The sequence below is a fragment of the Schistocerca piceifrons genome, chromosome X (genome assembly GCF_021461385.2).
Source record: "Schistocerca piceifrons isolate TAMUIC-IGC-003096 chromosome X, iqSchPice1.1, whole genome shotgun sequence".
Classification (NCBI taxonomy): Eukaryota; Metazoa; Arthropoda; class Insecta; order Orthoptera; family Acrididae; genus Schistocerca; species Schistocerca piceifrons.
Genome location: NC_060149.1, coordinates 50,465,136 through 50,537,224, shown reverse-complemented (window position 1 = coordinate 50,537,224; position 72,089 = coordinate 50,465,136).

The window sequence follows — 72,089 nt, the reverse complement described above, 5'->3', positions numbered from 1 at the left end:
AATTGGTTCGCCTCTTTCTTTAACAACAGGCAGTAGAAGGTCATTATCCATAGTGTTGAGAATGGATATGATGTGGGTTCTGAGTGGGACACGGTCAAAATGGGGGGTGCCCCAGATATCAGTGCTGGGCCACTCCTGCTCCTTATTTCCCTCTAGTATTACAGGTAATTCTAAAATATTTCTGTCTGCTGATGACGCTAGCTTGGAAGTGCAACGTTGGCGTTTTTCAAATAGTGCAGTTCATGACTTATGTTCAAGGCTTGTAGATTATAAACTAACGCTAAATCACAGTGAGACTTATTTTTTATAGTTTCTAACACACAATTCAACAAAACGCAACGTTCCAATTTCACAGAATGGTCTTATGATTAGTGAAACCGGACAGTTCAAATTTCTAGGTGTTCAGAGAGATAGTAAACTCTCGTGGAAAACCCACCTTCAGGATCTTGTTGAAATACTTAATGTTGCCATTTTCACTATTCGAATGGCATTTGAAGTACATGATAGTTCGATACGAAAAGTAGTCTACTTTGCTTTTTTTATTCGCTTATGACGTAAGGCATTGTATTTTGGGGTAACTCTTCCCGTTCTCAAAGGAAACGAGCGGTTCGGGCAATAAGTGGTGTAGATTCTAGAGTCTCTTGTCGACCCCTGTTCATTAGTCTGGGTATTCTGACATTGGATGCTCAGTGTATATATTCTTCACTGTCGTTTCTTGTTAACAGTGTCCATTTTCTATAAGCTGCCACAAGAATTCAAAAATCTTAGCAATAATCGAAATTGGAGAGTTTCTTCATGGGTCACTCCCTCTATTCTGCCGAGGAGTTCTTTGAAAAATTAAGCTTATTCCTATGTTATATTGTTAAGTGCGTTCACATAAACTTATGGGTGGTCTTTTTTGGGTTCATAAACATTTTATTTAATCTGTTATTAATTTTATGTTGTAATTACATGTACTGACACGTTCCATTAGCTTAGAGATTTGCTTATCAGCTTGGTCCTACGGAACTGGATGTGTAAAATAAAAATAAATAAAACTACCACAAGTCCCCTGCAATCGCTGGAGAATGTCTCCCATAGCATGACACCGCTCCCAACAGCCTGTGTCTGTGGCGCACTGCACGTTTCGAGCCGCCGTTCACATCGATGACGGCTTTTGTGGAGAAGACCTTCGACTTAGTATAACAAAAATGTGAATCACCCGAAGAGCTGATACGTTCGCATTGATCGACGGCCGAACCCTGATGGCCCCGAGCCCGCTGCAATCATAACTGACGATGTCGCTGGGTCAACATTTGAACATGTAGGCGTGGTCCACTGCGGAACTCCATGTTAAACGGCGTGCTAAGCATTTGCGCGTGCTCCAGCACTGTGGTCTTTCGGCGGCCATGTCTCAGATCACCATCTATCCTACTTCACGGAGCAGAATGGCCTCCGAACCCCACATTCTTTAAAGAGTCGTGTTCGTCCAACCATCTGGCGTCTATTGGAGGTTTCAGTGTCCTTGTACCTCTTTCTGTAGATGCTCACGACAGTTGTACTTGAACATTCGACCAGCTTAGCCGTCCACGAGATACTCGTTCACAGGCTCTGCGTAATAATAACTTGCCCTATGTCAAAGTCGCTTATCTCAATGGATTTCCCCATTTGCATCGTATCTTCTCTAGGGGGATCGCCCATCCGTGTATGCTCCCCTTACACACTTTTGTTACGACGTCACGTTCCCGCAGCGCCACAAGGTGGCATCCAACGTCGCGGTGGGCAGTTGTCATAATGTTTTGACTCATCAGTGTAATCAGACAAGTGAACCATTCAGGTATAAACCATCGAAATACAGAGTCCTTTGTTTGTCCTTACTAGTTTTTCAAAAATACAGGATTTTGTTAAACACTGGATGTGTCAATAAAGAACCAAATCCTGCGCAAGAGTGATCTTAGTCAGCTGGTAGTTAGTAAACCAATTTTTACAAAATTACAGGATTTTATTAAACAGTAGATGGGTGAATAAAGAAAAGAGGAATCATTTATAATTATTGCTGGTTGCTCGCATGAACCAAATCCTGTGCAATAGTGACATTAGTTAATCTTCATATTTACTCGTGTTCAGAATATCTGTGACCGTCTGGGGATTATTGTATCTCGCCTCTGATGAGGGGTGCTGGATATCCTCACCATCACCATTCAGCTCAGGCTACCAGTCTTTGAGTTAAGACCAGACCATTAGTTAAGCAACGTCCTAGTTTCATGAGAGACCATTCAGTACTCACCGGCCTGCTGTTTCATCTCTAGCCCGTGGCTTCATTCGGATGCAGTACAAAGCGCACCTCTTGAAGAAGTCATCAAATTCCCTGACCTTTGAGACTCAAGGTACCGCTCAAGCAGCTGCCCAGGTGAAAATGCGAAGCGAAAATTATCCAGTTTCAGTTCTCCCACAGAGGGAAAGTCCCTGGCAGTATGAGGAATTGAAACCGAGACTTTCTTATACCAGACAGATACATGTACACCACTTAGTTACGGAGGCAGATGCCACTCCACAAGTTCCGCTTAATTATCCTAGATACTTGTGATCTCTTAACAGCCAATCGTAATGTAGACTGAAGAGCCAAAGAAACTGTTACACCTGCCTAATATAGTGTAGGGCCCCAGCGAGCACCCAGAAGCGCCGCAATACGACGTGGCGTGGACTCGACTAATGTCTGGAGGAATGCTGGGTGGAATTGACACCATGAATCCTGCAGGGCTGTCCATAAATCCGTAAGAGTACGAGGGGGTGGAGGTCTCTTGTGAACAGCACTGTGCAAGGCATTCCAGATATGCTCAATAATGTTCATGTCTGGGGAGTTTGGTGACCAGCGGAAGTGTTTAAGCTCAGAAGAGTGTTCCTGGAGTCACTCTGTAGTAACTCTGAACGTGCCCTGCTGGAATTGCCCATGTCCGTCGGAACGCACAATGGACGTGAATGGATGCAGGTGATCAGACAGGATGCTTTCGTATGTGTCTTCTCTTAGGGTCGTATCCAGACGGATCAGGGACCCATTTCACTCCAACTACACTCGCCCCAAATCATTACAGAGCCTTCACCACCTTCAAAAGTCCCCTGCTGACGTGCAGGGTCCATGGATTCATGAGGTTGTCTCCATATCCGTACACGTCCATCCGCTCGATACAATTTGAAACGAGACTCGTCCGACCAGGCAACATGTTTCCTGTAATCCACAGTCCAATGTCAGTTTTGACGGGCCCAGGCGAGGCGTAAAGCTTTGTGTCGTACAGCCATCAAGGATACACGAGCGGGCTTTCGGTTCCGGAAGCCCATATCGATGATGTTTCGTTGAATGGTTCACACACTGACACTTGTTGGTGACCCAGCACTGAAATCTGCAGCAATTTGCGGAAGGGTTGCGCTTCTGTCACGCTGAACGATTCTCTTCAGTCGTCGTTGGTCCCGTTCTTTTTCCGGCCGCAGCGATGTCGGTGATTTGACGTTTCACCGGATTCCTGATATTCACGATACGCTTGTGATATGGTCGTACTGCAAAATCTCCACTTCATCACTACCTGGGAGATGCTGTGTACCATTGCTCGTGAGCCGACTATAACACTACGTTCAAACTCACTTAAATCTTGATAACCTGCTATTGAAGCACAGTAACTAATCTAACAACTGCGCCAGACACTTGTTGTCTTATATAGACGTTGCCGACCGCAGCACCGTATTCTGCCTATTTACATATCTCTGAATACGCGTGCCTATACCAGTTTCTTTGATGCTTCAGTGTATAATTTTCTTTGCATGACTTCTCTCATCACTGTTATTAATGTAGAAGTGATAATCCATCGCATCAGTATTCCTTCTTATTTTGATTAGTCTTCCCAGCTATCAGTGTTGAACACTGTCGAGCGAATGATAGAGTTGATCATGATTCTACTTGACAGCGTAGAGCTCTCAATTGCGATACATTGGAAGTCTTCGTTTTCTACTCCATAATGAACTCTGCACCATTACGGGTGGCGAACCATCCACTCAGTCATTTCTCTTTCGACTCATGTTTCTATAATGAGCTAATGGTATTCCGTCATATGTTGAAGGCGGGATTCGTGAAGGGACCACGACGGTCGAGGTTGGGTCGTAGGCATTTATCTGATCGATGAATTTGGTCGATTACCGTTTATACCGAAGAATTTATCGATCCCTTCCAGCCACTGTTCTTCAGGTATGTGCATTCTTTTCCTGACAGATTTGCTCTTTCACAGTTGCACAGGGATTACAAACATCATACAGACTGAACGTTTGCAGTCACATATTCCGAAAATTTTTATTGACCGTGATATAGAATTTCTTAGAAACATTCCTCTGACCGTAATGCTCAACTCAACAAAGATGCCCGTGAACAGTTCGTAAAACGCGCCGATCCAGTAATACTGAGCCCCTCGACCCTTAAGTTTGTGATCATCTCTACTTTTTAAGTCGAAGAAAGCTCACTCACAGCAGCAATGAACCAAATATTTACGAACATGTAAGTTCCTCCCTGTCTAGTTTGCCTTTACACATCACTAACACACAACTTCTAGTACCCCCCCAGTGGACGTCAGGTCCAAGGATGAGTCAGGTTAGTATGCATCGATCCTCTATGTACTTGTCTGGATATATTTCTCCGAAAATACCAGTTGGATATTCACAGAATCATTACCGAATTTTTCCTTGCACATTGACTGTGTAAAAATCTGAATCATAAGAAAGTGATTTCTTCTAATTAGTAACTGTAAACTAATTTATAGTTAATGATATTCAAAAGACGTATTAAAATAGTGAGAGTTCAAGAAGATGTTTTATTTTTAACCCACCTGAGAACAAGCAAGTGTGTGTATTTGATGACGGAATTATAAGACCTGCGAGCACGAAATAATATTATAATTTAGCGTATTACATGGATTCAGGTAGGATTTGAGCTACGTTATTTGAATGTTAGTGTGCCATTTGACATATCATTACATGAGCAGCGTGATGCGGACTTCTATGACAAAAAATTCTAGAATATTCTGTTAAACGTTCAGGCAAAATTAAATTGCACTTATTTTGCCGGGACGTTCACTTACAGAGGTGAGTGTGACACTACAAACACTCCCGTAACTCATATTTGTATTTCGTTATTGATTTCCCTTCAGGATCGCACTCGGATGCCGATCATGAAGAATAAAGTAACAAGCGTAAAAATAGTTGGTTTCTTCAAACATACCACAAAATTTAAACAATAGATAACAATGTAGTTGTAATATCATGTGACAACTAGCAGAGTACTCATCATTGCCCAGGTTTATACTTTATTAGTCCATTTATCCCTTCCATCTATCTGCCCATCTGCTCCTTCCCCCCTCCCCCCCCAAAAAAGTCCCTCTCTGTTCCCTTATAGATCTTGAATAAGAGATCATTTGTTGTGTTTAGGACGAGCGATTTATATTCTGAGTACATTTTCGTGTGGTTCTGAGCCCTCGAGACCATGCACTTCCCTTGGAAGACTGGCACAACAGACAGTAACAAGATCAAGATTATTTAGTATAGTGAGACAAATTATACAAGGCCTTAAACACAGAACTACACAGTTTCAGGGCTTCTATATTCACACAGCCATTCTTTTTAATATTATTTACGTGATCGATAACTGTTCCTAAATGTGATTTCACTCTGACTAAAGCAGTCCATTTGTAGGGAAGCAGCCTACTCACGCCGTAGTAAATTCACATCAGTCTTTCCATTGTGTGCCAGCCTAGTCCGCTGTAACTAGCTCTGACGTCATAAATGTTGTGCAGTACTTTTAAAATCAAGCAAATAACCTGAAACGGTTCTAGAATGTTAGGAGTAATACTAAATTAATATGTGTTGAATATCAGTTCGATAACTTAAACCATTTTCGAAATTTGGACGTTTTTCTGTAAAAATCATTGGCGCAACAGAAAAGAGTTAGAAACTTAAAAATTTATATTTAAATTCCTTTTTCATGATAATTTAATAGAAACAGTCTTCTGGATGTCACAAATTAAAAATTTTAGTTGAAATTCATGATATTCTGGTTTTTGTCTTAAAATTAAGGAAGCAAGATAGATTAAGTAGGTTAATAAATAAGGCTAGGATGTTTAAATTTAAGTAGAAGGGAGATCCGCTATAATCATAAAGATGTGAAAAATTTCAATTGAATAACTATAAAACTATAGCGATAGCGTATCTCCAAAGGGCAGGTTCAGAGCTCGTCTACTGCGTGTAGTGTAATTAAATTAATTCTCTCGCCCAAAATATTTAACTTAGCTACGTCAAACTTTTATTATGATCACTTACCTGTGTGCTGAATGCGCATTTAAATTGACAGCTTCATCGGCCATCAGCAAAGGAAACGATGATTTATTCAATAACTTAATGTGGTGCATTACTAGCCCAGCGGCTAGTCGGGAGAGCCAATTTGATCAGGCGTTCCGTTAGCCGTCCGCACCGCGGCTTTATATATAAGAACGCTGCGCGAGGAAGCAAGGCCCCAGTTCTCTCCAGACGCTGAATAACACGCCATCTGTGTCGGGAGTCGCGTCGCATCGGTATCACTGCTACAAACAGCCTCGGGTGCCGTATTAAGTTATTCGGGATACGCGTAACCATGAAATCATTTTCAAGTGAAGTGTTAATTCTGGGATGACTTTAATTATTTATCGTCAGTTTGCGTATGTCGTATTTTCACGTGCCGCCGCGGGACATTCTACCATTATTTAGCGTGGCGTTTGATGAACATTATCATCAAATTATGGCGAGCATTCACTTAAACATTTAATTTGGACAGTTATAGTTGCATCAGCGCATTAGACTCTGAGCTGCTCTGTTAGTTAGATTGTGTGGATTTTTTTTTATCTGTGACTTTCAGAATATACTGAACTAATTTTAGAAAATCGTTTTTGATTATGAATCCCAGACAATCTCCTAATTTCTCAGAGCTATAAGCTGTAGCTATAAGTGTATTTCTCAGATGAAGTGGGCACTAGGATTTCTAATTACAGGCTTCACGTTTTGCTAATCACTTTCTGGTTGCCAAAATTGTAGTTAGAGAGCCAGTGTTGAGAACGGCAAAACATCAGCATAAATAACAGGAACATTTTAAACAACATAATTCCACCCGCCGCCCCACACATTGCATGTGATGAAATTTGAAGTCTCGACCTCTATCATATGCCACAAATTCTAGATATTCGACAACAAATAGTCTATTTTCTCTGGCATAAATTCAGAGTAATTTATTTTAAAGTTAATATAGGAACAGATTACATGAAAGTAGGAGAGTATTCAAACGTTCAAATGTGTGTGAAATCTTATGGGACTTAACTGCTAAGGTCATCAGTACCTAAGATTACACACTACTTAAACTAAAGTATCCTAAGGACAAACACACACACCCATGCCCGAGGGAGGACTCGAACTTCCGCCGGGATCAGCCGCACAGTCCATGACTACAGCGCCTTAGACCGCTCGGCTAACCCTGCGCGGCAGGAGAGTATTAAATAACCACCACCACTTAGGACGCCATTCTTGAAACCGTTCATCTATTACCTCGCCGAAGTACCCGTGATATTACAAGCAGTTCCAGACATCTCAAAGACTGGTTTTTGAAGTGTTGCACAATGAAGAACTGCATCCATACCATTACACATTAACTAATCACCAGCGGCCAGCAGACCTCATTCGATGAGCACAATTTTATGAATGACTTTTGCACAACGTGGAAGACAATAAACATTTCAGAAATAACATGGTATGGACTGACGAATTTAGCTTCACTCGAGGAGGTACTTTCAGCCTCCACAACAACCATTATTGGTCACCCATGAACATGGCTTTCAGGCACGCTTTGGCATAAACCCGTGGTTTGGAATCGTGGGAGGAGTATGTGGTGTCACCGCCAGACACCACACTTGCTAGGTGGTAGCCTTTAAATCGGCCGCGGTCCGCTAGTATACGTCGGACCCGCGTGTCGCCACTATCAGTGATTGCAGACCGAGCGCCGCCACACGGCAGTTCTAGAGAGATTTCCTAGCACTCGCCCCAGTTGTACAGCCGACTTTGCTAGCGATGGTTCACTGACAAATTACGCTCTCATTTGCCGAAACGATAGTTAGCATAGCCTTCAGCTACGTCATTTGCTACGACCTAGCAAGGCGCCATTTTCAATTGCTATTTATCTTGTGATGCATGTACCGTCAGACCGATGTTCACCAATTATGGATTAAAGTTAAGTATTCCAATAGCTACGTACTTTATTTGATAGACTCAAATCCTTTAACTGTTCCAGACCTCACGCCAGCCTGCGTGAGCTTAAACGCGTGCCTTTCTGCTTCACCTCCTAGTGGCTTGGCTGTCTTGCCAAGTCACAACAGTTTCTCTCCAAGGAACAAAGCAGATTTTCGGACATTTGCCTTCAGTCTGAAATTATGCTAGATCTCGAATGTCCATTGTGCAGATGGGACATTCAACTCTTTTCTTCTTTGAACATTCATAGTGCCTCAAACTTGGATTTACAAAACCTACAAATTTAAGATTTCCAGCGAGAAATAAGGTATACTTCTACTGTGAACTTTTACATTACATTGATTCGAGCCCAGTCTCAGTTCGAAAATACAGCTGTTACAGAAATCCACAAAATGACGTATGGTGGCTGCCGCAGATATGACAAGCCTCTCTATTTTGTTGTAATTAACTACACTCTAGCATGCTAATGAAACCAATATAACTGAAGTAACTTATGGAAGTACATCGCTTGTGTGGCATTACATGCTCATTAGCAAAGAAAACATGATGTTTAGTGAGGCGCAAAGATCTAAATTTTGTTCTACACCGCATCAGTTTAATGCAAAATTGCGAATACTAACAGTTTTCAGTACAATTCCTAAACATTTTCATTATGTTGCGGCAACATTCATCGTCTGTTTCAGCGATGTGTAAAAGTAAGTTGTAATCCAAAAATGCTTTAACTGTAACACTCTAGTATTTATAAATACCGTGTGTAACGTCTGTATAATACTAGAATGGAAGCAAATCAATAATCAACAAAGTTCAGTTGTCAAGTTTTGTATGTTCATCAGAGTTTTACGTATTATATGTGACTAATGAGGCAGATCGGCAGAAATTTGAATGAGCAAGACCTGAACCATTTCCATGGCTGGTCCACAGTTCACATCAACGATTTACGAAAGTAGGTTACAGGCCAAAATACAGAGGCAGTTGCATACTAGCACATACAAGAAAGGATTCATTTATTGTTCATGTTAAAAGTGTCTGGACCTCTAGAAACAAAGATGATGAATTATGTTTTCCCCAGAATACACGTCCAATGGCACAGAAAAATGCTAAATTTGTGATCCCTTGATGCCTCAAAACATGTCCTACCAACCGATCCCTTCTTCTAGTCAAGTTGTGCCACAAACTTCTCTTCTCCCCAATCCTATTCAATACCTCATCATTAGTTACGTGATCTACCCACCTTATCTTCAGCATTCTTCTGTAGCACCACATTTCGAAAGCTTCTATTCTCTTCTTGTCCAAACTAGTTATCGTCCATGTTTCACTTCCATACATGGCTACACTCCATACAAATATTTTCAGAAGCGACTTCCTGACACTTAAATCTATACTCGATATTAACAAATTTCTCTTCTTCAGAAACGATTTCCTTGCCATTGCCAGTCTACATTTTATATCCTCTCTACTTCGACCATCATCAGTTATTTTGCTCCCTTAATAGCAAAATTCCTTTACTACTTTAAGTGTCTCATTTCCTAATCTAATTCCCTCAGCATCACCCGATTTAATTTGACTACATTCCATTATCCTTCTTTTGCTTTTATTGATGTTCATCTTATATCCTCCTTTCAAGACACTGTCCATTCCATTCAACTGCTCTTCCAAGTCCTTTGCTGTCTCTGTCAGAATTACAATGTCATCGGCGAACCTCAAAGTTTTTACTTCTTCTCCATGAATTTTAATACCTACTCCGAATTTTTCTTTTGTTTCCTTTACTGCTTGCTCAATATACAGATTGAATAACATCGGGGACAGGCTACAACCCTGTCTCACTCCTTTCCCAACCACTGCTTCCCTTTCATACCCCTCGACTCTTATAACTGCCATCTGGTTTCTGTACAAATTGTAAATAGCCTTTCGCTCCCTGTATTTTACCCCTGCCCCTTCAGAATTTGAAAGAGAGTATTCCAGTTAACATTGTCAAAAGCTTTCTCTAAGTCTACAAATGCTAGAAACGTAGGTTTGCCTTTTCTTAATCTTTCTTCTAAGATAAGTCGAAAGGTTAGTATTGCCTCACGTGTTCCAACATTTCTACGGAATCCAAACTGATCTTCCCCGAGGTCCGTTTCTACCAGTTTTTCCATTCGTCTGTAAAGAATTCGCGTTAGTATTTTGCAGCTGTGACTTATTAAACTGATAGTTCGGTAATTTTCACATCTGTCAACACCTGCTTTCTTTGGGATTGGAATTATTATATTCTTCTTGAAGTCTGAGGGTATTTCGCCTGTCTCATACATCTTGCTCACCAGATGGTAGAGTTTTGTCATGACTGGCTCTCCCAAGGCCATCAGTAGTTCTAATGGAATGTTGTCTATTCCCGGTGCCTTGTTTCGACTCAGGTCTTTCAGTGCTCTGTCAAACTCTTCACGTAGTATCTTATCTCCCATTTCGTCTTCATCTACATCCTCTTCCATTTCCATAATATTGTCCTCAATTACATCGCCCTTGTATAAACCCTCTATATACTCCTTCCACCTTTCTGCCTTCCCTTCTTTGCTTAGAACTGGGTTGCCATCTGAGCTCTTGATATTCATACAAGTGGTTCTCTTCTCTCCAAAGGTCTCTTTAATTTTCCTGTAGGCAGTATCTATCTTACCCCTAGTGAGACAAGCCTCTACATCCTTACATTTGTCCTTTAGCCATCCCTGCTTAGCCATTTTGCACTTCCTGTCGATCTCATTTTTGAGACGTTTGTATTCCTTTTTGCCTGCTTCATTTACTGCATTTTTATATTTTCTCCTTTCATCAATTAAATTCAATATTTCTTCTGTTACCCAAGGATTTCTATTACCCCTCGTCTTTTTACCTACTTCATCGTCTGCTGCCTTCACTACTTCATCCCTCAGAGCTACCCATTCTTCTTCTACTGTATTTCTTTCCCCCATTCCTGTCAATTGTTCTCTTATGCTCTCCCTCAAACTCTCTACAACCTCTGGTTCTTTCAATTTATCCAGGTCCCATCTCCTTAAATTCCCACCTTTTTGCAGTTTCTTCAGTTTCAATCTGCAGTTCATAACCAATAGATTGTGGTCAGAATCCACATCTGCCCCTGGAAATGTCTTACAATTTAAAACCTGGTTCCTAAATCTCTGTCTTACCATTATATAATCTACCTGATACCTTTTAGTATCTCCAGGATTCTTCCAGGTATACAACCTTCTTTTATGATTCTTGAACCAAGTGTTAGCTATGATTAAGTTATGCTCTGTGCAAAATTCTACCAGGCGGCTTCCTCTTTCATTTCTTCCCCCCAATCCATATTCACCTACTATGTTTCCTTCTCTCCCTTTTCCTACTGACGAATTCCAGTCACCCATGACTATTAAATGTTCGTCTCCCTTCACTACCTGAATAATTTCTTTTATCTCGTCATACATTTCATCAATTTCTTCATCATCTGCAGAGCTAGTTGGCATATAAACTTGTACTACTATAGTAGGCATGGGTTTCGTGTCTATCTTGGCCACAATAATGCGTTCACTATGCTGTTTTTAGTAGCTTACCCACACTCCTATTTTTTTATTCATTATTAAACCTACTCCTGCATTACCCCTATTTGATTTTGTATTTATAACCCTGTAATCACCTGACCAAAAGTCTTGTTCCTCCTGCCACCGAACTTCACTAATTCCCACTATATCTAACTTTAACCTATCCATTTCCCTTTTTAAATTTTCTAACCTACCTGCCCGATTAAGGGATCTGACATTCCACGCTCCGATATACCTGCCCGATTAAGGGATCTGACATTCCACGCTCCGATCCGTAGAACGCCAGTTTTCTTTCTCCTGATAACGACGTCCTCTTGAGTAGTCCCTGCCCGGAGATCCGAATGGGGGACTATTTTAGCTCCGGAATATTTTACCCAAGAGGACGCCATCATCATTTAATCATAAAGTAAAGCTTCATGTCCTCGGGAAAAATTACGGCTGTAGTTTCCCCTTGCTTTCAGCCGTTCGCAGTGCCAGCACAGCAAAGCCGTTTTGGTTAATGTTACAAGGCCAGATCAGTCAATCATCCAGACTGTTGCCCCTGCAACTACTGAAAAGGCTGCTGCCCCTCTTCAGGATCCATACGTTTGTCTGGCCTCTCAACAGATACCCCTCCGTTGTGGTTGCACCTATGGTACGGCCATCTGTATCGCTGAGGCACGCAAGCCTCCCCACCAACGGCAAGGTCCATGGTTCATGGGCTATACTTTGGTATAAAAGCAGAATGGAAATTGATATAAGAGCTTTGCTTTAAAGGCCAGATAGAAATTAAAATAAAGCGAGGTCACTACAGAGGCAGGTTGGAGATAACTGAACAGGCGTTAATGGCATAATGGTTGAATAAAAGTTACTAAAACTTACCAATGCTCTCAACTAGGGCAAATTTTTGAGTCTAAAATAATGTAAAGAAATCTTGTTAGTTGGCGAAAATAAAGCCAGCAAAACATAGCTGGACTGACTAAAATGACAAAAATGACCTTTGAACAATCAAAAAGCGGCATTCGCATGTCTGAGGACTATGCTAAAATTGAGAAAGCAGACGAGAGTGGTACCGGCCGCCGTGACCGAACGGTTCTAGGCGCTTCTGTCCGGAACCACACGGCTGCTACGGTCGCAGGTTCGAATCCTGCCTCGGGCATGGATGTGTGTGATGTCCTTAGGTTAGTTAGGTTTAAGTAGTTCTAGGTTTAGGGGACTGATGATCTTAGCTGTTAAGTTCCATAGTGCTTAAGAGCCACTTGAAGGACCGTGGTATCGATGCAGATGGGCCAAACGTAACAGCTTACCTAGGGTTCCTCCGTCGCCAGGGGATGTCAGGATACCTAGCGGGATGCCGCCTTCATAGGTCAGGCCTTATCGTATGATCGTAGCGAAACGCTAATAGAGAGAGGCACCATGGGTAGCGTATTCCGACTGTCTCGCACTCAGTTTTACCATATTTCCAAGATAATTTGTGGTAAAAATTTCAATCCCTGATTTTGTAGGCTTTTCATCACTGTATGCCATCCAAATGCCTTTAAGAATTATACCATTGTAACATTCACTTATTGTATTTCTTCAACGTTCTCATAATCGATTTCGATTTCTTAGGGGGTTATCATAAAATGAGTTCATCGAGTTGAGGAAAATACGCACGATTCCCAGGTTTTCATACATACTTAGATCAAAAGATCAGCATGTAATCTGCTTTATAATGTATGTGAAATATTTAAAGAAACTGTATGGATTGAATTCTGAAATATTAATTTTGAATTCTTCAAAAAGATGTGTGGGTAAGGGAAATAAGTTAAATGGTGAAGGATAATGAGATGAAGAGTGAAAGGAGCAGCTGACGTATAGCTACAAACATGCGTATGAAAGAGTGCCGAAAATTACCTATGAAGTTAACGGCGGCCTTGGGAGCACTAAATACTTTAACATATTTCGATAAGTGTAAGAAAAATTATGTAACAATGGAAGTGCAAAGACAACTACAGCAGCATGAGGAACAAAGTGAATGGCTAAATTTTATGAAGGTTATAATTAGATAAGAAAACAGGTAAGAAATGAAGCAGTATAAAGCATGAGGGATGGAAAAATGTTAGAAAGATTATCTCTAAAGGATAGGAAAAGGTAATGGAAAGTTATGAGAAGTGGGGAAGAAATAAAAGTTTAAGAAAAAAACACGGTACGTGAAAGGATATCTAAATTAGCTGCTAGTAGAACTGAGAAAAAGTCTATGAGAAGAGTTTATGACGAACGTATCACAATATGAAATCAGATGAAATGTGAAATAATATTATCTTGGCTTCTTGTACAACACATATCACTGCTTTACAAATACCAGGCAATTATTTGATTATTTAGAAGGATTTTATAGCTTTGGTCTCTAGTGAATTTATTCATTATAGTGTTCCACTAATGCTGGAGTGTTTTGAACTAGGAGCTGGCACGAACTATTCAGGAAGAGAACTAGAGATAGATGGCTCTTCATTCCCGGTTATAATTTAACTAGCAAAATTTTAAATTTCATCACTTCGAAAGATAAAATATGTGACTATGTTCCCGCTTTAATGATCGCGAACAGCTCGTCACTACGTGAACAACGTACCGCCTTGCGAATCAACAAATGGTACAAAGCCCACTGTCTTTCGTTAATTGCTGATATTGTACTAGTGACGCAGAGCTCAAAAGATGAACCGGTTTTATAACTCCCTCCCTTCTGTCGCAGAAAGAACAAGATTGACGCAGGAAGGCAAAAGAGGGTGGAGCGAGCGGTAGGGCATTGTTTTGCCAATAGCATCTCTCAAAGGCGGCGTAACACAGCGGCCGTTACTGTAACAAGATAACGATGTCATCGGCTACGGCTCCAGGACAAAGAAATACTGCTTCGCTAACAAGTATATCTACTGCTGCTGCGGTCGTCTTCACCGAAAAGAAATCTGACGGAAGTAATTAACGAAGTTTGTACTCTCGCGAAATTTCCGACCAACTTAACTCTATCGAATATCGTAAAGAAGGAAGTTAAAGCGAGGGTACAGCAGGCACTACCATATCGTTTAGCTCTGTCTCATTTCCGATTGCCTGCCTGTATTATGGACCGTCCTCATGCATTCCTCTCATACAACGACGAATATTTAGCCATCGCATTAGGTAAGGTCTAGATTAGTTCATTACCTCAATCTATAGCCAGGAGTAGAGAGCAGTATGTAATCAGTGATTATGGTGAACTGAACTTTTTTTATTCATTCTAGTAGGCTTGTGTGATAGCAACAAGGGACCGTTACAGATCATATTTCATTTGTGTAAATCATTATAGAAATCACTGTATAGTTCTTTTTTTTCAGTACTGTATCTTGAACTGTTTAGAATTTGGTAATATTTCTTTTTATTTGTATTCGTTACTGACACTAACATTTCGATGGTTATCCATGCCTTATTGTAGATGCAGTTTTGCTATGATGTCTTTTCCACCCTGAGTCAGATGTTGTTTCCCTGTGACTGAAAAAGAACCTTAGGTTTTCGTTAAGATGTGTCTCTTTTAACTAATTTTTCTACGTCACCTACTGATGTTACAACAGCAATACCTACAAGTACATGTACAACAATAGCGACAACAAAACCAACAACAGCAAAGACAAGAACAACAATTTCTACCATTTCAAACGTCAGGAGGCTATGTAAATACTACCATCACAACTCTGGTTATACACAGTGACTACAAATACTAGAATCTAAGTTATAAATTACAATAATACCATAAATGTAGTTAGCCTTGTGACTGAGGTATTATGTTGTGACAACATGGTACTCCATCTTTTAATTCTTAAATATCGTAATTCGGGTCAACATTCAACGTATAGCTCTGCTGTTGTGTGATCATGTAACGTACTGCCATTAGCTATGGAAGCTACAAGTACGTGTATTTCACCTGAGCTGGTCACAAAGCCATTTCGTTGTAAGGTTAAACCACGTGTTTGTAGAGTTCTTGGAAACTTTCTGCTACTGCCGACAACTTCGAAGAGCTAATTAACTGAAGGTAAGCGGATATTATTAAGTTACATGTTCAGATAAAGCTGTACAGGAGTCAGAATTTCCAAAAAGTATCTTCGGTGAATAACTTATTTCCATAGATTAGGTGGGTAGCTTTGTGACAGCACATGTATCTGCAGAAACAAGTGTGTCAATTGAAATCGTAGGAAACAAGTCTTATTAATGAAATATTGTCATTTTCGAATGAGGTAGCACAAAAGAGAAAGTTTTATTTTTAATTATAACTTTGTTTCTAAGTGTAACACACAGTTGCTCAGAATATTGAGGTGAATGTGTTACGGCTTTATTTTTTCTCTATCACTAAAACTGGAAGTCTAATAGTTTGAACGAATTACATTGCCCATAGGATTTTGTGTTAGATGTGTTGTGACTACTCTTTCTTTCACTGAATAGATGCATAAATAAGTGTATAAAAGTTTTCTTTTGTTACTTTGCTTAATGCATTTTACTTCTTTCAGTTATTTGGTTTAGATGAGGATAGGCCCATAATTGTTTGGATATGAAGAAAATCAGGAAAATAAATCTCACCAAACTGGTAAACTTTGAGACAAATGTTTTTCCGTGTATAGATAAACCAAATCTCATGAAACATGACAAATGTGTGGCGAAGCTTTAATTGTGTAACATAAAGAAACACAAGGCCACCCCTGTCGTCGTGACAGAAGAATTTAATTACGGTATACCTTCCCTACTTTCGACTTCATGTCACAATGTTGCCTTGAGCTGAGGGCAGCTTTGTGACAATGTTCCATATTCTGAATATCTCATTGCACATAAAAACGTTATTTATGTCAAAATTAAAGAATAAAATTTATGAAATTCCATATATGTGGAAATTAAATGTTACAGACCACTTTTGTGTAAGTTATGCGAGAGAAAGTGCTAAACGTGTCACAAAGTTGCTCACTTTTAGGGTAATACTGAACTTCTACAGTTGTTAATTTTAGATAAGGCTTAGGTCGCTGCTCCTAAGAATATACTTAAATAGTACACTGTCTGATACTATGACACTCTTTTTCTCTTCGCTGGAAGCTGAGAAAGACAAACCCACGTTGCTGTTATTGGATTATATAACTTCTCTGGTTTCTCACTACGTTCAGTACAGATATGTTGCTGCTTCCAGACCGCAAGCCAGCTGATGAGGGTGCATCACTGAGAACCACCGATTCTTCTCGTTCTTCTCAGATACTCGTGTATCGCATGCGGACCAAGCGGCCGTAGATGTATTAAGCTTCGTTCTCGTTCCATAGGCTCGCCTACAGTCCTTTCTCGTTTGTGCTCTGGTATCTTGTTGGCTATAACTGCGCCTTGCTTTTTTTGAGACAGCGTTGGCTAGAAAATTTACAAAGTCAATGTCCACTTTTATATTATTTATGTCGTAAAAATTTCACCCTATTAAAAGCTGCCTAACGGTCCTCGTTATATCTTCAGCTAAGAGAGAGTCCCATAGATCACGAATGAATTCCAAGTATGGTACACGAGTGGCCACAGTTTCCACATTTCAACGTTTTAGTTACGGTTGAGTAAACCACATTAAACGTCGTCTAAAAGCTGGTGGTTGTGTCTGACGCTGTAGTAGTTTCGGCGAGAAAGCAACAGATTTGTTGAACAGATTATGGCTACTTGTGAATTCTTTTAACAGTTTCTCATATTCCTCCCTTCGCCCATCCGGCAGCGACATTCTCAGCGTGTTTGGACGCATGGAATGCAATAAAAACCCGAGGAGGCTAGAAACTCAGGCCTCGTGGTAACCCATTTCGGCAACGAAAGACACACGAGCTCAGTATATATTATGATTATGTTACTGTGGTAAATGGATGCAGTGTCTTCTTTTATCATTTACATTCGGTTGAGTATTTACCGTTTACGTGCATATGATCTTGGTTTGTTTAAAAATATGTTACGTGTAAAATATTGCATAGAAAAAAAACTCACTCAAGAACAAATCTGCAACAGAAATAAAGCATATGTGTCTTGTAAGTGTTTATGGGGTTATTGTTAAATAAATTTTAGTTGTTCATTTATTTATTCAATCAGAAATTTAAGGACCATGATAAGCTTCTAGCACTATGACAGTTGTCCTCATTTATCTATTTTCTTTTCAGCCAGACATTTTCCGTCAATTCACTTCGTATAGAACGCGGTTATGCGAACGTTGTCCCGGAATTTAGCTGTTGTGGATACTTCACGGTTTGATGTATCTTCTGGTTGCATAACCCATTAGCTCTAGATGGTTTTTCACATTCATGAACCAGGATATTCCTTTTTTCAATTTCGCGTCATGCACATTGAAGACGGAGTTGTGTGTTAGGACATAGTCCTCCTTCATATGTGGCCATAAAACCGAATTCTACATTTGCGTACTGAGACCATAATTTTGTACGTTTTAGAATATATTTTTTGATTGGGTCTTTTATATAATCCCAAGTATTAATTTTTTACCAGGGCTCTGTGGAAGTTTTACTCTCTGCTTTGTTTTTGTAATCCGCTAGAAGGCATCTCTCAGATAAAATAAGACATTCAGATAAATGCACTACTGGCCATTAAAATTGATACACCAAGAAAAAATGCAAATGATAAACGGGTATTCATTGGACAAATATATTATACTAGAACTGACATGTGATTACATTTTCAGGCAATTTGGGTGCATAAAACGTTCAAATGTGTGTGAAATCTTATCGGACTTAACTGCTAAGGCCTGACATGTGATTACATTTTCAGGCAATTTGGGTGCATAAAACGTTCAAATGTGTGTGAAATCTTATCGGACTTAACTGCTAAGGTCATCAGTCCCTACGGTTACACACTACTTAACCTAAATTATCCTAAGGACAAACACACACACCCATGCCCGAGGGAGGACTCGAACGTCCACCGGGACCAGCCGCACAGTCCATAACTGCAGCGCCATAGACCGCTCGGCTAATCCCGCACGGCGATTTGGGTGCATAGATCCTGAGAAATAAGTACCCAGAACAACCACCTCAGGCTGTAAAAACGGCCTTGATACGCCTGGGCATTGAGTCAAACAGAGCTTGGATGGCGTGTACAGGTACAGCTGCCATTGCAGCTTCAACACGATACCACAGTTCATCAAGAGTAGTGACTGCCGTATTCTAACGAGCCAGTTGCTCGGTCACCATTGACCAGACGTTTTCAGTTGGTGAGAGATCTGGAGAATGTGCTGGCCAGGCCAGCGTTCGAATATTTTCTGTATCCAGAAAGGCCCGTACAGGACCTGCAACATGCGGTCGTGCATTATCCTGCTGAAATGTAGGGTTTCGCAGGGATCGAATGAAGGGTAGAGCCACGGGTCGTAACAAATCTGAAATGTGACGTCCACTGTTCAAAGTGCCGTCAATGCGAACAAGAGGTGACCGAGGCGTGTAACCAATGGCACCTCATATCGTCAAGCCGGGTGATACGCCAGTATGGCGATTACAAATTCACGCTTCCAATGTGCGTTCACCGCGATGTCGCCAAACACGGTTGCGACCATCATGGTGCTGTAAACAGAACCTGGATTCATCCGAAAAAATGACGTTTTGCCATTCGTGCACCAAGGTTCGTCATTGAGTACACCATCGCAGGCGCTCCCGTCTGTGATGCAGCGTCAAGGGTAACCACAGCCATGGTCTCAGAGCTGACAGTCCATGCTGCTGCAAACGTCGTCGAACTGTTCGTGCAGATGGTTGTTGTCTTGCAAACGTCCCCATCTGTTGACTCAGGGATCGAGACGTGGCTGCACAATCCGTTACAGCCATGCTGATAAGATGCCTGTCATCTCGACTGCTAGTGATACGAGGCCGTTGGGATGCAGCACGGCGTTCCGTATTACCCTCCTGAACTCAGCGATTCCATAATCTACTAACAGTCATTGGATCTCGACGAACGTGAGCAGAAATGTCGCGATACGACAAACCGCAATCGGGATAGACTACAAACCGACCTTTATCAAAGTCGGAAACGTGATGGTACGGATTTCTCCTCCGTACACGAGGCATAACAACAACGTTTCACCAGGCAACGCCGGTCAACTGCTGTTTGCGTATGAGAAATCAGTTGGAAACTTTCCTCGTGTCAACACGTTGTAGGCGTCGCCACCGGCGCCGACCTTGTGTGAATGCTATGAAAAGCTAATCATTTGCATATCATGGCATCTTCCTCCTGTCGAGCCGCACAGTGGTCAGGGGCGCCTGTAGCACGCTGAGACTCAAGGGCTACCCGTACGCATGCTAGTCTAAGAGCAGGGCATGACTCGTCTTTCAACGCTTCCACCTACAGCAGGCCAGTTCCCACACACGGGGCCAATGGACAACCTGGGCGTCTACAATGAAGCTGACACGCAGGATGCCTCACTTGCCTCTCTGTGGGCATTACTGCTGGGGAGCCAAGACGTCTCCGTCTCTTTACTTGCTACGCAGACGCCAGCTAACTTCCAAATTGTGAGAAATTTGGTTCTGACACTGATTCACCTCCGAATAGTTGCCATTCGATAACCCGCACAAACACGAGGGCTGCAACACACCCGCATGCTCCCTTGTGGGCAGAGTTCATGTGACCACCCACTCTCTTCACCATCTGATCTCTCGCCACGCCATCGTCACAGCACTTAAATTTGCATCACAAAAGAAAGACGCAGCATGTGATGAACGTGTATAATGTTAGGACTGTATCTGCAGATTAAGTTTTTACAAACGTAAGGTCAGGGTACGAAGTTACATATTCTGCGATCACAACTCATACGGTCGCAGGTTCGAATCCTGCCTCGGGCATGGATGTGTGTGATGTCCTTAGGTTGGTTAGGTTTAAGTAGTTCTACGTTCTAGGGGACTGATGACCACAGATGTTAAGTCCGATAGTGCTCAGAGCCATTTGAACCATTTTTGATCACAACTGATCATAGTAGAAAATATATATTTTGTGTTTCCACTCTTGTCAGACATATTACGTGTACACCATTTATGTTTCTCAGTATTTCCTTTTTACATTTGTGGCAAAGTATGATATGTTGTATGTAATTTATATTTCAAAATACATTTCCTTAATTCTTGATCCTCACACTAGCTACCTTTAACATAATTGGATACTGTAGACCTTATTTGAAATGGTCACCATTGATTACAAATTTTACATTGACTTGTCACGTTTTCTGCATATCTATATTTCATAACTGTATTCTTTCGTCCTTAATATAGGTGTGAGTACCGAATACGGGTTGCTTATTACCTATTTAACCATGAAAGATGTTGAAACTTCCTGGAAGATTAAAACTGTGTGCTGGGCAGAGACTCGAACTCGGGACCTTTGCCTTTCGCGGGCAAGTGCTCTACAAACTGAGCTACGCAAGCACGACTCACACTTAGTCCTCACAGCTTTACTTCTGCCAGTACCTCAGCTCCTGCCTTCCAAACTTAACAGAAGATCTCCTGTGAACCTTGCAGAACTAGCACTCCTGAAAGAAAGGTTCGCAGGAGAGCTTCTGCAAAGTTCAGAAGGTAGGAGACGAGGTACTGGCAGAAGTAAAGCTGTGAGGACGGGGCGTGAGTCGTGCTTGGGTAACTCAGTTGGTGAAGCACTTGCCTGCAAAAGGCAAAGGTCCCGACTTTGAGTCTCGGTCTGGTACCATAGCGGTCGCACGGTTCTAGTCGCTACAGTCTGGAACCGAGCGACCGCTATGGTCACAGGTTCGAATCCGGCCTCGGTCATGGATGTGTGTGATGTCCTTAGGTTAGTTAAGTTTAAGTAGTTCTGGGGGACTGATGACTACAGCAGTTAAGTCCCATATTGCTAAGAGTAATTTGAACCATTTTTTACATATAGGTGCCTCATGGCAATTTGCTCAGATAGGTCCCCTATTGGATTATGCCTGTACCTCTATTCATTTTTGTTCTTGAATTTGTCAGTAACTCACTGTGGTTATGATTCTCGTACTGTTTATATTTTAGTGTCATGCTCATGTTTGTCTTTGAGTGAATAAATTTGACTGTAATACTCCAGGTTAGAATTTTCTCTGTGAACTATACAATTCCCCTGCATCTAGACCCGTCATATTTTGTAGAGGAAATAATATTCAATCTCTTAATTAAATTTATCTGCTGTTTATCTGGCTCAAGACAGGTTGCACTGGGGCCAAATTAATTCAGCATCTTTCCATGAGTGTGGTATGCAACAGAGCTTCAGTCTGGTTCCAATTAGCGTGTCAATTAGTGATACCCATATGCAACCACAGGCTAACTGCCTGTGCTATCGTCAAGAAATTGTAGAGCTACGTGAGCGTGCTCGTTGCCACTAAAATGCAAACGAACTTCTTCTTCTCCATAACAACGTAAGGACTCACACAAGTCTGCGCACCTGAGAAGAGCTCACAAAGCTTGACTGGACTGTTACTTCTCATCCATCCTACAACCCGGATCTCGCACCTTCCGACTTCTATCTGTTTAGCTCAATGCGGGAAGCAGTACGTAGATGATGGGAAGGTTATCGTTACTACAAGACGTTGGCTCCGACGTCGACCACTACAGTGGCAGCATGCAGGCGCACAGACCCTCCCACGACGTCGCATTGAAAGGAGATTATGTTGAAAAATAGGATTTTGTAGCCACAGGAGTGGGGAATAACACTGTGTACTGGAATCCCGAATAAAACCAATCTGCTTTCAGAAAAAAATTGTACTGCTTTACTTATTGAGCAGCCTTATTACTTGTTTATGACCTTCAATTTACCTCGAATTTTTTCTGTTCTTTTCTATCCCCGTTGACCTGTAATGTGTCTAATCTACAGCACCACCTTTGTGAACCATAGGCAAAGTTTAATCTTGTTAACTAAAGTAGAAGGGGCAATCCAATGAAAACGAGCCAGGTGGAAAAAAGATAAGTAAACTGTTTATTGTTGCCAGTGTAATCCCCTTAATAAATATATCCCGTTGAGAGACAAAATGGTTAATGCTTCTGTGCAGAAATGTTTGTGGTTGCTTAAGGGACCATGACTGTACCCACGCTTGCACCTCTTTGGCCAAAACGAATAGACAGCCATGATTGTCTTTCTTCAGGTCTACAAAAATAATGGAAATCGCATGGGAAGAGAACGGGACTGTAGGAAGAGTGTGTAAGGGCTTCCCAGCGAAAATGCTGCAGCTCAGTCGAAACAATCTTGGCAAAATGTGGACGGGCCTTATCCTGCTACAGAAAGACGCCGTCTGTCAGAATTCCTGAGCGTTAGGCCCTGACGGCGTGCTTCATTTTTTGCAAAGTGTCAATGAACCGCTGCTCGTTAATTGTGGTGCCGTGTTTCTAGAAATTCAATGAGAAATGAGTCCTCGCATTCCAAGACAAGGGTAATCATGACTTTCCCGGGGCTGGCGTACATGTTGTTGCAACTGCGCTGCACGAGTTTCGTTGGGAATTCCTGATACATCCTCCATGCATTCCTGGTCTCTCCCCTTGCGAATTCCATACTTAAAGAATCCTGAAGATAGACATTTGTCTCCGTCGATCTAATTCGGACGAAGAATTGCACTCCTGGGTACAATCATGGTTTCGTAGGCAACGGCAAACATTTTTCAACGAAGGCAAGTACCGTTTTGCCTCACAGTGTGATAAATGTATTATAGCGCTTACTTTTGAAATACAAACTTGTTTTTCTTACTTTTTTCTATCTGCCTCGGTTTCATGTGATTGCCTCTTACAGATTTATCCAGTACAATATCAATTTGCGGACAGAGATTGCTACGAGATCTTTTGCTCCTTGCATGTCAGAGATCGTCGGCTGAAATTTGTTTGAATGAAATTCAGTCTGTATAACTCAATGGAGTTATTTTAGATACGAAAGGAACATTGTTCATGGGTGTTGATGTTGTATCTGTGGGCCACGATTTGAGGCACCACGTTGTGGGCTTGGGATCAGTGAAAGCGGTTCTTGACATTACAGAAGGCCTAACTTAGCAATTTCTTTAAACCCCAAATATGTTTTATTATAACAATGTAGCCAGGGCGTGACAGTTATCGTTTGTTGACGTGACTTAAATTTAACGGAAGAAGGCCGAGACGCGAACAAATGTCTGTTCTCTTTACCCTCTCCAGATAAGAAAGTTATAATTTAGAAACTTACTTGCAAGCTCCAAATATGAATGTACACTTGCGTCTTCGATGTTTGTTCACTAGATGAAACAGCTAGCATGTAAAACTTTGGGATTTTTAGCTGACTGTTAGTTGCTGTAATTACTCGTATCGTTATCTGATTCCTTAGCAAAGGGAAAAACCGATGGTGCACAGAACACAGAGACAAATGTAGGGCATAAAACGAAGCAGACATGATGAATATAAGAACAGACTTTCTCAGTATCAGTGAAAAACAGTAGCATCACCAAAGTCACTGTATAAAAGTAAATGAAATAATAACTTTATTTTACTTACAGTAAACAGGCGTGCAGTCAATTAACAATATACTGACAGCTGGAAGGTAAATGGTACACAGGGAATGGGTTAACCAGACGAATCTGATGTATATAATGATAATCGAGATTTTTTTTAAAATCTAATACCGCACTAAAATCTAATGAGGTAAATAAGTTCCTGTCAGACATCTAGCAGTGAGATAGACAGTGTGGATTCCGAATTTGTTGATTGGTACAAAGTTGTACGCAATTCAGTGCGAAGACCTATACAAGGTATTATAGCATTACAGCTCCCTGAGCACAAAGCGAAATCGCACAAGCCCGCTGCACACAGGGACAATAGTGGCGGCCAGTGCTGGAAGCCAGTGAACTGGGAGGGGCAGTAGGTTTACACACGGACACAGTAATGGCTTTCAGTGAAAGTGTTCTTTCTAGTGGCAGCCAGTAGCTCGTTTGTCTGTGATCGTGATAAGTGCAACATTGTCCGAGGATGCGTGAGAACATGAAGGAGAATGATGAGGGTGAGAGGAAGCTGTTCATGAGGCTGTGTGCGAAATTGTACATCGTTTAAGTGGTGATCTCGAAGAAATGTTAATCAAAAATAGGTCGTGCTTTACGATTTTTAGCTAGCGGTGACAGTTACCAAACCCCAGCCATAATGTTTCCGACACCAACCAAACACATTTCAAGTTTTATGCCCGAAGTACTTACAGAAATGACTGCAGCATTGCAAGAATATATGAAGGTGAGAGCTCACACGTTATTGCTTTCTAACTAGTTAGTTTATAGTAATTATGCGGTAGATATGTAATAAACATATCTGACACGAGGAGCACATTATTAGCTATACTAGAGCGTTACATGTAAATAAATGCAGAAATATGCGTATAGAGAGTGAATAAAAAATGTGTCACGAAATTTTAACCCTATATAGCTGATGCCAGTAGGAACCCAAAATTACTAATGTTGTGTAGGTCGAGAACGCACAATTTTTAAACTACGGAAACTTGGCGCCACGCGCTCCGATTGGCCGCGGGATTGCCCTGTTGCCGGATGCTCTGGATAACACATGACAGCGAATGCTGTGCCTGCCGGAGATGGCGATGTATCCAAGGCGGCCCGCACGTCCGGTGGTAGCGCGCCAGCCTTCCACTCTGGGGGCCTGGGGCGAATCCGCCAGGGTCCCGACACATCCATTGTAGTTTCATGATAAGACGTACCGGGAACAAACCCGTCAACAGCTGTTTACAGAAAGTCTTTTACAAATTGTATTGGCCCTGAAAAGGAACCTTTTTGGTAGCTAGGACACTGTTTATTTAAAGCAGCAGGTGCTCGAACTGGCGACCCTCTGACACGACACGAACTTGGTAAAGTCGAACGGTGTTTTGCCGAACTCTTTCAAAGATTCCTGGCATTTCCCTGATGTGATTGGTGGCATGTTGAATGCTATCCATCAATTCCTCTTCGTTTCTGGGTGGTTCTCGTCCGGGTGGGTGAAGTATAACCTTGAAGAATCCGCACAGGAAAAAGTCCGGTGGCATGAGGTCTGGTGATCACGGGGACCATGTCCTTCGAGAGCCTCTGCCAATTACCCGGCCGTCGAAGAACTCATTTTAATATCCGCGCACAGCACGACAATTATGTGTGGGCGCCACGTCATGCTACAACCACATGCGTAGACGTATGTCCAGGAGAACATCTTCCAGCAGTCCAGGTAGAGTTTCTTGCAAAAAGTGAAGGTAATTTTCACCGGTAAGTTGATGAGGTAGATTGACCGGCCCAATCAAATGGTCATCCACAATGCCTGCCCAAATGTTGAGCGAAAATCGTTCCTGGTGTCCGTCGACATACCTGACGTGAGGATTCCCCTTGCCCAGTAACGAACGTTTCGAGTGTTGTAAAGGCCTCGCGATGGAAGGTGCACTCGCCGGTAAACAACGCCATGACTGGAAGTCGGGATCTTGTGCAACACGTTGAAGAAACCACCGGAAAAACCCTAGCCTCTGTTCGTAGTCCGCCACAGGATTTAAGTCTTGGACAGGGTGGAAACTAAATGGATGCTGGCTGTCACCCCTCAAAACCTCCCAGACTAACCGATGAATGACCCCTATGTCGTGTCCAACCGCTCGAGTACTTGTCGTAGGTGCTTCCTCGAATGCAGCATCCATCGTGTTCGAGGTCTTCCAGCATCACCATGATATCCCACTAACGAGCCTGTTTCTCCAAGTCGCCGGTCAATCGCTGTAAACCCTTGCGTGTGTGGGTGGCGTCTTGCTGGGTACTGTTTCTCAGACAACCGTCGAGCTTCGTGTACATTACCATCGGCTATCCCATAAACAAAAACCATATCTTGCTGTTATTGAAACGAATGCTGTGCCGCCATGTCTACTGTATGACTAAATCGCAGGTGACGTGTGTTTGGCCGGCCGTTGTAGCCGAGCGGTTCTAGACACTTCAGTCTGGAACCGCACGACCGCTACGGTCGCAGGTTCTTTTGTGGCGGTGTTCGTAGCGACAAACAATTCGCTGTAGAAACGGCTTACGAAGTCACCGCCACACTTTTAATAGCGGGCCGACCGGTCCGCTGGAACAGTAAACAGAAAGATGAAAACCCAAACACTCTGATTAAATAAAAGTCGGTACTTATCTTTATTGACGAAGATACAGAAACACAATAGTGAACTCCGTGTCTACAGAGATCTGTCTAGTTCGAGTCGGAGTAGCTAGGTCAGCGTCGGCTGACGACAAACAACAACTCTGCTGCGATGAACACACAACTGACTAGCAAGTACACAATTCGGTGGCGAGTATACAACTGAGCGGCGAATACAGAACTGTCCTAGCGCTCGCGACTCCAGCGCTTAAGAACCCAGAAGCCAGCGGTGGCGCGCGCAGACTTGCGGCGATTTCCTGTCTCGCTGGCGCTGCTTATGCGGACGGCGTCCGGACTTTGATGCTGCCAACCTTTTGGCAGCGGGCTCGGGTGGCATTACTGGCTAGGATATAACACTCCTCCCCCCCAAATCGCCGCACCGTCGTTGAATAATGACGTGGCGAGCGTCGACGGCGGGGGAGGGGTCTGGCCGCAGGCGTAGCAGAAGAGACCGGGGCGGAGACTGTTGTCGGTGGCAGTCCCCGGTCCGCACCCCAGCATTGGCCGCGCGGGTCCTCGGGAAACACCGACTGAAAACCGAGGTCAGGGTGCACGCCTGTGACCACGGGCGCAGCTTCTGGTACTGGACGCGACGGGGCGTCGGGACCCACGAAGAGAGGCAGCGTCTCCTGACGCTGCGTCGACGACTGCTGAGTGGGCGCCGGACAAGGCGCTGCGGTGTCAGACTCCTTGGGGGTGCCCAAGGAAAGCGGCTGCAGGACAGGCTGCACAGCCACCGCTTGGGAAGGCGGCCCGGCTGAGGGGTCGACGTCCATCAGCTCCGAAGGCGGGGACGGCTGAAGAGGAACCGCAGGCGCCGGAGCGACCACCTGGGGCGCTCCCGGATGAAGCTGCGCGGGAGGCATCAACGGGACGGGCTGTCGGCGTGGAAGCGGCGACGGCTGCTGCTGCTGCTGCTGCCCTGGGGGCGGCAGCGAAGTCGGAAGGCGCGGCTGGAACCCGCCGCGGACCAAATCTGTGGACAAAGAACGAGCGGCAGAATCCGGGCGGCCAGCGCGGCGCAACTGGTTCTGATGCCTCCTGTGCACCCCAGTAGCACCTTGAACAGTATAAAAACCGCGACCCTGGACACTTATCACGGTACCACGTTCCCAACGACGGCGACCGTGATAAACTCTGAAGAAAACGGCGTCGTTGCGCTGAAAACGCGCGCGATGCTCAGAAGCGGCGGGTCGATCCGGGGGGTGCAACAACCGTAGTAGGGTGCGATGACGACGGCCGTGGAGAAGCTCCGCAGGCGAAGGGCCGTCGCGTGGCGTGGTCCGGTACGACGACAGGAACGTGATGAGGGCCTGCTGACGAGAGTGCGTAGCACGAAGGCGGTCCATATGATCCTTGAATGTGCGTACAAAACGTTCCGCTGCACCATTCGATTGAGGGTGGAACGGCGGAGTAAGAACATGGCGAATGCCATTGGCAGAACAAAAACTTTCAAATTCAGCAGAGGTAAAGTGTGGACCATTGTCAGACACTAAAACTTCTGGAAGACCCTCAATACAAAAAATTGAAGTCAACGCCTGTATAGTTTGTGCAGACGTTGTAGACTGCATGGGCACAACAAACGGAAAATTACTAAATGCATCTATCACGATGAGCCAACGAGAATTCCAATATGGACCAGCGAAATCAATATGTACTCACTGCCAGGGACCGGCAGGGCGTGCCCACTCAAAATAGCGTTGAGGCGGAGCAGCTTGGTGTTCGGCACACGTCGAACAATCTGTAGACATCTGCGTAATCTGCTTATCAATGCCGATCCATGTACAATGACGGCGGGCAAGCTGCTTGGTGCGGACCACTCCCCAATGACCTTGATGCAACAAGGCGAGGACCTTGGATTGGAGCACTTGGGGAACCACGACACGAAGCTGGTCATTCTCGGTGCGTAACAGCAAAACTCCGTGCGAAACAGACAACAGATGACGTTGCGGATAATAGCGACGAACCACAGGATCCGATATGTCCTTTGCCTTGGACGGCCAACCACGTTGAACAAAACGTAATAGTAAACTCAGATGAGGATCCGTAGCTGTCTCACGTGCCACCTGACGATAATAAATCGGAAAATCCCGGAGGGATTGATGCTCATCGGCGTCAATTTGATGGCAAGAGTCGTCAGAGGAATCGAAGACATCATCCGCAGCAATCGGCAATCTAGAAAGCGCGTCAGCGTTTGCATGCTGAGCTGTAGGGCGATACAGTATCTCATACTGGTATTGTGATAACAGAAGAGCCCAACGTTGTAGTCTCTGAGCTGTCCGCTGAGGAACTGGTTTAGACGGATGAAACAGTGACGTCAGGGGCTTGTGATCTGTTACTAAATAGAATGGTCTACCATAGAGGTAGTGATGGAATTTTGTGACACCGAACACAATAGCCAACGCTTCCTTGTCCAATTGGCTATAATTACACTGAGCTTTGTTTAGCAATTGAGATGCGAACGCAATAGGACGTTCGGTGTTACCGACTCGGTGAGACAACACAGCACCGAGGCCGAAAGAAGAGGCATCACAAGCTAACACCAGAGGCTTGTTAGGGTCGTAATGGACCAGACAACGATCATTCAATAAAGCCTCTTTAAGCTGCTGAAAGGCTGATTGGCTATCAGCTGACCACACAAACGGAACATTCTTACGGCGGAAACGATGCAACGGTGCAGCAATCTGTGATGCATTAGGTATAAACCTAATATAATATGTCAATTTGCCAAGAACTGCTTGCAATTCATGCAGATTGCGAGGGGCGGGCAAATCACGAATAGCTGCTAAATGCGACTGGGAGGGATGAATGCCTTGAGCATTAATAACATGTCCCAGATACTCCAGCTCCGTAAGGAAAAATGAACATTTATCGATGTTGCAACGTAGGCCTGCCTGAGACAATACTTTAAACAAACACTCCAAATTACGGAAATGTTCAGCAGGCGTCCGACCGGACGCAACAATATCGTCTAAATAGTTGCAACACGATGGCACATTAGCCAGAAGTTGTGACAAAAAACGCTGAAAAACAGCTGGAGCTGACGCACAACCAAAAGGCAAACGCAGAAAACGGAACAACCCCAACGACGTGTTTATGACAAAATACTGTTGTGATTGCTCGTCGAGGGGCAATTGCAAATATGCTTCACGGAGATCAATTTTGGAAAAGAAACGAGCTTCCCCTAACTTATCCATCAGCTCGTCCGGTCTAGGCAAAGGAAAAGAATCAATGACAGTCTGAGGATTCACTGTCGACTTAAAATCAGCACACAAACGTAACTTGCCAGACGGTTTCTTTATAATAACTAAGGGAGAAGCCCACTGGCTCGCTGAAACGGGTTGAATAACACCGTTGTTTTGCCAACGACGAAGTTCATCTTCTACAGGTGCCCAGAGGGCGTGAGGCACTGGACGAGCACGACAAAATCGAGGCTGAGCATTATCTTTTAACGTAATATGAGCGGCAAAGGTCGCAGCACAACCTAGTTCGTCTTTAAATATGTCACTGTATCGTTTACACAAATCGGTTATGCTGTCTTGAGGAACAACAACAGAATTAATTTGCAACACATTGTCTTGGATAGACAAGCCAAACAAGTCAAAACAGTCTAATCCGAAAATGTTTACACTGTCTGTAGCGCGGAGCACTGTGAATGAAACTGTTTTTGTATTGCCACGGAATGTGGCTGGCACGCTACATACACCTAACACAGGAATTTGTTCTCCACTATAAGTAGCCAATGAATGTTTTGCCGCTCAAAGTTTAGGGCGGCCGATAGCCGCATACGTAGCACTATTTATGAGAGTCACAGACGCACCAGTGTCTAATTGAAAATTGAAGGTCTTATCCTGGATGCGTAGCTTCACAAATAGTTTATTACACTGTCTCTGGATCGGTGCAGTGGAGGCGGAAGACACAAAATCAGCGCGTTTAGCGCGTGTTCGCTGCTTACGACAACTCGTGGGTTGGGCGGGTGGAACAACAACTCCCGCTTCACTTGCAGTCTGTACATTACTTTTTACAGCGTTTGAATTACGCTTGGGTCGCATAGCAGAGGGCTGGGTGGGTGGCTTATTGCGAACAAGTTTATTACCCACACGAACCGTGGAAGAGCCTTTAAACGCGACCTTCTGGGCGGGCTGGCTTTGAAGAACATGAATATCCATGGGCTGGGCAGCACTAGAATTGTTCTTGCGTTTACGCAAACAAACAGTCTGGATGTGTCCTTTCCTTTGACAAAAGTGACAAACCGCGTTTCTTAACGGGCAACGTTCACGTGGATGAGCAAGAACACACTTAGGGCAAGACTTAACTCTATCATGTTGCACACGCGGCTGATGAATGTGTTTAACATGACGCGGCCGGCTAGTGTTTACAGTCTGACTCTGCCGGTGGGGCCGCGGGCGTGACATAACTTGCTTAGCACAGGCAATTTGAGAAATACATGGCTGATCTAACTCACACTCAGCATAGTCAAAAGTATCTTGGGCTTCAATGATGTTCATCACAGTCTCTAATGACGGGTCAGGCAACTTTAAGATAGCAGCATGAATACGAGAATCTGCAATGTTTTGAGTAATAGCGTCTCGTAGCATGACATCACTGTAGGAAGCTCCACACACACAATTAAATCGGCACTGACGGGTGAGGCCCCGTAAATCTGTTAACCACTGTTTATTAGATTGATGTGGCAGTTTCTTTAATCTGAAGAACTTGAATCTGGCTGCTGCCACATGAACTCGCGACTCGAAATACTCAGCAAGCTTGTTAACAACAACGTCATAGTCTAAAGCTTCTGCCTGGGATTCCGGGAACAACTTACAAAGTAGTCGATAGACTTCCACGCCTGCAGTGGAAATTAAATAAAGCTGCCGCTCAGTACCTGTGATTTTGTAGACTGTCATGTGCGCCTGCAACTGCGCGAAATATTCTCGCCATTCTTCTCTTGATGCATCAAAAGCACGGAAAGGTGGTGCTGCCTGTGCTTGTTCCTTTTGTGATGGAGGATTAGCCGCTTGTTTGGCGATTGCTTCCACCAGACTTTGTATTTGCTGACTCTGTAACAAGATCAACTGTTGTAATTCGGCAGACATAGTGAACACAAATTAAACCAGCCCCCAAAATTTTATCGCTATAATTAGTATAACCAGAAACAAGTTGAACCAGCCCTGCACACGAGTTCGGAAGTCCTCGTCGCCAGTTTTGTGGCGGTGTTCGTAGCGACAAACAATTCGCTGTAGAAACGGCTTACGAAGTCACCGCCACACTTTTAATAGCGGGCCGACCGGTCCGCTGGAACAGTAAACAGAAAGATGAAAACCCAAACACTCTGATTAAATAAAAGTCGGTACTTATCTTTATTGACGAAGATACAGAAACACAATAGTGAACTCCGTGTCTACAGAGATCTGTCTAGTTCGAGTCGGAGCGGCTAGGTCAGCGTCGGCTGACGACAAACAACAACTCTGCTGCGATGAACACACAACTGACTAGCAAGTACACAATTCGGTGGCGAGTATACAACTGAGCGGCGAATACAGAACTGTCCTAGCGCTCGCGACTCCAGCGCTTAAGAACCCAGAAGCCAGCGGTGGCGCGCGCAGACTTGCGGCGATTTCCTGTCTCGCTGGCGCTGCTTATGCGGACGGCGTCCGGACTTTGATGCTGCCAACCTTTTGGCAGCGGGCTCGGGTGGCATTACTGGCTAGGATATAACAGGTTCGAATCCTGTCTCGGGCATGGTTGTGTGTGACGTCCTTAGGTTAGTTAAGTTTAAGTAGTTCTAAGTTCTATGGGACTGATGACCTCAGATGTTAAGTCCCATAGTGCTCAGAGCCATTTGAACCATTTTTGACGTGTGTGTGCTCCGAAGCGAAGCTTATGTGTGAATGCCTCTGACGTGAGTTGGAGACGAACAGTAAGACCTATTCGACATGTAAGCGTGTCACGTTGGGGCAGTGACGGGGCGAGGGAAATTCGTATGTGTGAACCGACAACCATAGCGCTGCTCGCCAACCGACGAACGGCAACAGGGCTAATTGGAGCACTTGACAGCAAGTGTCTGTAGTTTAAAAGTGGTGCATTGGCGAACTGCACAATATTAGCAATTTTGGCATCAGCTATTCAGGGTTAAAATTTGATGAGAGAATTTTTCTCCACCCTCTATATTTTGAGGTGGTCGTTCCCATCAACTATGCCAACTATAAAAGAGGCGATTAAACAAAATATTTAAATTTTATTTAGTGCAATTTGTTATTAAATATTGGATACAAACAGAACAAAACTTGATTGAACAATTTTAATAAACATTTTTGGATAAGTGATCAAAAATTTTTAAAAATTTTTCTTTCAAAAATTCAGTCTTGATCACACCACGTATGCTTCAAGAACATAGGTGACCGGTTTCGGTCATATCAGCTGCCTACCATCTTTGAAGGTTGCCATGGGTATAACAAGTCTTATTGTATTTTATCCTTATAAGCATTTTTTATTGTAAATCTAGTAAGGTTTCTATTACTTTCTAAATTAAATTACAGGTCTGATGAAAGTCATGTGATATGATCGAAACCGGTCACCTATGTTCTTGAAGCATACGTGGTGTGCCGGCCGGGGTGGCCGAGCGGTTCTAGGCGATACAGTCTGGAACCGCGCAACCGATACGGTCGCAGGTTCGAATCCTACCTCGGGCATGGATGTGTGTGTTGTCCTTACGTTAGTTAGGTTTAAGTAGTTCTAAGTTCTAGGTGACTTATGACCTCAGAAGTCAAATCCCATAGTGCTCAAAGCCACATTTGAATCATACGTGGTGTGATCAAGACTGAATTCTTGTAAGAAAAATTTTTAAAACTTGATTGACCGGTAATGACATTTTGCTGTGAATGTCTATTGTGGTGAGACTTCCTGGCAGATTAAAACTGTGTACCGGACCGAGACTCGAACTCGGGACCTTTGCCTTTCGCGGGCAAGTGCTCTACCATCTGAGCTACTCAAGCACGACTCACGCCCCCTCCTCACAGCTTTACTTCTGCCTGTATCGTCTCCTACCTTCCAAGCTGTGAGGACGGGGCGTGAGTCGTGCTTGAGTAGCTCAGATGGTAGAGCACTTGCCCGCGAAAGGCAAAGGTCCCGAGTTCGAGTCTGGGTCCGGCTCACAGTTTTAATCTGCCAGGAAGTTTCATATCAGCGCACACTCCGCTGAAGAGTGAAAATCCCATTCTGGTTTATTGTGGTGTCGTAAGCACTGCGCACACCACCAGGCAGCACCACACGCGTCAGTAGGTCAACAACCCACGCCAGAGACGGTGTATACCCCAACGATTGCCGCAGCAAGAAGTCGCAGCCGTGATGTCGCCAGAGAAGTGATGTGCGCCGGCGCCGGCGCCACAGCAGAGCGGGAAGTCCCAAGTCAGCGTGATTACAGAGAAGACCGCCCTCTACTTGTGCGCTTCGCTCCGCATCATCTGCTAATAGCGGGTTCACACCAGCCCGTGTAGAATAATCATTGTAGTGGTACAACAACTATTTACTACCCAACCTCAGATTCTAGAATAGTAGTTGAACTTCAGGATTTGGTTCCTGATCCGATTTGTACAAGGTCGCCTATTCTTCGATAAATTTGTGTATTCTTGGCACTAATCGTTCTGTCCGCCCCCGATAGCTGAGTGGTCGGTGCCACAGAATGTCAATCCTAAGGGCCCGGATTCGATTCCCGGCTGGGTTGGAGATTTTCTCCGCTGAGGGACTGGGTGTTGTCCTAATCGTCATCATTTCATCCCCTTCGATGCGCAAGTCCCTGAAGTGGCATCAAATCGAAACACTTGCCCCCGGCGAACGGTCTACCCGCCGGGAGGCCCCAGTCACACGACATTTTTATTTACTAATCGTTATCAGAGTTTCGGTGTTCTCCTTGTTCTCCTCACACAGTGCTTCCTTCAGCACACGATAAATAGTTGAGGGTGGCCACGAGCAAAGTCTCCTTCTGCGGTTGTATCAACAGTAATATACAACAGCTGGCGCCGAGGAGCGATAGGATCTGCCTAAGTTACACGATTAATATTTGTTTTGTCTACGCACGCACCCTGGTTACTTGTTATTTATTTCGTGCTGTTTCTTTTATATATCTAGTGTGTGGATTTTTGACTCAGGACGGACACAACTACTGAGACGAATGTGATATTTTGTGTGTGGCGTCTAATCCAAATTCCGTTCAGGCATGACTTCTGCGTCACAAGACGGTTTTCTAATGAGTGTTATTCAGTTACAGAGCGAGCAAATCCGGCAGTTGCTGCAAGCCGTGTTGCAGCTTAAAGAACAACAACAACAACACAGAATTAGCTGCAGCCTCCATAAGCCATTCCAACATTCCGCAGTTTCAACAAACAACATGAGGACTGGCCTGAATACTTAACTCAACTGATGAAACATATAGAGACATACCAATTGCTAGGTACGAAGAGCAAATCATTTTTTCTTTCTGTAATGGGTACGGAGGTTTATGGGGTCATAGTGAAACTGTCCCGTGACAAATAACCAGAACAGTTAGAGTTTCAGACTTTAGTTAGCAAGCTAACCATTTACTTTGATGAGCAAACACTCGTGGCTATTGCAAGGTTCAAGTTTTTCCGCCTTCAACGAGCAACAGGTCAAACTCATAAGCTTTGGATCAATGAATTACGAAGTTTAACTGCACTGAAAATTTTTATGTCGTTGTGGATAATCATACAGTATTGTCATGCTGCGTGACGATGTAACTCAAAATATTTGTGACGCTAGTATTCGTGCTGCTATTTTGAAACAACTTAATCCTTCTTCAGATACAGTGTTACAGCTAATTGAGGCTCAGGACACTTATGATTTAGCTATGTGTGAGATGCAAATGCGAAATATTAACGAATTGCACAGTGACTGCGTTAGAAGTGCAGTAGAATGTAAACAGTCTCGTGCGGCCCCGGGCCGTTTGCCACAGCGTGTGAAGTCACATACAGAGACAAACAGTGCCATGCTACGCCGGTTGAACGTCAGTAGGCAGAAAAGCATAGCAAAGTCTTACCCAAGATACTTTAGTCGCCATAAGCGTCCCCAATGCCCCAGTAGCGATGCTACATGTTATTTTTGCAACACAAAAGGCCATGTTCAGTCAGTGTTCGTGAAAAAGCTGTCTGGACAGCAAATTCCCAAGCAACATGCCACTAAACCAGTTCAAATCATTAATGTTGTCACGGCACAGCTAGACACGGAACAGTGCGATCCAGTGGCTATAGTAAACGTTGTGGAAGGTCACCCAAGTACACAACTTAGCAAACACAAGCCGGGTGGCTTTCATGTGCCAGACCAGTCATAGCAAAGTCTTACCCAAGATACTTTAGTCGCCATAAGCGTCCCCAATGCCCCAGTAGCGATGCTACATGTTATTTTTGCAACACAAAAGGCCATGTTCAGTCAGTGTTCGTGAAAAAGCTGTCTGGACAGCAAATTCCCAAGCAACATGCCACTAAACCAGTTCAAATCATTAATGTTGTCACGGCACAGCTAGACACGGAACTGTGCGATCCAGTGGCTATAGTAAACGTTGTGGAAGGTCACCCAAGTACACAACTTAGCAAACACAAGCCGGGTGGCTTTCATGTGCCAGACCAGTCACGGCGAAGCAAACACAGGCCCACTACTACATCTTTGCCCATTTCATCAGTCACGCATTGTAGTAGCTCAGAGCAACAGGCAGAAAGTTATAGTTCTCTCTTAGATATGGAATGTAGTCGGGTCAAGGTGTTTGTTACTTTGATGATAGCTAAGAAAGATGTCAAACTGCAACTGGACATTGGTGCTTCAGTTACACTTCTGAACAAACTTACTTATGAACGATTAAGTTCACTAACACTGAGTCCAGCCACAAATGTATTGTAAGCTTATAACGGACAGGAAATTCTAGATTTAGGAACTTTCATTATGCAAGTTACTTTTCAAGGTGTAACGAAGACAATTGTATTCAAGGTGCTTTCTGCCAAACCTTCGCAGAATATTCCTGGCCTAGATTCTTTTAACATTTTCGGGCTGTCAGTCCACAAGTCCGTATTGAAAATTTCAACGGAAGTGAATTCTTTTATAGTCTACGAATAATACATATCAAAACAAAATGTTTAGCTGTATCATTATAGATCCCACTTATGATGAATTAAAGCGAATGCGAAAAAAGGCGAAACGCGTCTGGGAGAATAAAATACAGTACAGCAGGAGAAGGCGTTCTTTATTTAAAAATCAAATATTCAACAGATGTGTCTACAGACAAGCTTCAGATCCCGATTGACAAATTTAGTGAACTTTTTAGCGACAGTCTCGGTTGCGCGAACAGTTTTTAGCTCATGTGTCACTCAAAGACAATGCACGACAAGAGTTTTGTCGAGCTAGGCAAGTACTCATTATCATTAGGGAACAGTTCGCTGAACAATTACGGCAATGGCAAGCTGATGAGGTCATCAAGCCAGTCAGTGCAAGTCAGTGGCCTTTTCCATCAGTCATCCTTCGCAAAGCATCAGGACGTCTTCGACTGTGTGTTGATTTTAAGCCAACTGCGAACTCTCGGACAGTGATAGACATGTACCCTTTGCCCAGCCCAGAGGAAAGATGGACAGATTAGGCGAGGGTCGTCATTTTTCCAAGATATGCTTGGCGAATGCTTACATCCTATTGCCTTTGGAGGGCTAGTCAAAGAAATTTCTGGTTATTAACACTTATCTGGGGTTATCTGAATTTTAACACCTGCGCTTCAGTAGTGCCTTAGCAGGCAACCAGGAGCCAGGTCGCGGCCGTCTGCCACGGACCAGATGGAATCTCAGCGCGAGGTGCTTCCTATGGAGGTGGACGTGCCCTCACCTCCGATGCAATCAGCACACCCTGGGCGACGCCTCTGCACAATGCCGTCTTCCTCTCCGAGGGGGGTCTTCCAGTATTCGAGACTCTGGCCCTGGCTGAAGGCGTGCGGACTCCATGCAGTTTGCCAGGTGTTCCGGCGAGGGTTCAGGGTGAAATCCACGGTGCAGGTGGGAGCCTGTCGCCGGCTTCAGTCTCACTTCCCGTACCATATGCTGCACCGGCATCCCGAACTTCTCTTGTCGTCGGTTCGCACCAAAGCCATTTGCAGTCACAGACTGGTGATTTGAGTGAGTGGGGTGGAAGGGGAGGAGAGAGGAATGTGGTGTTGTAAGTACAGCTCGCACTACCAGGCAGCAACACAGGCGTCGACAGGTCGACTATCCATTCCAGAGACGGCGTATAGCCCAGCGATTGGCATACCAAAAAGTCATAGCGGTGGTGCCACCTAAGAAGTGATATGCACCAGCGTTACAGCAGAATGGGCAGTTCCAAGGCAGCTCGACGGCGAGAAGATCGCCTTCTACTAGTGCACCTCGCACCTCGTTGTCTGCTTCTAGCGAGTCCACACTAGCCTGTCTTCAGTGAACATTCCATTCTAGTGGGACAAGAACTGTTTACTATCCAGTCTTAGTTTCTGGAATACTAGTTGAACTTCTGAATTTGCTGCCTGATCCGATTTGTACAAAGTTGACTAATCGTCAATAAATTTGTGTTTTCTTGCCACTTATCGTTACCAGTATTTCAGTGTTCTCCTTGTCCTCCTGTCGTAGTGTTTCCCTCATCGCAGTATAAAGAGTTGATGATGGCAATGAGTAAAGTCTCCTTCTCTGGATGTATCAAAAGTACGATACAACATCTATAAAGAAAATCTCCTTGAGATATAAATTCCTCATTTGCGTTACGAGTGTCGGCCAAGGTTCCAGGTAGCATCAAAGTAGATGTTTGTGGGGCTTTCAACAATTTGAATTCTTGCGGAATTTCGGCATAGAACTTCAGGTTTACAACTTTTGCAAACGAATTGCCATTAAACGTTGTTTTTCCGTTGGTTTCAAACTCTGCAAACGGTTATTCCGTTGCTAAGTGTATGACATCAAGCCCACCACATTTAGATATAATACATCCTTCCTTTTTAAGCAGATCCAAGGAGGAATGAAGTTTAATAAACAGGGTTTCCGTGTGTCCTTTAAAATAGTAATCGTGCTCCAATCCGCCGTTTTCGGCCAGCGCTCCAACATATAGACACTTACCACTGCTCTTTACAGTAAATACTATTTTCTTATATTCCCCAGACGTAGCCAGATTTATTCGTACACTGTGTTTGAAGCCATATGTAAACTGAAACACCCCCGTTATGTCCATTATTGGATTTTGTGTGATTTACTGAAGCCGCCAAACAGTTAATTATTATGAATATATGACCACGTGCTTAATGGATGAAAAGGCCGTCGGTTTATCTGCTGTGGTTTTGGGGGTATTTCAACAGAATGCGGCTGTTCTGAGACGGAATAGTTGATGACTGAAAGTGCTTCTATTATTAAACACCACAAAGGTTGCGATATACAAAGTGATATGTATTTTCTATTAACACACAAATTATGAGGCAGTTGCTACCTTCGCCTTACACGTTTAATAACGGTTATATCTTTTATTGGTTGCTGATTTTAAGTACTTCTTTGTCACACGCAATGATGATGGTTAACATTCACAACAATCCTCACTGCATTCCATGGTTGTTGCTGCCCGACGCGGTTGACGCGAAACACGTAATTCGGCAGTTGTCACTTTTGGTTGTATATCACTAGCGAATCGGTATTGATGAGGGTCAACCCCACGACAATAAGGGGATGCGTTCATTTGTCACACTCCATTGAATTTACAATTTAATCCTCACTTCGCACATCCACCATTGACACCGTACTCAGCACGACCACAATTTTTTCATCTTAGCCAGTCTTCCCAGTACTGTTTTCACTCGACACTAATCTCACCGCCTCCTGAAGCACTCTACAATCAACTCCTGTCTGCTATCGACCTTGGTGTCGGATACTAATATCTACGTTTGTGGGATCATGGATCCCTTACATCCTCACCCCAAAAACCTTCTTTGTAGCCACAGGCGATAAAGAATAATAGGAAAAAATTGTCACACAGCATATAATTGGAGATGAGGAACATTAGGATCTGGTTCACATACTGAAAGTTACAACGTGTCACAAATAATAGCTTATTGACTCCGGTAGCAAACTGCCCCTACAGAAACATCATACAACATCAATCTGTCTTTATTAACATTCTTGCAAACTTTGTCTTACATTCAATTACCAACGATCTTCACTTTCAAAGGTTTGTATGGGCCGTTAACTACATATTTGTTGCTGGTTAATATTTTATAACTTGCTACAGCAAAGACAAGAAAAATACTAGTTGGTATACTGTCCTTTCAGCGGGGTTCCTGCCGTCCATACTACTGTCACTGTAACTTAAAACTCACTTGTTCAACACGCACGAAAGTTAAGGAAGAAATTCACAACTTATTCATTTGAGTCTTTAACACAAGCGAAATTGAATATGAGAACAAAATATAGCATTTCTACCTTGACTTATGCAATTATTTTACAATTCCTCGTACCTCTACAGATTGATTCAATGATCTTAAATGCTCCATTATTGCACTAGATATGTCTTATATAACTATTTCTATCGGTATAACTAATGTGGTCGCCCAATGAAAAATTTTAAATTACTGATCATTTCACTTTGCCAAACATTTATACTGCCATTTGTGAATTGTTGTCACTAGTGCTCAGATGAGAGGTACAATATTTGCTGTTATATTGACATTAATCCAAATCTGCTATGTGGATATTTATTATTCATTACACAGTTCCATAATTCTGCTTGTAAAGCTCGACCTAAGTATGACCATAATTGACTCTGAAAGCTAAATGGATACATGAATTTCTCGTTACTCATGAGTTACACTTTCTGTTTTATCAGCATACTTTAGGTCAACATGTATACCTAAAAATATCTACAAAGAGATGTTGCTTGTGTGCTAAATGACATACTTTGCACATCTCATTACACGTAAGTCTCTCAACTTAACAGCAACTTCATATTCAACCTATATCAACCCCCCATATTCGCTGCAATAGCTACATAAAAATACTACTCCAGGCTCCTGACTGAATTATTTGGACGATCACTACCTAGTCTAACTACTATACACTAACTTTCTTAACCTAAGGATACAGAAAGATGGTAGAGGAGTGAAACATGAAATATAAGAAATAAAGTCTCACCCGGCTGAGAGCGTACCAGTCGCCACTTGGTATACCAGTGAAGAGTTGTTGGCTCCCTACACCTTGTTTAGTTTACCGGATCTCTTATTTCTTCAATTCATACCTCATGATCTCTTCGTCTATCTTCTCCTCTCTCATAATTCCTGTCATCATCATCTCTCCTATGATTGTGGTAAAACTGTCGTCCATTGCCATGATTCCTATGTCCATTACCCCCACCTCTACCTCTGTAATTTGATGGACCATTAAATTGACTTTGGTGGTAATTATTTCCCTATTGATAAGGTAGCACTACTAATCTTCCTATCAATCTCTTCGGTTTTAGTTTATATCTGTTGGACAACCTCCTATAACTGTTTGATCTCGTTTGTGACTATATGTTCCACGGCCTCCTCAACTTCACTTGCCTGTTTCCCAATTTACCAATATTAACTTGGCATTGCTGTTGTATTTGTACCATGTCTTTAATCTGTGTGGTGTTGATGTGTTTCAGTTTTTTCATTCCCCCTTCCAATTCAGTTTTGATGCCCTTGACATTCCATCAGCTTTTCCAATTATCTTTGCCTTCATATCGTTCATCTCTTCTCAGAATTGATCTACCTTCACCTGCAGCTTGTCATCTTTCTCCATAAGAGTTATTCTCATCTGTTCCTGGAATTTCTGCAGTCCTTTCCTTAAGATTTCTTAGATTGCTTGGGACTTCTCTGCTACACTTTTCTTGATTTCTTTGTTTTCTTTCTTGATTTCTTCATTTCCTTTCTTGATTTCATCATTTATTTAGGACATCTCTTCTGCACACTTGTTGATTTCTTCATTTCCTTTGGACATCTCTTCTATACGCTCGTTCATTTCTTCATTTCCTTTCTTGATTTCATCGTTTCCTTTGGACATCTCTTCTATATGCTTGTTGATTCCTTGGAGCATCTTCAATGTTATTGACTGCGATTCTCTATCCACTAGACTCAGTTCCTTTCTAACTGGTTTTACTGGTGTCTCAGGGAAACCTGTTGAATGACCCAACAGGCTGTACACTGACATTCCACTACTACCAATTTGTGACTCATCCTTGTCCTCCTGCCCTATCTCCATTTTTATAACCAACTCCTCCACAACCTTTTCTTTCAGTTCAGGATCCATTCTCAACAATTCGCTATGCACAGACAAGAAAAATGAAATAACATCCTAGTAACCCAAACACTCACTAATTAGCTAATAATTAAATAATCCTTCACTGTATTAGGTTAACCCAGATTGGCAAAACAGACCTCCCCATTGAACACCATAAATTACAGAAGCCTACCCAGATCAAATATCAATGACCGCATTTATACACAAAATCTCGAAGTAATATACAGTACACACAACAACTTTAGAAGACATATAATCATGTAATTTACAATAAATAATGCAAATGAGGCACTATTCTGTACAGCATGAAAACACACGTATATAAGCGTACCATGCTTCAGAGCAAATTCGCAAAAAATGTTAAAAAATATTGTTTTTATAATTTCTGCAATTGCCAAATATAATTTGATGTTCCTTCCACACTCTGAAGCTAGTGCAATACTGTTTAATATCGCGCCAGCAAATCGTCTTCACTTAACCCTCGTCGCTCGTCGAAGTCGTGATGTTTTGACGTTTGAAGTCGCGCTACTAGTCGTGTTGGCGCTGGCTCCTCCGGTTACAGCGACCGTCAGGCGATGCCTTGCTGTACCTGAGTGTGGTGCCGTGTGCACTGCGAAGTCCGTGGAGAATCGTACTGACGCAGTCTCGTAGTACGGCGGTTGGCGACGAAGTAGAGCTCCTGTCACATATTTCGCTGATCGGCGGGTAGCTGGCGCAGGCGTCATTTACTTCGGAGGTTTGCCACTAGATGTTGAACTCAGCGTCGTCGTTGTTTCTAATTCAGCCACTTGGCTCCGCTGTGGTCACCGTCCAGTTTGGTACGCCTCCATTATCCAAATCCTTACAGTTGCGGCATGTGGAACTGCATCACTGCTTCAAATGCTTTGGCTAGGCGCTCGCACAGTCTGGGTGACGTCATTACAACGATTACACCACAGTCAACACCCGCACATTTGGTAACAGTTTATGGGTCCACATCAAATTGAGCGATTTACACCGTTCAAAAGATAATTTTGGATATAAAGTCACTTGGGAAGATGATCCTGATACTTACGTATCGGAATTTTGGCTGGTTCATTCGCGATTGTGCGCAAACGTGCCTTTTCTTAGAGTATGAATTTTACAGTAATTCATGCAGGTTTTCGTGTCCATACTTCAATATATTGTTTATTATCAATGCTGTTGTCATTTAAACTTGTAAAAACAAATTGTTTACTGTGCCTCAGCCACTTTTGCACTTTATTGTCTAAATAACGTGCTTCGTTAGCGCAATTTCTAATTTCACCATCAATACGTTGTATTACACTGTTTCTAGTTGAAATACACTCATTTCAGTCACGGTAACGACAGTACCGAATTATTCTTGCGCTAAAATGGTCCGATAATTGCAAATGTCTTTCCACTGAAACCAAAAATGGCGCTTAATAAACCATTGTTCGGATCCGAACATTGCAACTGTCCTTGGCACGGGGGCCAAGGTGAAACATCCCCGTTATGTTCTTTATTGGGTTTTGTGTGATTTACCAAAGCCGCCAAACAGTTAATTATTATTAATATATGACCATGTGCTTAATGGATGAAAGGACATGGGTTTATCTGCTGTGGTTTCGGGGATATTTCAACAGAGTGCGGCTGTTCTGAGACGGAATTGTTGATGGTTGAAAGTTTTTCTATTATTAGAGACCACAAAGGTTGCGATATACAAAGTGATATGTATTTTCTATGAACACACAAATTCTGAGGCAGTTGCTACCTTCGCCTTACACGTTTAGTTACTGTTATATCTTTTATTGGTTGCTGATTTTAAGTACTTTGTCACAAGCAGTGATGATGGTTAACATTCACAACAATCCTCGCTGCAATCCATGGTTGATACTGGCCGACGCGGTTGACGCGAAACACGTAATTCGGCATTTGTCACTGTTGGTTTTATATCACTCACAAATCGGTAGTGATGGGGGTCAACCCCACGACGATAAGGGGATGCGTTCATTTGTCACACTCCAGTGAATTTACAATTTACGCCTCACTTGGCACATCCACCATTGACACCGTACTCAGCTCGACCACCATTTTTTCATCTTTACCGGTCTTCCCAGTACTGTTTTCACTCGACACTAATCTCACTGCCTCCTGCAGTGCTCGACAATCGACTCCTGTCTGCTATCGACCTGGGTGTTGGATACTAATATCTACGTACGTGGGATCACAGATTCCTTACAAAACCTTGCCTGCACATCCGCAATAGCCTCTTCCTTTTCCATTTCCATATTCTCTTTTTGTGGCAGTTGTCTTCTCTGTATAGTCCAGTATCTTTTCTTTACTTGGGTGTCCTCCATTTCTAGTTTCTTTCCCATGCAAATAACACATTAACTGTACTTAAAGGTGCAAGATATTTAATGGGGAATGGTTTAAGTCCTTGTGATGCATTTACTCTTTTTCTTAGGACTTGTGGAATTACATTCCACATGTCAACTTGTCCTAATTCTGAAATATCTATATCGAACATTATTGTGGAGGACAGTGTTCTAGACTGATAAAAATAAGTTTCTCCTGCTTTAACATAACACTTCTGTGTAATAGTTACATTGTCTTTATTGGAGTCAGAGTTAAGAACCTCCTTGTAGTTTACAGGTAGATAATTAAAACTGTTCACAGACAGAAAATACCTGATAAGCTTTCCACGGTCTGGAGCATCTGGAAGACCTACTTGTACACTTCTCTATTTTCGGGTATTCTTATTACTCCAGCACACAAACAGCAGAATGTTATTAAATAGAACACAACAGCTGTTCTGTATGTTATCTGTTAACTGACGCCACATGGAAGCGAGTGGCAGAGTAGACCCGAGTTAGTGTTCGAGTGTGGATATGCCGCGCATAATATCTGGAGCGATTTGAGGATGCACATCCAGGATAGGGTTTGAAAGGTAGATCTGCCCCGCGTTACGTTCGAAGATGTGTTCTATGTTCGAAGTTGGATCCACCAGCGGTAAGACCGGGTCATGGTAGCCTTCCACGCCACAGAGATACAACAAACAGAGCAAACGCGCTGCATCTGTAGATTATATGGCCGGAGGTGACAGAATGGCTTCGAGTACAGTGCTGTATTATGCCACCCGAGCAGAAAAATAGTGCATTTGCGTTCGCTATTGGCAACTGTACTAGAAGTTATTTTAGAATAATGAATGAGAAGTAATGTCATGATTGAATGGGTAGAAGTGACATAAAATCGATAAAATTACGAAAAATTACGGAAAATACGTATAAATTGAGGGAAAATACGTCGAAATGAGGGGAAATATAATGAGTACTTGCATATCTTCTGCTTTGTGCAGAACAATTCTTGTACATGGGAACGAGTATGCAACAGCAAGAGGAATACGAGGAAACGTTGACATGGAAGCACCAGGAACCAGGGAAACAGTCATTTTTTTCGTCAGGGAAACAGTCTGTGTATCTCTATTGAGGTAATAGCGATATACGCTGTAAAGACATTGCTTTCCCCGAAAGTCGATAGTATTTTTTTCTTTTGTGCATTACCGTGTCATAGTAAGTATGTATCATTTATTTCAACTATTCTTTATTTGTTAATACGTTACATTGTTTCTTCATTCATTTTGCTACTGTTTTATATTTTATATTGTACGAATATGAACGTTCTGGTTTTATATGCTTTGTAAGTCTTTAATTAGGCTAGGAGAAGTACTGTGTCTGAGAGAGAGCGAACGACTATCGATAGAGAGCGTGTGAGTTGTTGTGGTATCGTGATCGATTCGCGGGTGAAAAACGTTGCATATTTCGGCGTGATAGATGGTAATACGCGGAGGAACAATTAATTACAGTGCGTCCGCTGTGTTAATAGGAGATCGTGCAATATTAAGTGAACAGTAAAACCTGAAAAGTATATCCAGTGTTTGCGGTGACGATTTTGCAAACTGTGTGACCGAGCGAGGTGGCGCAGTGGTTAGACACTGGACTCGCATTCGGGAGGACGACGGTTCAATCCCGCGTCCGGCCGTCCTGATTTAGGTTTTCCGTGATTTCCCTAAATCGCTCTAGGCAAATGCCGGGATGGTTCCTTTCAAAGGGCACGGCCGACTTCCTTCCCCGTCCATCCCTAATCCGATGAGACCGATGACTTCGCCGTCTGGTCTCCTTCCCCGAAATAACCAACCAACAAACTGTGTGAACTTGTGACAATTAGCCATGAATCAGACACTATTGTCGTGTGGAGACACTAACTGTTAGAATTGCGTGAAAGTGGAACAAACCAAAATATTAAGTAAAAGAACAGTGCTGTGATTTGATCAAGAAACATTTATTATATCGTCCAAACTGTCTTAAAGACGACGACGTAAACTGAACTGATGTTTAACGGACTGTTATAGTGATGAACACATGTGACTGTTTTCCTGTGACAACACGGTGAAAGAACTGTGCGAAGTATTGGCATTAACCGGATATATATCGTAAATACTAAAGACACTGCATAATTCCGACCTACCAGCACCGCGTGAGTAATAAACTTTTAATAATAAAACGTCGCACATATTGGAACTATTATTATCGCGCCTGTGCTGCCAGCTGATTCGACTACAACGGAGACGTGGACCACAGCCGTAACTGGAATATTAATGAAACAGGAGGATTCATCATTACCTTCACCAGGATTCACTTCCACATCGTCCGCGCGGACCACCGCTGACGTCATCGCACTGCCTGCAGCAACAGTTAAGACATTGAAAGAAAATTATTACGCTCTCTCTCATTGCAAAATTAAAGACAATTGCACTTAAATTAACTATTTTAAAAATACTGTCACAATATCTCAATTTTGTTTAGTTACAATAAATATTCTTTCCATTGTTTCGTCTTGTTGACAGTGTTGAAAACCCGAAAAATTAAAGTTCAATTAATAATTTTCTTACAAAATTCATCTCAGACATTTTGCTGCTCACTATAATTTTATTTTAATGTTTCTTTGTAACTTCTTTTGGAGGGATAACATATTTTATTTTTTGTGTAGTAAAATTAGCTACCATAAAATTACGTATATTACCAGCTGATGCTGTCCGCCATTACTGCTTGAAAACTGCTCCTATTTTCTCATTGGCTGTCAGCTTCAAAACAAAATTACCTATTTCGAAGGCATCTAGCAGATGCGCGATCTCTATGAAGGCCCCTACAATAATTTGTTTTTACTTTTGCAGGCTTACTGGAATTATATTGACTTTAATTGTTCATTTGGCCCCCGTTTAAGTGATTTATCGCATCTATATAATAATTGTACTGAATTACCTAATTTATTATTTTTTTTCGCTCATGACTAACAGGGGTAATCAGATTCCTTGTATAGGTCATGTTTTATTATTTAAAAGATTTTTTTCTTTTAGAAGTAGGGAACCAGTTTCTTTACAACGCGAGTTGACTGCTGGCTTTGATACTTTCCAGGTGAAAGAGAACCATCTGCCTCTAAACATGCTTGCATCTGCGTTAAAGGATGAAGAAGAGTGGATGGAGTGATTGGCAGAGATGGAGTAGTTAAGAGGTATGATTTAATGGTAGACTGATGACGCATTCTAGATAGAGAGAGACATGTTGCTGCAAGTCATTTGACAATTTTTCTGTTGTTCTGTCAGCATGCATCAATTCTATGACAAAACCTGCTTTCGACTCATATACAACTACGTGTTCTGTGTGTGATTTAGAGCACTGTCTACCTGCGATCGTTAACAGCAAACCTCTCAGTCATCAGAGGACATCCATTTCATGTGCATTCTGTTTCGACAAATTCCTCTACACGAACGAAGATTTATGCGACGTACTCCATCCCCCTGCCGCACCTTAGGCATAAAATTGCGGCTTTAGATACATAACTACGGTCTATTTATGTTAGCGACAGGTGTCTGTGAGGTACAGCAATCCCTGTCTATACATCTGCTTGAGAGATGTCCTTTTTATACAGTTAGTGGCAGAATGTTAATTCACATGTCAAACACCGCTGCTATGCGCTTGTCTCATTCTTTGTAAGAGGTATTGTCTGTTACTAACGATCATTTTATTTAGGAATGATGTGACCGTAGTACAATTTCTGAACCGTGATCGGATGTGAACAGGGGGAACTACACACCTCTGGAAAGCTACACTACTGGCCATTAAAATTGCTACACCACGAAGATGACGTGCTACAGACGCGAAATTTAACCGACAGGAAGAAGTAGCTGTGATATGCAAACGATTAGCATTTCAGAGCATTCACACAAGGTTGGCGCCGGTGGCGACACCTACAACGTGCTGACATGAGGAATGTTTCCAACCGATTTCTCATACACAAACAGCAGTTGACCAGCGTTGCCTGGTGAAACGTTGTTGTGATGCCTCGTGTACGGAGGAGAAATGTGTACCATCACGTTTCCGACTTTGATAAAGGTCGGACTGTAGCCTATCGCGATTGCAGTTTATCGTATCGCGACATTGCTGCTCCCATTGGTCGAGATCCAATGACTGTTAGCAGAATATGGAATCGGTGGGTTCAGGAGAGCAATACGGAACGCCGTGCTGGATCCCAACGGCCTTGTATCACTAGCAGTCGAGATGACAGACATCTTATCCGCATGGCTGTAACGGATCGTGCAGCCACGTCTTGATCCCTGAGTCAACAGATGGGGACGTTTGCAAGACAACAACCATCTGCACGAACAGTTCGACGACGTTTGCAGCAGCATGGACTATCAGCTCGGAGACCATGGCTGCGGTTACCCTTGACGCTACATCACAGACAGGAGCGCCTGCGATGGTGTACTCAACGAACAACCAGGGTGCACGAATGGCAAAATGTCATTTTTTCGGATGAATCCAGGTTCTGTTTACAGCACCATGATGGTCGCATCCGTGCTTGGCGGCATCGTGGTGAACGCACATTGGAAGCGTGTATTCGTCGGCGCTATAGTGTCTTATCACCCGGCGTGATGGTATGGGGTGCCATTGGTTATACGTCTCGGTCACCTCTTGTTCCCATCGACGCCAGTTTGAGCAGTGGACGTTCCAATTTGGATGTGCTACGCTTCATTAGATGCCTATGAACCCTACATTTCAGCAGGATAATGCACGACCGCATGTTGCAGTACCTGTATGGGCCTTTCTGGATACAGAAAATGTTCGACTGCTACCCTGGCCAGCACATTCTCCAAATCTCTCACCAACTGAAAACGTCTGGTCAATGGTGGCCGACAACTGGCTCGTCACAATACGCCAGTCACTACTCTTGGTGAACTGTGGTATCGTGTTGAAGCTGCATGGGCAGCTGTACCCGTACGCGACATCCAAGCTCTGTTTGACCCAATGCCCAGGTGTATCAAGGCCGTCATTATGGCCAGAGGTGGTTGTTCTGGGTACTGATTTCTCAGGATCTATGCACCCAAATTGCGTGAAAAAGTAATCACATGTCAGTTCTAGTATGGCCGGCCCGAAGTGGCCTAGCGGTTCTAGGTGCTACAGTCTGGAATTGCGCGACCGCTACGGTCGCAGGTTCAAATCCTGCCTCGGGCATGGATGTGTCTGGTGTCCTTAGGTTAGTTAGGTTTAAGTAGTTCTAAGTTCTAGGGGACTGATGACCTCAGACGTTATGTCCCATAGTGCTCAGAGCCAGCCAGTTATAGTATAATAAAATGTGTGTGAACTCTTATGGGACTTAACTGCTAAGGTCATCAGTCCCTAAGCTTACACACTACTTAACCTAAATTATCCTAAGGACAAACACACACACCCATGCCCGAGGGAGGACTCGAACCTCCGTCGGGACCAGCCGCACATTCCATTAATGCAGCGCCCATGACCGCTCGGCTCATCCCGCGCGGCTCTAGTATAATATATTTGTCCAATGAATACCCGTTTATCATCTGCATTTCTTCTTGGTGTAGCAATTTTAATGGCCAGTAGTGTATTTATTAATGAGTATAGGGATAATTTTATGTGGTTTTGTAATGCTTCGTCGTAGAACTGGTAATAAGTTCTTTAGGAATTTCCCATTTCGCAGATCTTTTTGCTCATTTAAAACTCTGTCTGACTGATTTTTTAGATGGATGTAAATTTCAATTTCTTCCATTGCATCCATGATTTTTCCTTTCTCTAATGTATGTAATATTTGAAGTAATCCATCTATTTTATATATTTTGTTGTGGTGTATTTGAAGTGTGCAGCAAATGTGGATGGGTTATTGTCGATTATCGTCTTGTGTTCTTTAAATCGTGTACTAACTTACTTCCCTGTTTGTCCAGTATAACATTTTGGGCATTTTTCACAGTTAATTTTGTAGATTTCTGGTTGCGAAAATCGTTCTCATTTCCATGGCTTTTGTGTCAATAATAGTTGTAGATTGTTAGTGCTTTAGTAGCTGGTGTATAATTTTATATTCTTTAAACATCGAGTAATTTTGTCGGTAAGAATACCTTGATATGACGATAAGAGAACTTTATTTTTCTGCGGTTCGTTTGTGTTTCTGGTTAAAATTATTTCATCTATGGGATTGGTAGGTGTTTGATTGGTTTTCAATTTGAATAATGTGTCCACTATGTTTTTAGCGCAACCATTACTTATAGCTACTTTCGGAGGAGATCTAGTTCTTTCTCAATTTTTTCTTTCTCCAGTGGTAAGTTGTTTAGTCTATGTAACATAGAATGAAAATATGCGATCTTCTGTGCTCTCGGGTGACATCACTGGTTGTGGATAATTATACCTGTTGTCGTTGGTTTACGAAAAATATCGAATGTGTGTTTAGATTTTACGTTTGAAATTTTTAAATCCAAAAGGTTGAAGCTCTTATTTTTTTCTCTTTCGATAGTGAAATTAATTTTTGGATGCGAACTGTTGAATTGTGAATGCATGAAGTTACTCTTAATAAAGGATTGTATTTGGCTGTTTGAGTGAACTAGTTAAAAAAAATTTCTTCTAAAGTGTTAACTAAAATGTCAGTTAATGTACCTGCTAGGCATGAGCCCATTGGTGCCCCATCTTTTTAGAGGTGAAGTTCGTTCTGAAATGAGAAATAATTATAGGAAGGGATTAATTGTAGAAATTCTATTAATTCACAAACATCTATTTGTGTGATTTTCTTATATTTGAGAAAGCTGTTTTTCATGATTTCTATAGGTCCTGCTACTGGAATGTTTGTCAATGTGCTAGGTATATCGAGTGATAAGTGTGTCCCATTTTCTGGTCGGCTGCCGTGAACCTTGGTAGCTTCGGTGTATAGACGTCGTCAGCGTCCGCTCTGCTTAGCATTGATGACCTTACTTTTAAGAATTCACGTCTGTACGCGGCCTTTATTGCTTTTATACAGGTTCTCAGAAAACACATGTCGGGTTCTACGACCCTCTGTCCCACTAAGTCACTCATTAACTTTACCATAGAATTCACTCTCTTTGCCCCCTTGGCATAATCAGAATGACGTATGTTCCAGAATAGTTCATAGTTAACATTAGTTTTTCAAAATATACCCATATTGTCCCCACTCCATTTCACACTAGCAGCTGGCTTTGACTGCGCTTCTTCAGATATTGAAGACATTTCGTAAAGAAAGTACAATATGCACAACAGTCGTTCCTCCCTTAACAGCGTCTTGGCCTCTACTGACGGTCAGTACGTTTTCAGACACGTCCAGTACTTGCTGCCACTAGTTCACATGACAGCGTTATTGATCCTTTGGCGTCCACTAGATTCTAACCTGCTTGAGTTTTCTGGCCGCCAGTAGCCTACTGGACGGTGAAGCGAAAGTACTCCTAAGTATTAAGGGTAGGCGCTATTTGGGACAGCTTGCATTGTTGCCAAATTAATTCAAGATGGCGGATTCGAGATGACGGTCTTTGATTTGGCAACAACATACTGATGTCACTGAAAGAAATTAAAATTTTGGTCGGAAATAGGGCAATTGGCGTGTCTCCACTAACGTAACTCTTCCCACCACTCCGCCCACAATCCTATGATGTCACACACCCACCACCACCAACCCGCCCCTGGACATGTCTCGAAACAGTCAGTCTCTGTCCAGCTGCTGGAGAGGAAGGTTAGGTTGTATTGTATTGTATTGCAAGGAAATGGGGACCTAGAAACGACAGAGAGGCTTCGTCCCCATCGTAGCCCTCAGTGGTTCACAACCCCAAAACAGGCTACAGCAGTCCACTCACCCCACCGCCGCCCCACACCGAACCCAGGGTTACTGTGCGGATCGGTCCCCAGTGAACCCTCCCGGGAACGTCTCATACCAGACGAGTGTAACCTCAATGTTTGCGTGGTAGAGTAATTATGGTGTACGTGTACGTGGAGATAGTGTTTGCGCAGCAATTGCCGGCATTGTGTAACTGAGGTGGAATAAGGGGAACCAGCCCGCATTCACCGTGGAAAATGGAAAACCGCCTTAAAAACCATCCACAGATTGGACGACACACCGGACCTCGGCATTAATCCGTTGGGCGGATTCGTGCCGGGGACCGGCACGCCTTCCCGCCCGGAAAGCAGTGCGTTAGACCGCACGGAAAGGTTAGGTTAGTGTACCTCATTTATTTTTGGTGGGAAACTGAAGTAAAGATCGCCCTTTGTTACACGTCTGTACGTATAGTGCTACACAATAAGTGCCTAAAATCGCAATATGGCTAAAAATCGACTATGTCACACAACTAGCCTTAACCTACTGGAAAAAATATCACAATAACACTTGAAACTAATAGCAGATGGACCCAAAATAAATAGTAACTCTAGATAAGACGCTCTCTTCACCTACAGGTCGAAACAGATGTCTTCTCCACTTGTGAATTGGCGGGAAAAAGACTTGGTCTGGAAAAGGTATGTGAAATAACCCCCTCAACTGGTATATGTATACAAATTGTGGAGTGTTAAAAACTAGAACTACAGTGACGTTAAAAAATCGGATTACACATACCTGATACTGATAATACATTGTGGTAGAACACACTGTGCAATGCGTAACACAACATCATCTGTAAATTGTGGCCATGTGCTGTGGGATATAAAAACACACGAAAAAGCTTTCAAAATGTGTGATTTCCAAAGGGACCAAACTGCTGAGGTCATCGGTCCCTAGACTTACACACTACTTAAACTAGCGTATGCTAAGACCAACACACGCACTCATGTCCGAGGAAGGACTCGAACCTCCTGTGGGAGGGGCCACGCAATCCGTGGCATGACGCCTCAAACCGCGCGGCCACTCCGCGTGGCCGAAAAAGCTTTGTAAATTACACAGTGGTAGAATAGTAGAAGTTAAAAAATAGTACCCACGAAGCTCGTAATCGCGTATTTAACATACAGTGTGGCGCAGCCCGAGGTCCCGGGCTGTCCGATAGGGGTGACAGATCGTTTTGGGGTAGTGTAGCTAGCTAGGCGATCTGCCAGTCACTATGGCTTGTAGCGGATCTACTGCGTGTGCTTCCAACAGACGCGAACCCTGACGACCGCCTGCGGAACTATAGCTATGGCCTGCAGAGAGTCGCGCAACCTCCGAATAATAGGACCGCAACCCGTGGCTATTGTTTGACTTGGAAACTGGGCCTTCTCGCACTGTTTCCGGTGTGGCCTGCTTGCTGCCGTGGTTTCTGCAATGAGCTGCGAACATCTCCAGACACTGATACTACAGATTTCTGAGTGCTGTCGATGGGAAATTTTTTGTCAATGGCGAATTAATTTAACGGTCTCGAAACCGATATAAGCTGCAATATCGGATTTTACACGCGAAAACGACGATATTTCCGACACTTTTATGCTGAAATCAACGAGCAGCATATGAAAATTACCAGAATTTTATGTATTTTCTCGGGGTTTGTTGGAATATCATATCGCTTACGTGACTGATCTCGGTATCAACCACATTCCAGTATGCTACCAATTGTTTGCACAGTATAATTCCGAAGATAAAGAGTGGAAATTGTATCTCTAGAGAGACGAAACTTTAGCGAGGTTATTATGTGGGACATGCTATAAACCGTTGACGAACTAGAAACTTATATCGTCTGCGAATATTTTGAAGTGAAAACTTGAGAACAGGGGAAGCTGGCAGTTCCATTCTCATTTTTTAACGAATAAAAATGTAAATGACATAACAGATTTCAGATCGCTCTTGTACTTCAGAAAATCAACTAAGATTTTAATACTCATAATAGTATGTATTTCTCATGTCTAGAAAGTCCTCAAATGTCTCTTCCAGCTGTGTTTAACCATCTCGGTGGAAACATCACATCAGAATCGATGTTCTCTCAGCCAAATAAAGACGGGAAATGTATAGAATGGCAGTCTACCTCACAGTCGAACACGACGCTTCTGGAACTCTCGCACTTGTCGGACCGACGACACACAAAGAGAGAGAGACTTGTAACTCGTTGCCTCACTACAGCAAAGATGTGTGAAGTTACTGTTGACACTACCTCACAGTCGAACAAGAGGCTTCCTTTCTGCTCTGCAGAAATCGGTCACAGTTGGACAAATGACTCACGAACAGGACGTTTCCTGCAAGACAAACTTATTTCTAGGAAAGAGTGACCCTACTGGGACAATAGAGAAATACTTCACTATTCATCACAGATGAAGAACTGACTGGTCAACAACAGTGTGCCTCAAGCATTCTGGATATCTCGGCACTGTCGGAAAGTGAAACTCGGCTAAGGAAAAACCAGGCTCAGGAAGAAAAACATTAGGTTCGTCAAAGCTACTCTTTGAGTCTTGTCACCACTGATGCCTCTATTTCTCCCTCATACCTGTATCTGCTGGAAACTTTTAGCAGTGAAATATGGTCATCTGTGCATATTCCCATTCGTCACATTTAGTATTACGTGTTATATCGTGTTACGGTTTTTCCATGCAATTTTTCTGCAGCTTTGGTATTTCTCATGGGCTATCCCATCCTCCACAGTCCTTCAGCTAGTGTGCGAGACTGGTCATAATTACTCTTTGACGCTTGTCAGCGCTGATACTTTCATACCTATACCCACTGGAAATTTTTAGTACGGAAATATTCTCCTGTGCGTATTCCCGTTCCTCAGATTAATTATTATGTGTCAAACGAGTGTTACTTCTTATTAAGGTTTTTAAACAACAATTCCTCTGCATCCCTTCATCAGGTGTGTTCCACGGGTAAAAGCTATTCTTTGACGCTTCTCACTGCTGAGACCATCATACCTATACTCGCCGGAAGCTTTTATGGTCTCTTGTTCTCACGTGAGATATGATTAAAATACCACTTTCGAACAAATAGACTGAAACGCTGCTTTGCTGTATAACCTAGTCTGTGTGAATTTGACGACGGAGTTTATGCAAAAATCCTTGGTAAACGTACGTACAGATCGTGCGGAATGATTGCAAAGAGAACGCGTGTGGAGCTGCCGGCCTCGAGACAACGGCGGTGGCTGGTGAGCGTGGCCTCAACTGCCGGGTGAGTGAAGCCATCACGGTGTCACAATTGACGGTAAATGCACCACAAAGATGTTCTAACACAACCACCACTCTAAATTGTTGTGATAAACCAGTCAAATCTTTATACAGACTGCTAATACCTGAAATCGACCAAAACATCGAAAAAAATCATGAAAAATAAAAAAATTGAAAAAAGTCGTCCAGTCGGAACAGTGGAGGCAGCTTTGAGTGTTCACCTGGGCGTAAGAGGACCAACTAAGTAAGTTTACAATCTGACCGACAGAGGTCGCTGGAGAAGCAACCTCCCATTCCCCTCCCTCCCTCCCCTCCCCAAACCCACGCGCTGGTTTACCTTGTGACGGGGTGCATTCTGCAGGATCCGAAAGCAAGCATGCACTTAATCTCACGTGTATAGATGGACGAAAGCAAACACAAGTTTGCGGTCCTCTGGAACAGTAGCGTATTTCTACCTGTGTGTGGTATGTGCCAGTGGAACCAAACTGTGGTGTCACCGCCAGACACCACACTTGCTAGGTGGTAGCCTTTAAATCGCCCGCGGTCCGTTAGTATACGTCGGACCCGCGAGTCGCCACTATCAGTGAATGGAGACCGAGCGTCGCCACACGGCAGGTCTAGTATAGAGAGACTCCCTAGCACTCGCCCCAGTTGTACAGCCGACTTTGCTAGCGATGGTTCACTGTCTACATACGCTCTCATTTGCAGAGGCGACAGTTTAGTACAGCCTTCAGCTACGTAATTTGCTACGACCTAGCAAGGCGCCATATTCAGTTACTATTAATGTACTCTGAACAGATAATATTGTGAATCATGTACCGTTAAGAGCGACGTTCATCATTAATGGATTAAAGTTAAGTATGAAACTAATTACGTCCGCTTTCTGAATTATAATTCCTTGTTATGTTCCAGACCTCACGTCAGTATAGTCTTTCCCTCCTCACGCCAGCCTGCGTGAGCTAGAACGCGTGCATTTCGGCCTCCTCTAGTAACACGGTGTTGGCTCTTCTGCCAACACAACACAAACAATTCTTCATACACAAAATTCCTACCTAGAATATCCCGTGAACGTTGTCCTGAAATCCACACCCGGTGAAATTCATACTCAGAAAAGGTCGAGAAAAGGTCCTTTAATCTCTGCGTCCGATCTCCGCCCGTTTGGTAGAATCGGCGCTCGGCAGGTAAGAGGGCCGAAGGCCTTATTTCACGACAATGTGTGGCCGCAATAGTGTTGCCCGCAACGTTGCTGCAAAGCGTCAATGCTCAAGCCATATCCGTCATATCCGTCTCAGTTCTTGCCTGTATGTGTTTGCCTTTCACTCTCAGCCTCGATTATTTTTCCTCAACCGACAGGGCTGCTGTGTCAAGTCACGTTGCTGGAGACTAGGTTCGTCTAATGAATTACACGAAACACTGCTCCAAGAATACAGAAGCAGCTACAGCTACGTAAAATTGGGCCAAAGAGACAATCAACGAGAAATCCATGAACATGATAAATATGTCTACAGCTAGAGCGAGAAAAACAGAAAGTAATGTATACAAAGAGCGAATTCTGAAAAAGGACGTTCTCAATGCTATCGTTTTAGAAGATCTACAGTACTGAACAGAAATTTTATTCTATATCGGTTATTAAAATGCCTGAACGTTTTTGTAGCTTTTTCACACGTTTTAAAGGGGCATCAATTTACCAACCATTATTACTTTATTGCGATGGTGGTATACGTTACTTTGCACTCCCTATAACTCTGGTCATCTCTGGTCTACTACTTTAATAAATTCTTTGAGCTCTTCCACCAAAGCATTGCAAATGCCTTGTAAAAAATGGCTCTGAGCACTATCGGAGTTAACATCTGAGGTCATCAGTCCCCTAGAACTTAGAACTACTTAAACCTAGCTAACCTAAGGACATCACACACATCCATGCCCGAGGCAGGATTCGAACCTGTGACCGTAGCGGTCGCGCGGTTCCAGATTGAAGTGCCTCGAAACGCTCGGCCACAACGGCCGGCAAATACCTTGTACCAAGAAGCGTATGGAAGAGAAATGAACATTAAAGATATAAAATTTTTCAGAGCGTCTCGTCGGGCAGCTCAAAAATGTGGAAGAAAAGACATTTTTAAACACTTGCATCAAAGTTGCTAATTAATTATTTAGTGTTGGTTTTCATAAGCCACTTCTTACGCAGAAAAAAAAAACTTTACGGTTGGATGCGTTCATTGCAGATAATAAAGGTATCATAAATAATATGGTTCAAATGGTAACTATTTACGTATTTTGTATGTAGGATGTGTTTGGTGTGGACAGTTCTATTTCTGTCACCACACTTGAAGGTATCTCACATCTGCGTTCGTAAATGCGAAAAACTACATAGAACGAAACTTGTCTAGCTTGAAGGGGTAAACCAGATGGCGCTATCGTTGGCCCGCTAGATGGCGCTGCCATAGGTCAAACGGATATCAAATGCGTTTTTTTTAATAGGAACCCCCATTTTCATTACATATTCGTGTAGTATGTAAAGAAATATGAATCTTTTAGTTTGGCCACTTCTTTCGCTTTGTGATAGATGGCTCTGTAATAGTCACAAACATATGGCTCACTATTTCAGACGAACAGTTGGTAACAGGTATGTTTTTTAAATTAAAAACGTAGGTACGTTTGAAAATTTCATTTCGGTTGTTCCAATGTGATACATGGACCTTTGTGAACTTATCATTTCTGAGAACGCATGCTGTTACATCGTGATTACCCATAAATACCACATTAATGCAATAAATGCTCAAAATGATGTCCCTCAACCTCAGTGAATTTGGCAGTACGTGTAACGACATTCCTCTCAACAGCGAGTAGTTCGCCTTCCGTAATGTTCGCACATGCATTGACAATGCGCTGACGCATGTTGTCAGGCGTTGTCGGTGGATCACGATGGCTAATATCCTTCAACTTTGCCGGCCGGAGTAGCCGAGCGGTTCTAGGCGCTACAGTCTGGAGCCGCGCAACCGCTACGGTCAAAGGTTCGAATCCTGCCTCGGGAATGGATGTGTGTGTCGTCCTTAGGTTAGTTAGGTTTAAGTAGTTCTAAGTTCTAGGGGACTGATGACCTCAGCAGTTAAGTCCCATAGTGCTCAGAGCCATTTTTAGCCATCCTTCAACTTTCCCCACAGAAATAAATCCGGGGACGTCAGTTCCGGTGAACGTGCGGGGCATGGTTGGTGCTTCGACGACCAATCCACCTGTCATGAAATATGCTATTCAATACCGCTTCTACCGCACGCGAGCTATGTGCGGGATATCCATCATGTGGGAAGTACATCGCCATTCTGTCATGCAGTGAAACATCTTGTAGTAACATCATTAGAACATTACGTAGAAAATCAGCAAACATTGCACCATTTAGATTGCCATCGATAAAATGGGGGCCAATTGACCTTCCTCCCATAATGTCGCACCATACATTAACCCGCCAAGGTCGCTGATGTTCCACTTGTCGCAGCCATCGTGGATTTTCCATTGCCCAATAGCGCATATTATACCGGTTTACGTTACCACTGTGGGTGAATAACGCTTCGTCGCTAAATAGAACGCATGCAAAAAATCTGTCATCGTCCCGTAATTTCTCTTGTGCCCAGTGGCAGAACTGTACATGACGTTCAAAGTCGTCTCCATGCAATTCCTGGTGCATAGAAATCTGGTACGGGTGCAATCGATGTTGATGTAGCATTCTCAACACCGAAATTTTTGAGATTCTCTCTTCTCGCGCAATTTGTCTGCTACTGATGTGCGGATTAGCCGCGACGGCAGCTAAAACACCTACTTGGGCATCAGCATTTGTTGCAGGTCGTGGTTGACGTTTTACATGTGGCTGAACACTTCCTGTTTCCTTAAATAACGTAACTATCCGGCGAACGGTCCGGACACTTGGATGATGTCGTCCAGGATACCGAGCAGCATACATAGCACACGCCCGTTGGGCATTTTGACCACAATAGCCATAGATCAACACGATATCGACCTTTACCGCAATTGGTAAACGGTCCATTTTAACACGGGTAATGTATCACGAAGCAAATACCGTCCCCACTGGCGGAATGTTACGTAATACCACGTACATATACGTTTGTGACTATTACAGCGACATCTATCACAAAGCGAAAAACGTGGTCCAACTAAAACATTCATATTTCTTAACGTACTGCACGAATATGTAATAAAAATGGGGGTTCGTATTTAAAAAAACGCAATTGATATCCGTTTGACCTATGGCAGCGCCATCTAGCGGGCCAACCATGGCGCCATCTGATTTCCCCCTTCAAGCTAAGTTTCGTTCTTCGTAGTTATTTCGTGAGATATTTGGCCCGATCACTATCAATGGACCACCCTGGCACCTTGAATACCCAGCATGATGTGATCCACGTGACAACGATATTTTGTATGCAGTGGAGAATTGTTCTCATTCGATTACTCTGGTTCATTTATTGCAGGCATTATCGCAGTTTTGACAGAAACACAAACGAGACTAGCATTATTTATAAAGTAGCCGAAACGTGACGATATAACTATTCTGGCAGTTACAAAAACGAATACAACGATTGTAAGAAAGCCCCCCCCCCCCATGAACCATGGACCTTGCCGTTGGTGGGGAGGCTTGCGTGCCTCAGCGATACAGATAGCCGTACCGTAGGTGCAACCACAACGGAGGGGTATCTGTTGAGAGGCCAGACAAACGTGTGGTTCCTGAAGAGGGGCAGCAGCCTTTTCAGTAGTTGCAAGGGCAACAGTCTGGATGATTGACTGATCTGGCCTTGTAACAATAACCAAAACAGCCTTGCTGTGCTGGTACTGCGAACGGCTGAAAGCAAGGGGAAACTACAGCCGTAATTTTTCCCGAGGGCATGCAGCTTTACTGTATGATTACATGATGATGGCGTCCTCTTGGGTAAAATATTCCGGAGGTAAAATAGTCCCCCATTCGGATCTCCGGGCGGGGACTACTCAAGAGGATGTCGTTATCGGGAGAAAGAAAACTGGCGTTCTACGGATCGGAGCGTGGAATGTCAGATCCCTTAATCGGGCAGGTAGGTTAGAAAATTTAAAAAGGGAAATGGATAGGTTAAAGTTAGATATAGTGGGAATTAGTGAAGTTCGGTGGCAGGAGGAACAAGACTTCTGGTCAGGTGACTACAGGGTTATAAACACAAAATCAAATAGGGGTAATGCAGGAGTAGGTTTAATAATGAATAGGAAAATAGGAATGCAGGTAAGCTACTACAAACAGCATAGTGAACGCATTATTGTGGCCAAGATAGATACGAAGCCCACGCCTACTACAGTAGTACAAGTTTATATGCCAACTAGCTCTGCAGATGATGAAGAAATTGAAGAAATGTATGATGAAATAAAAGAAATTATTCAGATTGTGAAGGGAGACGAAAATTTAATAGTCATGGGTGACTGGAATTCGAGTGTAGGAAAAGGGAGAGAAGGAAACGTAGTAGGTGAATATGGATTGGGGGACAGAAATGAAAGAGGAAGCCGCCTGGTCGAATTTTGCACAGAGCACAACATAATCATAACTAACACTTGGTTTAAGAATCATGAAAGAAGGTTGTATACATGGAAGAACCCTGGAGATACTAAAAGGTATCAGATAGATTATATAATGGTAAGACAGAGATTTAGGAACCAGGTTTTAAATTGTAAGACATTTCCAGGGGCAGATGTGGACTCTGACCACAATCTATTGGTTATGACCTGTAGATTAAAACTGAAGAAACTGCAAAAAGGTGGGAATTTAAGGAGATGGGACCTGGATAAACTAAAAGAACCAGAGGTTGTACAGAGATTCAGGGAGAGCATAAGGGAGCAATTGACAGGAATGGGGGAAATAAATACAGTAGAAGAAGAATGGGTAGCTTTGAGGGATGAAGTAGTGAAGGCAGCAGAGGATCAAGTAGGTAAAAAGACTAGGGCTAGTAGAAATCCTTGGGTAACAGAAGAAATATTGAATTTAATTGATGAAAGGAGAAAATATAAAAATGCAGTAAGTGAAACAGGCAAAAAGGAATACAAACGTCTCAAAAATGAGATCGACAGGAAGTGCAAAATGGCTAAGCAGGGATGGCTAGAGGACAAATGTAAGGATGTAGAGGCCTATCTCACTAGGGGTAAGATAGATACCGCCTACAGGAAAATTAAAGAGACCTTTGGAGATAAGAGAACGACTTGTATGAATATCAAGAGCTCAGATGGAAACCCAGTTCTAAGCAAAGAAGGGAAAGCAGAAAGGTGGAAGGAGTATATAGAGGGTCTATACAAGGGCGATGTACTTGAGGACAATATTATGGAAATGGAAGAGGATGTAGATGAAGATGAAATGGGAGATATGATACTGGGTGAAGAGTTTGACAGAACACTGAAAGACCTGAGTCGAAACAAGGCCCCCGGAGTAGACAATATTCCATTGGAACTACTGACGGCCGTGGGAGAGCCAGTCCTGACAAAACTCTACCATCTGGTGAGCAAGATGTATGAAGCAGGCGAAATACCCTCAGACTTCAAGAAGAATGTAATAATTCCAATCCCAAAGAAGCAGGTGTTGACAGATGTGAAAATTACCGAACTATCAGCTTAATAAGTCACAGCTGCAAAATACTAACACGAATTCTTTACAGACGAATGGAAAAACTAGTAGAAGCCAACCTCGGGGAAGATCAGTTTGGATTCCGTAGAAACACTGGAACACGTGAGGCAATACTGACCTTACGACTTATCTTAGAAGAAAGATTAAGGAAAGGCAAACCTACGTTTCTAGCATTTGTAGACTTAGAGAAAGCTTTTGACAATGTTGACTGGAATACTCTCTTTCAAATTCTAAAGGTGGCAGGGGTAAAATACAGGGAGCGAAAGGCTATTTACAATTTGTACAGAAACCAGATGGCAGTTATAAGAGTCGAGGGACATGAAAGGGAAGCAGTGGTTGGGAAGGGAGTAAGACAGGGTTGTAGCCTCTCCCCGATGTTGTTCAATCTGTATATTGAGCAAGCAGTAAAGGAAACAAAAGAAAAATTCGGAGTAGGTATTAAAATTCATGGAGAAGAAATAAAAACTTTGAGGTTCGCCGATGACATTGTAATTCTGTCAGAGACAGCAAAGGACTTGGAAGTGCAGTTGAATGGAATGGACAGTGTCTTGAAAGGAGGATATAAGATGAACATCAACAAAAGCATAACAAGGATAATGGAATGTAGTCTAATTAAGTCGGGTGATGCTGAGGGAATTAGATTAGGAAATGAGGCACTTAAAGTAGTAAAGGAGTTTTGCTATTTGGGGAGCAAAATAACTGATGATGGTCGAAGTAGAGAGGATATAAAATGTAGGCTGGCAATGGCAAGGAAAGCGTTTCTGAAGAAGAGAAATTTGTTAACATCCAGTATTGATTTAAGTGTCAGGAAGTCATTTCTGAAAGTATTCGTATGGAGTGTAGCCATGTATGGAAGTGAAACATGGACGATAAATAGTTTGGACAAGAAGAGAATAGAAGCTTTCGAAATGTGGTGCTACAGAAGAATGCTGAAGATTAGATGGGTAGATCACATAACTAATGAGGAAGTATTGAATAGGATTGGGGAGAAGAGAAGTTTGTGGCACAACTTGACCAGAAGAAGGGATCGGTTGGTAGGACATGTTCTGAGGCATCAAGGGATCACCAATTTAGTATTGGAGGGCAGCGTGGAGGGTAAAAATCGTAGAGGGAGACCAAGAGATGAATACACTAAGCAGATTCAGAAGGATGTAGGTTGCAGTAGGTACTGGGAGATGAAAAAGCTTGCACAGGATAGAGTAGCATGGAGAGCTGCATCAAACCAGTCTCACGACTGAAGACCACAACAACAACAACAAGAAAGCCTAAGTTGGACAGACGGACGTTTAAGAGGACCTAGACGTGAAATGACTGAAATTTTCGAAAACATATTTTTGCACCATGTGAAAGATAAATTTCTCCCGTTTCAGAAAATGTATTTTTTATCTACTTTTCAGTTGTTGATTTGGTCTTAAAGGCTCTTTGAACAAATGTCTGTGAACCAGCCACGCTCATGCGACAGGGAAGGAGTATCATTATAAACATTTCTTGCCTGCTACAGTCATGGAAACAATAAAGCCTATATACAGGGCCCTTGCAGATAAAAATTATTTAGCAGATGTCTACATGGCCATACACCAAACCCTAATTAGAGTTTCAACAGCTGCGTGTGGGAAAGAGTACCAAAAACAGTGATTGACAGTACTCAGGTGAAATGGATGCTCTCATCTGTTTCAGTGATGGTGTAATACCAAGACACAACTAATGGACAAATTAGTTATCCAACCAGGAAATAATGTGATAGCGGTGTTGAATGCCAAAGATTATCAGCAAATAGTTGCAGCTGAAAGGGTTGCGAAAGCGAGCACTGACGGTCTAGAGTAAGGAAAAGATTCCTCAAAGTGTCTACAGAGGACGAAGAACCAGCCGGGCAGCAAGAATAATGCTGCTGGAATGTTCCTAAAGAGGCATACGCTAAGTCAAAAACACTGACAACAATATTTTCTTCTTTTCTGGAAACTACGCTAGTTACATGTACCTTGAAAAAGATATGAGCTATGTTCACCAAATTCATCCAAAGTGAACCGTCTATTATATAGAATATCGTATTTCGTAAACTATAATAGCTAATTAACTAGATTTCCTTGTACAGCTTTAGTTCATGTCATTCAGTGTTGGTACAAAACCGCAACTTCCTTCGCACTATAGATCAAGAGTAACAGGCGATGAAAGCCAGGCGTAGATATGCAGCCCATTGAACACCAAGTCCCATTCAAACGAGATATGTAGGATACATAAACAGAAGCACGCAAGTCAGAGAATAATACACACGCCATTGCAAATATCGACAGAAATTTCAGAACTTTACAGATGTCTCCAAAGGCCAATTGATGGCCATTCTAGAAGAAATAAGTGTACAAATCTACATTCACACGACTAAGCTCCCAGAAAAAATGTTAAATCAACAAACATAATCGCGCAGCAGAAAAATCTTAGAAAATTTCCATAGCACCTTGACTAGCACATGAAAGGCACTCGACCATGCATTAATCGTCAAATACAGGACTACAAACGATTCAAAGAAACCTGCAAGAGTACCTTAATCTACATATGAATCACAATCTATACAGGGAGAATTATAACAGCAGAATGCTACTGTACGTAGATTCCATTGAAATACAAAGTGGAATAATATGCTTGCTTTGAAAAAGTGCTGAAAGGAAATGAAATATTTATTGTACAACTGGGATGTGATGAAACACTGTCTTACACTGGATATAGTCATTGATCTTAATACAATCGCGAAGTAAATTGAATACATCAAAGAGTATATAAGACATTATAAAATTCATTGCATCAACATCTGTCAAAATTGTGATAATATTTACGATAAGTACGCCTGCGTGACGCACAGTGCAGTTCATTGAAGAACTTCTCCATTGTATATAAAATATCGTTGTCACGTGAATCACATCATGCAGGGTAATGAAGGCACAACAATTAAGGAAAATATGTATTATGCAGATATGTAAACATAATACAGTAAGGTGTAACTACAGTTGTGAGTTATTTGAATGCAGATCTGAGATACATGTAAGTATTATGACATAAATAGAACTGTCCACACCAAAGACATCCTAAATACAAAATTGGTAATTAGTTACCATGTGACCCATACTATTACCAATAGGCTACATTTATTATCCACATTCAACTCATTGACTCATTACAAATTTTATTCTCTCTAACAGGTGGCGTCTGAAAATAGGCAAAGCCCGAAACTTGTCAACCAACACTAAATAGCTAGCAGCTCAGATGTAAACTTTTAAAAATGTATTTTTTTTTCAGCTCTGAAAGAGACCTCTATATCAATACCCACTAGCCGAAAACTGGACGGTTGCAAATCGTATATAGTGGATAATAGTGGGATTGTTTTCACCAAGTCTCGGAGCAGTTACCTTTAAACGATATGTGCCAAATCGGATTTCGGCATTCTGGAAAAGGTACGTTCCCAGAATCAATTAAAAAGCTAAAGTTTGGGAAGCAGTTCACCTGCTTTATAAAAGAGGGCATCCATGATGCCCTATTTTTTTGTTCTTGCTAATTTGTTTCCTTGTAGAATGCAAATGCAAGAGAGCTCCACTCACATCTACTACCTTGCTTTTGTTCATTACGTGGCAATAGCGTGGCACATGTAAACACATTTGGCTCTGAAATGATTTGCTGCAAACACTGCTGGGCAACAGTGGCTGGCAATGTTGCCGTATATTTGGCTGTAATTCCTGTGGCCGTGATATTGCTAGACAATAAAGCCAGCCTATACTGTCAGTAAGAGCCAATTTTTACAGTCCGTGTAAACGTACTTTTATGTGGTGTACAGGTGAAGGGGACTAGTATGATCGAATAAGATTCGTAATGATACATTACTTATTACGAGAAGTGATAATTTTTTCTGTGAGATGATTTTTAATTAGTACTATATCTTCAGCGACTACAATCGAAAACACAAAAACCAATTCACAACCACAGAATTTAAAGATATAACCCCTTCTACTTCACAAAGAATACTTTAAAATAAACGTAAAGTGAAAGATGGTTCACAACCATAGTTCGACAGGTGGTACATGTGTAAGGTGGCAGCTTGAATGCCTGTTAATTTCGCACCTTACGTGAGATTTTATACGGCGTAACAATTAGAGGGATGTGTCACCTGACATACTTCGACGATAGTGAGCAGATTTACCTATCAAACGTACAGAAGGTATTGCCAATAGGGATGACACTCGATTCGACGGTATTAACACACCGAACCCAAATCCTGCATGTCCGTGAGCAAAAAGTGAAAAAAGCTGCTGCAAGAAAAGTTTTAGTTTGGAGGCAGACACGAGTTGATCCGTCATGGCCTGCATACAACGGAAGGACACAGGTAGGGCACAGTTCGTTACGAAAGACACAATACCGAAAACTTCGAGTACTCTCTTCTGAACCAGCGTCAGGTGTAGAACAGGATGCATCACGCCCTGTGCGACGCCAAAAGAGGAATTTTTGTGTGCACACTGCGTTCACTTTGGCTGAAATTCAGCTAGAAATTAGCTGAAGAGTCGTTGAGCTCCGATAGCCGAGAAACGAAACAGCCACGTAGTTAACCATTCTTGCGAGACCTGAGAGGGCATTGAATCACACACGCTGCTCCATCTGTACACGTGTATATCGCCATATTTTCCAGACTAGGGATGATTGCGTGTTTTCTCACCTAACGAGAAACATAGAACAGTTTAAGCTGATAAAATCAGTAAAGATTTTGATTAGCTTTTTATAGGATTTACAGAGTGCAAGTGCAGCCATGCAGCCGATATCACGTCGCAGCTAAAAGTAAATGTCACTATGCAGAGGCTTAAAATTGTTGGATCACCAGATTGCATCCACTGTAAACTCGAGCAACCTTGAGTAATCCTTTGCTCATCTTGTCACAAAAACTTACCATCCTCTGTAGACTTGATTGCCATTCTAAATAGTACCAAACCGAGAACTGGAATCGGACGATCTGTCGTAATCTTTAGTTGAAACTTCCGGGATGAGAGGAGTGGTCGATGCATAAAATTTCCACCTAAAGTTTCGTCTCCATCTGCGGGAGACGTCTTCTGAGGTCGTCCGGCTACTGCCACTGAGGCTCCAGGTACTCTCGCATTTATAGAGCGCATAGAGGGCACCACCATTCGTCACGTGATGCCGACGGTATGCCTATCTTTGGAAGGCGTCATCATTCTCGATTAAGAGTCATCGATTGTCATTCTGCTGGCGCAGCGTCGACATCCATATTTTGTCTAACTTTAAAACTTTCTATTTTATATTAAAATTGTTAGGGTGTTTGTGTATCTCTATTGCTTCTCTATACATGCGCGCATGATAATAGGATGTTCGTGCTAGAGCGCTTGTCTCATTAAATTTAATTTCGTGGTTCCCACCTCGAAAAACATGCTCAGCTACGGCCAATTTTTCGGTTTGTCCTAAGCGACAATTTCTTTTATGTTTGGCTAAGCGGGTGTTTACACCTCTTTTTGTTGTTCCAATGTATACTTGTCCACAACTGCATGGAATTTTATATACCCCAGTCGTTGCTAGGAGATGTCGGGCGTCTTTTGCAGTTCTGAAATATTCTTTAATCTTCTTAGTGGGTCTGAAGATTGTTTCGATCCCATACTTGGTCAGAACTTTCCCGATACGGTCCGTGACTTTATTAATGAACGGTAGGAAAACTTTTCCAGTAGGTGACCGTTGTTGCTCTGGACTTCTGGCTTCTTTTATTCTTTGATGGAGGGCTCGATCAATTTCCTTGTTTTTTCATAAAGGCTGACCGTAAGTGATTTAGTTCATCTTGTAAGTAAGCCGGCTCGCAGATTTTATTGGCTCTGTCCACCAAGGTTTTCATGACACCTCTTTTTTGCCTAGGAAGATGGTTTGATCCCTTGTGGAGGTATCAATCCGTATGCGTGTTCTTTCTATATACCTTGTGGCCCAGCGTCCCATCCACCCGTTTAATTACCGACACATCCAGGAAATTGAGTTGACCGTTGATCTCTTTCTCCATAGTAAACTGTATTTTCTGGTTAATACTGTTGAGATGCACCAAGAAGACATCCAGCTCTTCTTCACCATGAGTCAGCACTACAAATGTGTCATCAACATAGCGGTACCACTTAGCTGGCTTTTTTACTGGTCTGTCTGCAGCGCTCGCTGTTCGAAGATCTCCATAAATAAATTGGCAACAGCTGGAATGAGAGGACTTCCCATCACCAACCCGTCGATCTGTTCGTAAGACTCGTTGTTGCCCTGGAAATAAGTTGTCGTCAGGCAGTGTTTAAATAAAGCCACTATGTCAGTCGGAAAAATATCTGCTATATATGACATAGCTTCGTTTACAGGCACCATGGTAAACAACGACACTACATCGAAGCTTACAAGAATATCACTTGAGCTGACGTTAATCTCCTTCAGTTTTTCAATAAAATGCGCCGAGTTTTTAATGTAACTGTACGTTCTGCCAACGTATGGCTGCAGCAAGCAGGCGAGATATCTGGCTACCTATTGTGTTGGAGATCCTATGGCACTCACAATAGGTCTCAACAGGGCCTGTGGTTTATGTACCTTAGGGAGTCCATATAGTCTGGATGGATAAGCTTCCGTTCTGCAGAGTTGTTTTTTATCATCCGAAGAAAGAGAAGATTGTTTTATCAGTTGACTGGTATTTCTCAAAATTTTGGTTTTAGGATCCTTCTGAAGCTTTTTATACGTAGTGGGATCCAGAAGGTCACTAATCTTCTTGCGATAATCTTCGGTGTTCAGCAAAACCGTAGCATTTCCTTTATCAACTGCAAGTACAATAATGCTCTTGTCCGCATTGATCTCCCTCAGTGCCCTCCTTTCCACTTGAGACAAATTGCTGGTGGGTGGTTTCTCTTGGCGTAATATTCTGGCTGTTTCAGTCCTGATGTCATCCGCGGAATGCGATGCTACCAATGGATTCCTAACTCCACATTCGCTATAATGTTCTCCGTAGGAACCTTTAGTGGCGTGACTGCAAAGTTGCCTCCTCTCGATAGAGCTGAATGTTCCTCTTTTGTTAATTCTCTCTCAGACATGTTAATCACAGTTCGAGAGTTAACGGCGACTGATGTTTCACGTCTCCCTTTCTTTAGGCCATTGAATTTCCTCTTCTGCCTATTAGTTGCCATTTCTGCACTGAGCTCCATGGTCCTGAACGTTAGACAGTCCATCTTATTCCAGTCATAACACTGTATTATGTTACTGATATATAAATAGAGATATAACAGCTTACTGCTAGTTTCCGCTAGTTTTCGCCGCTTCTGATGAATTCGTTCCCGTAGCATCGCTAGTTCCATGCGGTGGTAAATACGGTTCGCTTGCGCCGAGTGAAACATTCTCCCCGCCTTCAGAAACTTCGGCACTGCCCCGGTGTCCCGGCAGCGTAGCAGGAAAATAAGTGTACACAGTTGTTGTGCTTTCTTCTTGCGCAAAATTCCATGCAGCTGTGGACAAGTATATATGGGAACAACAAAAAGAGGTGTAAACACCCGCTTAGCCGAACATAAAAGAAATTGTCGCTTAGGACAAATCGAAAAATTGGCCGCAGCTGAGCATGTTTTTCGAGATGGGAACCACGAAATTAAATTTAATGAGACAAGCGCTCTAGCACGAACAACCCATTATCACGCGCGCATGTATAGCGAAGCAATAGAGATTCACAAACACCATAACAATTTTAATAGAAAATAGGAAGTTTTAAAGTTAGACAAAATATAGATGTCGACGTTGCGCCAGCAGAATGACAATCGATGACTCTTAATCGAGAATGATGACGCCTTCCCAAGATAGGCATACTGTTGGCATCACGTGACGAATGGTGGTGCCCACTCTACGCTCTATAAATGCGAGAGTACCTGGAGCCTCAGTCACTCCCTGGTTGCTCCTCTCCTGTCCCATCCCCGCCCCCTGCCACGCCATCACTGTTGTATCCCCCCTACCCTCCATCTCTACACCCTGCATCTCCTTTCCCAAGGTGGCTTCCATCCACTCCCCCTCCCGGATGATGCCCTCTCTCCCTCCATTTATGCCTCCTATCATCTCTGATCCTCACCCCCCTCCTTTCCTCCATCCTTTCCCTGGGCTCCGTCTTCCCCCCTTCCATCCTGTGTTTCTCCCCACCTAACCTCTCCTTACCTTCCCCCCCCCCTTTGTATTCCAGTCCTCTGCCTTCCCCACTCCCAGTCGCGTCTGCCCAGCACCCCCACCCCTCTTATGGGTCCTCATCCTCCATTGTCTCCTTTCCCCCCTCCCCCCCCCAATCGCTTTTCCTCACCTTCACCACTTTTTTATCTTCCCCTCATCTGTCTAGTGCCGGCCGGGGTGGCCGAGCGGTTCTAGGCGCTTCAGTCTGGAACTGTGCGACCGCTACAGTCGCTAGTTCGAATCCTGCATCGGGCATGGGTGTGTGTGATGTCCTTAGGTTAGTTAGGTTTAAGTAGTTCTAAGTTCTAGGGGACTCATGACCTCAGAAGTTGAGTCCCATAGTGCTCAGAGCCATTTGAACCATCTGTCTAGTTTCCCCCCACGTGCTCTCGGCTGTGGTATGTCATATTTTAGCGAACTGTTCCAGTGAATGTTCAGTGTTGTTTCATCTTTTCCCATGTTGCGAACAGAAACCATGCTGTCGCTGGGTGTGAATTTTTTGTCTTTGCAAACAGAAACCAAACTGTTGCGTGTTTTTTTAATTGTCTGTCTATTAGTTTACCTGTCTGCTTCGTATGTATTTTTATTAGCATCATCATCCCTTTGTTCTATGTTTTAAGTTCCATGATTTTTCGCCATGTTACCCTTTAAGTCTTCGATTTTATCGCCCTTTTTTTTGATTATATATTATCTTCACCTTTTTAAAACAAAGTCTGTAGGCTGAAGAGCGGCATACTAAGCTGCTGCCAGCCCGCCCCCTTTCGGGGGAATCGAAATACAATGAAGTAAAAAAAAAAAAAAAAGAGTCTCAGTGGCAGTAGCCGGATGACCTCAGAATATGTCTCCCGCAGATGGAGACGAAACGTTAGGTGGAAATTTTATGCATCGACCACGGCCTCTCAGCCTGGAAGTTTCAACTGAAGACGACAACGCCCGTGAAAGCCTACATTGTATGATCTGTCGTAATATCGGCCAACTTCACTGTATAGAAGCAAGAAAGTAACAACCTTCTATTTAAATTTGATATTGTTGTGTTCAGTCTTATTTCTGATAAACAGGATGTAATGTGTTATATTGACAATTGTCCTGAAATTGTCATGTCACAATCTATGTAAACCCGTGTGCTTATTTGACAATAATAGAGAAATTAAACGAGTTTTACAGCTAAACACTTTTGTGCTCTGTCATAGAATAAGTGTCCACTCCTAGCCCCAAAAAGTTATTCTAGTAATGCTCACACATACACAGGATGTTTTTGCTGACGTCTGACAAACCTGAAAAGGAGTGGAGTGTCAGACATATGCAGCACAGTACTTTAAAATTCTACTGGGTACTCCATAATTTCCATGAGAGTCCTTAGTTTTCAGTGATTTACTTATTGACTCAATCTCCCCCTTGTCGGTGTCACAGCGGAGTAATTCAGATATCAGTCTCGGAAAGGAATTTTCCAATAGAGTCATATGATTCCCAGTAGAAAGAAAGTTTTTATTTAATTCGTCAGCAATGCTCAGAAAGTAATTGTTAAATACAATACATATTTCTGACTTATCAGTAACTGAAATATTCTTAGTACGAACTGACTTTATATCATCGACCTTGTGCTACTGACCAGACTCTTCCTTCACGAC